At 45.9% G+C, this 63,789-nt stretch overlaps 1 protein-coding gene across 4 annotated transcripts; it reads right to left on the bottom strand.

Moving 5' to 3' along the window:
* Positions 1-14,337: 14,337 nt before the first annotated feature.
* On the bottom strand, positions 14,338-63,236 carry ulk3 (unc-51 like kinase 3). 4 transcript variants are annotated; one of them, XM_059946635.1, is made up of 16 exons: positions 63,042-63,234; positions 55,341-55,481; positions 54,319-54,439; positions 49,582-49,686; positions 46,934-47,077; positions 45,220-45,302; positions 43,305-43,460; positions 41,270-41,375; positions 39,646-39,686; positions 37,320-37,422; positions 33,827-33,891; positions 29,498-29,576; positions 24,229-24,269; positions 23,015-23,062; positions 22,071-22,137; positions 14,338-17,277 (listed from the first exon to the last, which is right to left on the bottom strand). In XM_059946635.1, exons 1-16 carry the CDS (start codon positions 63,138-63,140, stop codon positions 17,261-17,263), a joined length of 1,416 nt encoding a protein of 471 aa, XP_059802618.1. In that variant the 5' UTR covers positions 63,141-63,234; the 3' UTR covers positions 14,338-17,260. The 4 variants fall into 4 exon arrangements, with proteins under 4 accessions (XP_059802618.1, XP_059802623.1, XP_059802620.1 ...); XM_059946640.1 differs by lacking the exon at positions 23,015-23,062; XM_059946637.1 differs by lacking the exons at positions 23,015-23,062; positions 24,229-24,269 and having other exon boundaries at positions 63,042-63,235.
* Positions 63,237-63,789: the final 553 nt, after the last annotated feature.

The raw sequence follows: 63,789 nt of genomic DNA, 5'->3' as shown, positions 1-63,789 counted from the left end.
ACAGCTGGCTGTGGCCTTGGGTTTTAGCACTGACCTCAAACATCCACTTCCCCGATTGATCCGCGCCCATTCGTGAAGAATTACCTAGCATTCGCTTCTCGCTGTAGGCTGCATTCAACCTCAGGCCGTTAATAACCATAAGACCGTAAGACATAGGAGCAGAATTAGACCATTCAGCCCATCGAGTCTGCTCCACCATTTATCATGGCTGATAACGTTATAAGGAAAACGATCGAGCACGAGACAGAATTATTTTTTTTTGTGTGTGGGAAAACAGCAAAATGCGAGAATCCAGCCAAAACATCAAAATCTTTAAACCCAGTTTTTCCAAAAAAATATTAAACCCAGTATCTTATTTTGCGGGTTACCGCAGAGCGCGTTGAAATTCTGGGATTTGGCAGTGAAATTAACCGTGGAGAATAGAAGTGACAGCATTAAAACGGGAACTTCAATCTCTGCAGACACGCGGCACCTTTGATGGGGGAAAGAGTCCAGATCGATCAAAGGTAGTCAAATTGGATTGGGAGATCAATTGTATTGTCATTAACTGGACTTGTGTGGTTCGCTCTCCACAGAGTGTGGGAATTGATCAAACACTTGAAAAGTTTCCCTTCAGATGATAGGTCACAATGTTTGTAGAGGCGAACAGCCCTTAACAAATGTCAAGTGCTTCGTCCATTGTCATTCAGATTTCCCCCGGCAAACCAGAGCCTGCCATCCCCATTCCCCCTGGAAGTTTGAAAGCTGCAAGCCGAGAGTTGTGGGTTATTGTGAGGGCGTGCGGATTCCGTGAATGAAACGTGGAGAGGGGGGAGATTCACGTTCGTTATCACTGACTTAGATGGCCTGGAATTTGTTGTCTTGCGGCAGCAGCAGATTGTAAAAATATAATTACTACAAATCACAAACTAAGTGCAACTAGAGAGGAATTATGAGGTAGGGATTATGACAGCTGCGCTCACTCATTCTTCCCGCTGTCTTGACAGGGTTAGAGTTCCTCTTTCTTGTGCTTACCCACCACCCCATGAGCCTCCGCATCCAACTCATTATTCTCCGAAATTTTCGCCATTTTCTACGAGATCCTGCCACCATCGTCATCTGCCCCCACTCTGCTTTCAGCGGGGGATTCTTCCCCTACCCCTCCCCACCCATGATTCCCCTGTCCATTCGTCCCTCCCAGCACGGACCCCCGTAAGGGACAGTCACCTCCTTCCTCACCTCGAACCAGTCCTTCCAGGTGAGGCAAGGCTTACTTTGCGACTCTGTCGGGGTCGTCACTTTTACCTGGTGCTGCTGATGCGAGTTTAATCCACTTTGGTGTGACCCGACCTAAACTGGGGGACTGCTTTGTCGAGCACCTCCACGCCGTCTGCAAAAAGTGGAATTCCCCGTTGACCAACCATTTTAATTCCCATCCCCATTCCCGTTCCCGTTCCCCCATGCCAGCCCACTCCTGCCACAATGAGGCGTCTCTCAGGGTGGAGGAGCAACATCCCATATGTCCTCAAGGTGGCCTCCAACCTGATGACATGAATGTCCATTTCTCCATCAGGTAATTTTTTCCCCTCCTCATTCCATCTTCTTCCATTCCCCATTCTGGCCTTTTCAGTCTTATCTTCACCTACCTATCACCTCGCCCTGGTGCCCCTCCCCCTTCCCTTCCTCCCATGCTCCACTTTCCTCTCCTATCAGATTCCTTTTTCTCCAAACCTTTGCCTTTTCCACCTATCATCTCCCAGCTCCTTATTTCATTCCCCCCTCACCTGGTTTTACCTATCACCTACGTTTGCACTCCTTCCCCTTCCCCCTCCTTTTTAGTCTGGCATCTTTCCCCTTCCTTCCCAGTCTTGATGAAGGGTCTGAGCCTAAAATTCATGCTGCCTGACTGGCTGAGTTCCTCCAGCATTTTGTGTGTTTTGCTATGAACTTCCAGCATCTGCAACATCTTTTGTGGTTATTATAAGGTAGTTTTGAGGGGAAGAAGCTGGTCTGGATCATTGAGTGTGAGTCTTCAGGCTCCTGTACCTTCCCTGTAATGAGGAGAAGGCATGTCCCAGATGGTGAGGGCCCTTACTGAGGCATTGTGGGATATGTACCCAAAATATTGCCCTGGCATAGAGTCCTGCTGGTCGTTTTGAGACAACACACACAAAATGCTGGTGGGACACAGCAGACCAGCGTTTTGTGTGTGTTGTTGTTTGAATTTCCAGCATCTGCAGATTTTCTCGTGGTTGTTTTGAGAACCACTTTACACAGGCAGCTGCTAGTTCACATACAGTTCTGCCCCTGTACTGCATTTAGAGGTACACGTTCCCCTCTACAACTGGGAAAGCAAACACACATTTTAAAGACGAGCTTTATTTGTCACATATACATGGAGAAATACAGTAAAATGTGTCATTCGCGTCAATGACCAGCACAGTAGGAGAATGTGCTGGGGAAATCCACATGGTTTACCACACTTCCGGCACCAATATACATAGCATGTACACAACCTACTAACTCCAGCCTATAAGTTTCTGGAATGTGGGAGGAAACCAGACTCCTCAGAGGAAACTCACATGATCACAAAGAGAACATTCACCCTCCTTGCAGAGAGGGAGAATTGAACCCCAGTCTGTGATCGCTGGTGCTGGAGAGCATTGTGCTAAACTCTGTACTGGAGTGCTGTGCTAGATTTGTGTCAAATCCACAGGGAGACCCTCAAGATTCAAGCGCATTTATTATCAAAGAATATATAAGTGATACAACCTTGAGATTTGCTTGCTTACAGGTAGCCACAAAGCAAGAAGCCTGAAAGAACCCAATTAAAAGAAAAAAAGAATAAAAAAACAGACCAGCACTCGGTGAACAAGAGAAAGAAAACAAAAATACAAGTCATGCAAATTGAAGCAAACAACTGCAATCTGAACCAAAATGGAGTCCTTAGGTCTGAACCACAGAGCAGCACGGAGTAGGCCCGAAGCCTCACTTATCAGTCCACCATATTAGTAGGCATAGAGCACAGCAGCCAGGGCAGTCTTCATAGCTTCAGTGCCATGGAGATGGCCATCACGGAGAACGAGCAAAATCGGCTCTCATCCCAGTCGACACCCTGCCTTTTCTTTCTATCGAGGCCTGAGTTTAAATTGACCCAGCAACTGAACAGTGAAAGGCTCCGCACCCTGGAGAGAGGAGTGAGCATCACAAAGAGCAAGTAAAATTGGTTCTTGCCTCCGATCCAGGCTGGCGTTTAAATTGTCTAAACAGCAAATTGTATCAGACACTAGGACCTGGGCACCGGGCCTAGACCACACTGCTCAATGATACACCCTGACCTCTGATTTCACTGTCCAGCCTGAAGCTCTTCAACTCAGCTCGGTGTCCAGAGCCATCCAGCCTCACTCCCAGGCCGGTCGAACGAGCGTAGGAACTTCTCTACCTGGGCCTCAACTTTTTCTTTCAGGGTCCAGAGCGATCCACCCTCCTTCTCAGGCCAGCGGTACGGGCGCCAGAAACCCAACTGCACCGGTCCTCCAAGAAACCATCTTGCCTCATCCTCCGATCTCGCCTCGCCATCGCTCACCCCTTCACTGTTTGCGGTGATAATTTAACATACCGTAAATTCCGGACTACAGAGCGCACCTGATTAAAAGCCGCACGCTCTAATTTTAGAAAGAAAATCAATTTTGTACTTGTACTGGCCGCACCGGATTTTAAGCCGCAGGTGTCCCACGTTGTAATATGAGATATTTACACAGAAAGATATTACACGTGAGGATTTTTTAACTTTTAATTAAATCCATATGGTAACATAAATAAATGCATATTGCAAATGCTTTTTTTCGAACAGTGCCTGTAACACAGCTACTTTTAAATATACATATGTATCGGTAACACAGAAATTACGTTGCGTATACTTTTTTACTGAACAGTGCACGAACAACATTCCAATATCTCCTAACGACTGGTAAAAAAAATATATATACTGCAGCCTACCAGGAAAAGTTATTGATCACCTTCTTCATCTTCCTCCGCTATCTTTGTTTGAGTGAATGTGCGGAAGTTAGCAAGTTTTTCCTCGTGGTCGGGAGGGAGCTGCTGACACAGAGTCGTGCGTACCCTGACGGACAGGCCTTTTCATCTCATAAATCTAAAACACCACGATGGCCCACCTCTAAAATCTTCGATCTTCATTTTGGTGGCGATTGCTTTAGCCTTCAGTCTGATCTGCACGGTGGAAACACTGCGGCCGCCTGCTCTCTGTGTGTTAACTCAGTCTTCAAGAAAGTTTTCAAGTTTGGGCCATCTGCTATGATTACCTCTGAAAGCTTTTGTCGTCTTTTTGCATTGACTCAGTTCTTCCCGCTGGCGTCTCCACCGTCTCAACATCGATTCATTTATGCCAAGATTATGTGCAGCAGCTCGATTTCCTTCTTCAACTGCCAGATTGATCGCCTTTAACTTAAAAGCTGCATCATATGCTTTTCTTCGAGAGTTTTCCATGTTGATGAGGGTGAGTACAAATGACTGATTTACAATAATTTAATTGTGAAAGTGCGCTTGATTTATCGTACAATTTCATTGGACCTCTGTGAACTACTCATCAATTTTATTGGTCTACTGTTACGAGGCAAAATGTTTTTGGCGGCATGAAAAAAAACATGCATTAGCTGCACCGTAGTATAGGCCGCAGTGTTCAAAGCGTGGGAAAAAAGTAGCGGCTTATAGACCGGAATTTACGGTAGTTTACCAGGGAAAAGATATGTGATGCTTTTGGTTGATACCTTATCTTTTTGACTACCAGAAGCTGTCGCACAGGTTTGGTTGGTAGCACCACCTTAACCAGAAGTTTCCTATTTCTGGCTACTTTACTCCTCCATCCAACTCCCACCCTAACCTCCTGCACTGTTACAGTGAGGCCCAATGTAAACTTGAAGAACATTGCCTACCCTGCCAGAAGGGCCCAAAGCAGACCTCCAGTCATAATATCAACTTATATTTCTAAATTAAGTCCTGCTCTTTTCCTCCATCACCTCCTCACCTGGATTCACCAGCTCTTGCTCCACTCCTTCCTCACACCTTTTATACTATCTCCTCTCTTTCCATTCAAGTCCTGAAGAAGTCTTGACTAGACATGTCAACTGTCCATTTCCCTCCATACGGGTGCCTGACCCATTGAGTTCCTCCAGCTCTTTAGTGTTGCTCCAGATTGCGAGCATCAGCAGTCTCCTGTGTTTCTGCTTAAAAGCTTCCAAAGTATTTCTCTGTCTATTTCACAACTGTCTACACTAAGCATTAAACATTACTTATCGAGTGAGTGCGTGGAATGGGCTGCCAGAGACGGTGGAGGAGGCGGATACAATAGGGTCTTTTAAGAGACTCCTTGATAGGTACATGGAGCTTAGAAAAGTAGAGGGCCTGTATTGTGCTGTAAGTTTTCTATGTTTATAACCCAAGTCTCTGAGTGTCGTGGGATGTTGTCCTGGAGCCACGTTTTCTGCTAGATCAAGCGGCAGTTCCTCATCTTGCACTTTCCACCAAATGAACACTAGAGGGCAGCACCATCAGCAGGAGCCAGCCCCAACCCAGCATGGATGCCCACCTCGTCACGTTGCCTCCGGAGTCTCTTCCCTTGGGCGGCTGCAGCACAAGGTTCTGGAGCTTAGAAAAATAGAGAGCTATGGCTAACTCTAGGTAATTTGTAAAGTAAGTGTATGTTCGGCACAGCATTGTGTGCTGAAGGGCCTGGACTGTGCTGTAGGTTTTCTATGTATCTATGTTTCATGCTAGAATCTATTGATTATTGAAAGATCATTAATAATGACTCCACAATTTCTTCAACCACATCCCTCAGAACCCTGGGGGTCTAACATCTGGTCCAGGTAACTTATCTACCTCAAGACCTCGCAGTTTCCCAAGAACCTTCTCCCTAGAAATGACAACTTCACAGACTTCTGCCCCCTGACACTCTGAACCCCTGGCAAACTGCTAGTGTCTTCCACAATGAAGACTGAAGTGAACCACTCAGCATCAGGTTGAATATCACCGGCAAGTGTCGTGGAGGTTGTTAACTTAGCAGAAGCAGCACCTTTCAATACATCGATAATACTGAATGAGAAAAGGGAAATCAATTACAGTAAGTAATCATATGGCAGAAGGGAAGAAGCTGTTCCAGAATTGCTGAGTGTGTGTCTTCAGGCTTCCATACCTCCTTCCTGAAGGTATCAATGAGAACAGGGCATGCCCTGGGTGATGCAGGTCCTTAATGATAGACATTGCCTCCCTGAGTCACTGCTCGGCTACTTAATCAGTGTGTCCACTATTTCCTTGACCCCCATAACTACCACTCCAGCATCATTTTTCCAGTTGTCCATTATTTACTCTCGCCTCTCTTTCACACTTTATCTAATGGAAGAAACTTTTGGTATCCTCTTTAATATTATTGGATAGCTTATCTCAGTATTCTATCTTTACCTCCTTAATGACATTTTTAGCTGCCTTCTGTTGGTTTTAAAAAACTTCCCAATCCTCTAACTCCCACTGAGTTTCGCTTTATTATGTGTCCTCCCTGGCTTTTACGTTGCCTTTGACTCTCTTGTCAGCCATGATTATATCAGCCTGCCTTTAGAATACTTCTTCCTCTTTGGGTTGTACTGTATATATCCTGTGCCTTCTGAATTGCTCCCAGAAAATACAGCCATTGCTGCTGTGGTGTCATCCCTGCTAGTGTTCCTTTCCAATGAATTTTGGCCAGCTCCATGAGGGCAAGAAGTGGCAGATGGAGTTCAACTCAGATAAGTGTGAGGTGGTTCATTTTGGTAAGTCAAATATGATGGCAGAATATAGTATTAATGATAAGACTCTTGGCAGTGTGGAGGATCAGAGGGATCTTGGGGTCCGAGTCCATAGGACACTCAAAGCAGTTGTGCAAGTTGACTCTGTGGTTAAGAAACCAAACAGTGCATTGGCCTTCATCAATCATGGGATTGAGTTTAAGAGCCGAGAGGTAATGTTGCAGCTATATACGACCCTGGTCAGACCCCACTTGGAGTACTGTGCTCAGTTCTGGTTTCCCACTACAGGAAGGACATGGAAACCATAGAAAGGGTGCAGAGGAGATTTACAAGGATGTTGCCTGGATTGGGGAGCATGCCTTATGAGAATAGGTTGAGTGAACTTGGCCTTTTCTCCTTGGGGTGATGGAGGATGAGAGGTGCCCTAATAGAGATGTACAAGACAATGAGAGGCATTGATTGTGTGGATGGTCAGAGGCTTCTCCCCAGAGCTGAAATGGCTAGCATGAGAGGGCATAGTTTTAAAGTGCTTGGAAGTAGGTACAGAGAAGATATCAGGGGTAAGTTTTTTTACGCAGAGACTGGTGAGTGTGTGGAATGGGCTGCTGGTAATGGTGGTGGAAGCAGAAAGGATAGGGTATTTTAAGAGACTCCTGGATAGGTACACGGAGCTTAGAAAAATAGAGGGCTGTGGGTAACCCGAGGTAATTTCTAAGGTATGGACATGTTTAGCACAGCTTTGTGGGCCAAAGGGCCTGTATTGTGCTGTAGGTTTTCTATGTTTCTAATTCTGCCCTATCATCAGCCTCTCCTTGCTAGTAGTCTCATTACACACAGCCTCTGTTTGTAAACCAACTAGCATTATCACTCCGGTTCCCATCTCCCTACCAAATTAGTTTTAAACCTCCTGAACAACTCTAGCAAGCCTGTCTACAAGGATATTTTTCTCCCTCAGGTTCCTTTTTGTACAGGTCGTATCTTCCCCAGAAGAGATCCCAATGATCTAGAAATCTGAACCTTTGCTCCCTGCACCAGTTCCTCAGCCACACACTCAGTTGCCAAATCATCCTATTGGAACATAGAACATAGAAAACCTACAGCACAAAGCTGTGCCGAACATGACCCGACCTTAGAACTACCTAGGCTTTACCCATAGCCCTCTATTTTTCTAAGCTCCATGTATCCATCCAGGAGTCTCTTAAAATACCCTATTGTTCCCGCCTCCACCACCACTGCCAGCAGCCCATTCCACACACTCACCACCCTCTTCTTAACCACAGAGTCAACCTGTGCAGCAGCTTTGAGTGTCCTATGGACTCAGACTTCAAGATCCCTCTGATCCTCCACACTGCCAAGAGTCTTAGCATTAATCCTATATCCTGCCATCATATTTGACCTACCAAAATGAACCACCTCACACTTATCTGGGTTGAACTCCATCTGCCACTTCTTGACCTCACTGGCATGTGGCATTGGCAGAAATCCAGAGATTACTACCCTGGAGGTCCTGTTTTTCAGCTTTTTATCTAGTTCACTAAAATCTGTCTTCAGGACCTCCTCTCCTTTCCTACCTATGTCATTGGTGCCAACATGTACCAAGACTTCTGGCTGCTCACCTCCCCCCATTAGAATGCCGTGGACCTCATCCAAGACATCCCTGATCTTGGCAGCAGGGAGGTAACATACCATCTGGGTGTCTCTATCTGATACTCTGTTCCTCTGACTAAGGAATCTCCCATCACCACTGCAGTCCTCTTCACCTTTCTTCTCTTCTGAGCCACAGCACCAAACTGAGTGCCAGAGACCTGGTTTTACCACCTGATCTCTCTCTGCACTTCCTCTTAACAATATACCCTCTATTTACTGAATTTATTTCCTACCAAAACATATCATTTCATAAATACAAGAGATTCTGGAGATGCTAGAAATATTGAACAAAACGCAGGAGGAACTCAGCAAGTCAGGCAGCATCTATGGAGAGGAATGAACCGTTGACATTTTGGGCTGAGACAGCTCATCAGGACTGTGTGCTTAACATTTCATAGTTCTCATCATTAATCCACTGCATTTAAAAGACATTTGCACAGATTCATGGACCATATGCAAGACAAACTTTTCACTGTCTCTTCGTATATGTAACAATAATAAATCAATAACATTATCATCTCCCAGTAAGATCAAAGTTCAAAGTAAATGCTGTTATCAACATATGTCACCAAATACAACCCGAGATTAATTTTCCTGAAGGCATATTTGGCGAATGTATAGAACAGTAACTATAACAGGATCAATGAAAGATCAACCAGAATGCTGGAGACAATGAACTGTGCAAATGCAAATATAAATAACTAGCAATAAATCATGAGAACATGAGATAATGAAATAGAGAGTACTTAAAAGTAGATCTTTGGTTGTGGGAACATCTCAATGGATGGGCAGGTGGGTGTAGTTTTGTTCAAGAACCTGATGGCTGTGGGTTAATAACTATTCTTGCACCAGGTGGTGTGAGTCCTGAGACTCTTGTATCTCGCTGACGGCAGCAGTGAGAAGAGAGCATGGCCTGGGTGGTGGGGATCTCTGAAGATGGATGCTGCTTTCCTGCAACAGTGTTTCATGTAGATATGCTCAGTGGTTGGGAGGGTGTTACCCTTAATATCCTGGGTCAAATCCACTTTTGTTGGATTTTCCATTCAAAGACATTGCTGTTCTCACAACCAGGCTGTGATGCAGCCAGTCAATACGCTGTCCACTCCACCAACTGTTCAGCAGATGATCTTTACAAGTCACAGTTCAGTTCAGGGCTCCTACATTTTTACCCAACACATTTGTAGGATTAGTAGCTGCAGAATAAACCAGTACCACACCAGGCAGTTTTCAAAACAGACAAACAATCTGAAACCCATTTAATTGTTTCTATGCAAATTAAACTGCGCACCAAAGACAGAATTTTAAAATGCATAGCTTTCAAAATATATTTAAAAATACATTTTCTGTGTTCAGTATTCCCAAAAGTTGGGGGAAAAGATTCCACACGCTTGAAATACAAAGAGAAATTATCCCATGAGATCCAGAACACTAAAACAGAGAAGATATTAGCATGAATTTACATAACCATTGTAAAGCAGACATGGCTGATTATTATCCATCAACAGAAACAGGACAAGCATTTAGGAATAGTTTTCCTTTATGCATTGGAAACAAAACTTGCATTTAAATAGAGTCCAATCACCACTCAAATAGCTTAGCTGTAGGCAAAACAATAGCTTTCACTTGTATTGCATCTTGAGCAGAGCAAGTTAATTCACAGTATTATCAAACAAATAAAGTTGGTTTAGAGCACCTCATGGGATCTGGCAGGTCACCAAATGGGCAGCGTGGTTTCATTCAGAAGAACCAGAATCTGAATAAGGTTTAATTTCACCAGCATATGTTGTGAAATTTGTTGTCTCTGCAGCAGCAGCAGCTCAATAAATACATAATAGAAAAATAGTAAGTATATGCATACGTTAAATAGTTAAATTTAATAAGTAGTGCAAACATGGAAACTTTAAAAAGCAGTGAGGTAGTGTTCAGTGTTCGGATGGCAGAGGGGAAGAAGCTGTTCCTGAATCATTGAGTGTGTGCCTTCAGGTTTCTGTATCTCTTACCTGATGGTAACAATGAGAACAAGGCACGACCTGGGTGATGGGCGCCCTTAATGATGGATGGCACCTTTTTGATATCACTCCTTGAAGGTGTCCTGGACACTACAGAGACTAGTGCCCATGATGGAGCTGACTAAGCAACACATACAAAATGCTGGAGGAACAGCGTATTGTGTGTGTTGCTTGGATTTCCAGCATCTGCAGGCTTTCTCTTGTTGTGATGGAGGCGATTGAGTTTAAAACTCTCTGCTCCGTACTTGGATCCTGTGCAATTGCCCCACCATACCAGATGGTGATGCAGCCTGTAAGAGTGCTGTCCACGGTGCATCTGTGGAAATTTAAGAGTGTTTTAGGTGACCTATCAAACTTCCTCAAACTCCGAATGAAATATACCCGCTGTTGTGCCTGCTTTGTAGCTGTATTGACGTGTTGGGTCCAAGTTAGATCCTCAGAGATATTGACACCCAGGAACTTGAAACGGCTCTCTCCACAATCAGCTTTTTGGTCTCACTAATGTTGAGTGCAAGGTTGTTGCTCCAACACTACTCAACTGGTTGATATTTCTTGCCCCTGTATGCCCTCGTGTCAAGACCAGGAGAATCACTTTTACCTCCAAGTCCCATTCTCAAAGAGGTATCTGAAATACTTTACAAGAAACACCTCCAAAAGTATTATTTGCTTGATTGGCTTGGAGCAACTGCAAAGTTCTGAAGAGAACTGTGGAATAAAACGAGAAAATGCTGGAACATTCAGAGGGTCAAGCAGCCTCTGTGGATACAGGAAAAAAAAACTAACGTTTCTGCTCTGGGACCAAGTTGAACTCCAACAATACATGACTTTTATTTTGCTCTTAAATCTGGGCATTACTGTGAGGTCACAGTTGGAGGAGTGCAAGATCTCGGAAAGACAGAGAAATTAGAAGAAATAGAGTGCTGAGGGATCTAAAAACTGGAGTATGGATTTTAAAATTGAGCCTTAGCTTAAAAAGATTAGTTTTATTTGTCACATGTACATCAAAACAGAGTGAAACGCATCGTTTGCGTCAGCGACCATCACAGTCCAAGTACGTGACGAGGGCAGCCCACAAGTGTTGCCTTGCATCTGGTGCCACTATAACAAGTTCACAACTTACTAACCCTAACCTGTACATCTTTGGAATGTGGGTGGAAACCAGAGCACCCGGAGGAAACGCTTACAGACACTGCCAGGAATGGAACCCGAGTTGCTAGTGCTTTAAGGATTATGCTAACCACTACATCTCACCTTAATCCAATCTAGTTCTAGTAATCTAGTTCTAGTTCTTAATCTAGTTCTTGATTCACCAACCTTGGGGGAAAAAAATTGTGACGTTCACCCTATCTATGCCCCTCAAAATTTTACACACTTCTATAAGGTCACTTCAATAAATATAGTCCTAACTTTCTCCATGACTGAGACCCCCAAGTCCCAGCAACATGCTCGTAAATCTCCTTTGCACTCTTTCCGGCATCTGCAGAACCTCTTGTGCCTTTAGCTTAATCAAACTCTGGAGCAGGCCAGCAAACACCAAGCTGTTGTGTATACAGCAGTAGTGCGAACTGGGGAAAAGGGCAGCAGTTTTGAGGGTGACAAGTTTATTAAACAAGAAAATTTCAAGGAGGAATAAAGCACTGTGGTACCACCAGATATGTGGGGCCTGGAATATGAGAGTGGGAGACTTCCAACCCATTTCGGCTTTGGGGAATCACCTCAGAGTGGATAAACAACCATGATGCGATTCTGTGCTCCCCTCCCCACCATGTGTTTGTGAGCTCAACTGGCATTCCAGAGTGACAGCGAGGGAAGTGTTGTCATTTATCTTTTGAAGGAAGCCTCAGTCCAAAGTCTATCTGCTCCTGGAGAGAAGAGTCAAGGGGATTTATTCCGTTTCTGATATCTGCACTTCAAATAGAATATTTAAACCCAAATTCCAAAGGGTTGTCCCCAGGATCTCATTTCACCTTCACTGGCTCCTGTTCCAACAGAACCCATCTGTAATCCTTGTCCTCGATTGCACTAGAAGGGCAACCAAAACTGAGCACAATATTTCAAATGCAGACCGACTAACATCTTGTGCACCTGCAATTTAATGCTCCAACTGGTATACTCAATGGCCTGACTTTTGAAGGCCAGTGTGCCAAATGATTGGGTGATCACTTTGTGGGGGACCCATGTCGCACCAATCTTCCTATCACCCGCAACCTTAATACTTCATCACATTCAGACCTATCTGTTGTCTCTTGTGCTATTAGAAGGACCAAATCAGGAATAATACCTCATCTTCCACCTCTGCATCAAACATACTAACTTTGGGTGTCACGCTCTTTTTCTATGATCACAGTGCCCAGTTTAAAATTTGCTGGCATCTCATATTTGCACAGGACTCCCCTAAATCCTCAACTCATTCCTAGCATAGCCCATTAGGCCATTCAGCCAATTGAGTGTGCTCTCCCATTCAATCATGGCTGATTACTTCTCAATCTCCTCCTCCTGCATCCTTCTCGTATCTTACTGTTGATTATACCACAGGTGTCCAGGGCAGTAATGAAGGTCCTCCATCTCTGGTGGTGTTCAGGTCTTCATGTCAGTAACTTCTTCTTGGTTTTCACTACTGTTTGTCATACAAGTGCTGGGTAGAGACATAGGAATACCCTCACACTCAAATGTCATTGTTTCCTTAACAATTTGGTCTCACCAGTCAGGGTTGTTAGCCCCGAGCTGAACCCTCGAACCTGGATGACTGGTGAACCACTCTTAGTCTGTCCTCTGCCCTTTGACCTGTTTGGCATGGGTGACGCTACCAAGAGCCAAAGCATAAAGCCCTGACTCCAACCAACATAGCTCTCTGGGTCATTGAGGTACACAGGCCTCCAAACTCTACAAGGTTGTGGTCCTCATGGAGGAACACATAATCCTTAGTCCTCTAACCAATCAAGACCCTATCAATCACTGCGTTAACAGCCCTCTGTTGCAATGAATTCCACAGATTCACCACCCTCTGAGGAATTACCTCTCCATCTCTTTTATTCCAAGGCTGTGGCCTTGGATACTGGATTGTCTTTCTAATGGAAACACCCTCTCTGTGTCCAGACCTTTCAGTATATAGGGAGGTTTCAGAGTCATACAGCAGGAAAACAGGCCCCTTGGCCCAGCTAGTCTATACTAACCAAGATGCCCAACAAAGTCAATCCCATGAACCTGCGTTTGGCCCCTTTCCTATTTGTCTACCTGTCCAATGTTGTTAATGTACCTGCCTCAGCCACTTCTGGCAGCTCATTCCATATACTGGGTGAAAAAGTTATCCGCCAGTTTCCCATTACATCTGTCCCTTCTCACCATTCCCTTTCCCTGGGAAAAGTCTGTGTCCATTCACCCTATCTACGTCCTTCATGATTTTATACATCTCTATATAATTTTACAAGCCACTGCACATTTCCTCTCAATAAAAAAAAAATTGAGTGGAGTTGGAGGACTGTGTATGTGGGATTGTTTTGTTGTTGTTGCTTCTTGTGTTCTGCTGAGCCTCCTGCACATCCTTAGTTAACCCAAAAGACACGTCACTGTATGTTTCAATTGTCCACTCTCCTCTCCCATCAGATTCTTTATTTACCTTTCCCAACCACTTGGCTTCATCTATCACCCTCCAGCGAGCCCCTTTCCTCTCCTCCCACCTTTTAATTCTGGCATCTTCCCTCTTTCTTCTCAGTCCTGATGAAGGGTCACAGCCCGAAATGTTGACTGCTTATAACCTTTCCGTAGATGCTGCCAGACCTGCTGAGTCCCTCCAGCATTTTGTGTGTGTTGCTCTGTTTGCGATACATACACTTGAACTCTCAATCTTTTGTTCACATGTATATAATTTTGAAGATCTGACAGACCATTGCACATACTTCCAAGCACAGAGTTTAAACTTTATTTTATTGAGACCATCATAACTTACATCATCCATTAAGTGACGTTAACAAGACAAGTAGAATCAGCGACAGAAACATTAAACAGTGAAGTGGTTCATCAGTCATTAAATAAATCCTCATAAAATATGAAAGTTGTCAAAGAAATGAGCAAAGGAGTAATTTATTAAATAAAGTGTGCAGCTCATCCTGAAAGGGGAACTATGTTCTACCCTGACAGCTGTGGAGACCAGATCTACGCAGAGGACGCAACCTCAGATTAGGATGTCCCTTTACAACAGAAATGAGGAGGAATTTCTTTAGCTAGAAAATGGTGAATCTGTGGAATTCATTGTCACAGACAGCTGTGGAACCAAGACGTTGGGTATATTTAAAGCAGAGGTAGATAGGTTCTTGATTAGTTGGGGCATCAAAGGTTATGGGGAGAATGGGATTGACAGGGATAATAAATCAGCCATGAATCGTGGAACAGACTAGATGAGCTGAATGGCCTAATTATGCTCTGAAGTCTTACGGTCTTTGGAGGTATGTGAAATCAAGGTTGACAAGATCTTGATTAGGAAGGGAGTCAAAGGATACAAGGAGAAAGCAGGAGAATGGGGTTGAGAGGGATAATAAATCAGTTGATGGAATGGTGGTACAGATTCAATGGGCTGAATGGTCTAATTCTGCTCCTATGTCTTGTGGCTCATTAACCTAGTAAACAAAATTACTTGGACACTGAACCCCTGATTCAGTTCCTTGAGTTAATGCATTTCCAGTTGAGAAGCAGCACTGGAGCCCCTCCCTTGCCAAAGCTAAAATGCCACCCTGGCCCCAGCTTGACTGGGCTGTCGCCAGAGAGGGAAGACACAGAGCTCCAAGTTAATTGTAGCACTGATCAGTCACAGGAGGCACTGTGGCTCAACTAGTCGACTGGCTGCTGCACAACTCCAGAAGACCTGGGTTCAATCTCAATCAACAGTGCTGTTTGTGTGGAGCTTGTACATTCACCCCATGACTGCATAAGTTTCGTCCAGGTGCTCTGGTATCTGCTCACATCCCAAAGGTGTACAAGTCAGGGTTACGGAACTATGGGCATATTGTGTTGGTGCCAGAAGCATGGAGACACTTGCAGGCTGCCCATCACAATCCTCGCTGATTTGGTTTGAGCAAATGATGCATTACATTGAATGTTTCCATGTACATGTGACAAATTAAAATCAAATTTATCTTTATCTCTTGTTAACTGCTTTATATCTCTTTATCTCAGTAATTCAGACCGTTTAGTGATAAGCAACAGTTTCACACAGCCCGGGACAGATTAACTATTCCTGTCCTGGTCTTCTTTTAAGACTGAAATGCAAAGGAAATGGAACAATGGAATAACTGGGCTGGGAGAGATGAAGGAGACAGGCTGCCACCGTGAGGAAGGGAGCTACAACTTCATGCCCTCTTCCAACTCCTATGTCACACCCATCATTGCAAAAGAACTCTTTGATGATGAAACTTGAGAAATTCATAGTTCATGTCCACAATGTACTGAGATCTATTGCGAATCTAGTAATGACGTAATTCATGGGCTATTTGTCCAACTGTTTGGATGCAGCTATATAGTATCCATGCCGGGACCACCAGACTCAAAAACAGTTACTTCCCCCCCAGCTGTCAGGTTGATCAACACCTCTACCCACTAACCCACAACACAACTCTCACCACCACTACATCCACATCACCTAGCATCACTTTACATACGGACAATCAGTCTATGTATATATGGCCACACTCAATAGTTACTTGCACAGTGTGTTCCATAGGATTGCTTTAATATTGATTGTGGTTTTATTTTTTTTATTATGTTCTTAATGCTTAAAATAAAGTTAAAGTCTGTCCTGAACCTTATAGGTTCATCAGGCCGGTGCTTATGCCGGTTTCCGTGACGTGAAATGACTGAGAGTACGAGAATCCCCCGCCCCGGATAGATCACCAGTCTTTCACGAGGTTAACGCCCAGCATTCTGCCGGTACCCATTTTCAGCTGGGGGGACTGGAACAATGCGTGGTTAAGTGCCTTGCTCAAGGACACGACACGATCACTAGTCCAGCGCCTTAGCCACGCGCCACACTCTTAATGCTTAGTTTTTTTTTAAATTGCTGCATCAAATCCGGAGTAACAATCATTCTGTTCTGAACACTCGTATAGTAAAGAATGACAATAAGCAATCTAGAATCTTAGTGGAAGACTTTAACTAATAACCTCACTGGGATAGGATTGAAGGGCTGAATAGTCTACTCCTATTCACAGTGAAGAAGCTGATCCCTCCCTGCAAAGGACCCTCAGAGAAGATTCTACAAACTGGCTTCCACAATGACTTCTCCACAAGCCGTGGGACAGCTTCTGTAATGTTTGCCCAGCCTCAGGGAATAAGCAGAGGCTGTGAAGAGCACAGTGTTAGCAACTGATTTGATTTTGCCTTTCTTTAACCCGTTGGGGCTGGAGGTCAGTGGTCACCTCCCATTAGTGCAACTGGCCCGACTGCCCCTTGAAGAAAAACTGTTAAATCAAAGTGACTGGTCAGACCTTCAGGTGAGGAAAAAAAACACAGGACTAAGGAGAACACTCCTAAAATTAAAAGCCTAACTTAGGCTAAGCTTAAATAATACTGCTCCCCCTGAGCAGTTATTTGGTAAATATATTACCTCTATGAAAAATTAAACTTTCTAATAAGAATGATCTTTCTTTTGAAGCACGTAAGCTTTAAAATTAAACTTGTACTAGTTTGATTTACGGTACTGGTCACTGCTTCACTCAAGGGTCAGCTAACACACAGGGATGGTTTGTACCACCTTACAGTGAAGTTATGTGGGAGTTACCCCCAGTTACGTTTGAGAGAAGTTGTGAGATATCAGCACTGAGACTTTCTGATGTGTAGTTACTGGAGCAAACAACCTGAAACACAGAATTAAAATACAAATTAATTCATTTGTAACTCAGACTTGCAGGAGAATTACGGTATTTGGAAAAGTTTCCCCAATAAAAAAAATGGCACATAGATTGTGCATACAATGGGTTTATAATACAGTTTGAAGGTGATTGGAGGAAAGTACAAGGATGTCAGATTTTTTTAAAGTGGTGGGTGCATGAAAGACACTGTCAGGGAGGCTGCTCAATGACTGCTATTTAAGAAACTTTCAGATAGGCACATGGATGACAGAAAAATGGAGGGATATGTGAGAGAGAAGGGTTAGATTGCTCTTTGAGTAGGTTAAATGGTGGGCTGAAGGGCCTGTACAATACTGTTCTATGTTATAATGCCCACGGTCCTTGTGGCCTTCATGGACGTCTTGGTTAGCATGGACCAGTTGGGCCAAATGGCCTGTTTCACTGGCAGGTGACTGACTGGCTGAGGTGGCCTGTCTGGTGAGCAAGAAAACGAGGACAACGATCCTGAGTGTTGTCGGAACAGGAGCCAGACAAGGCGAGGGGTGAAAGTAAGTTCCTGGGGCCAACCTCTTGAAATCTGGGCTTGTGAGGTAAATTGTCAGAGATGGGGAGTAAAGTCCCCTTTGCTCCTTTTTGCAGGGGCAGACGGATCTGACCGGCCAATCGTCTTAGTCCCCTTGTTTCGAGGCTCTCACCACTGCCCCGGTGGGAGTTGGTGCCAGAATACTTGGCAACACTTGCGGTTGCTGAAACAGATTGTGCCAACCTCAGATTCTGCTGCTTGTTAATGCCAATGATGCACTGTACGTTTTGATGTACATGCGGTGACTAGATGGACTGATCGATAAACAGACAACCTATGACCTCTAGTTCTAGTCTCACCCAATCGTAAGGGAAAACACCTGTGTACATTCACCCTCTGTACCCCTCAAGCTATTGTATACCTCTAAGAGATCTCCCCTCATTGTCCTACACTCCAGGAAATACATCTTCAATTTAATTCTAGCAATTAAATTGAAGCAAGATAAATGGCGTCTCTATTTAATAAGTGGAGAATGACTGCCCTGCAACCCCTGCATCCATTGCGCTGGGGGGAGGGGTGTGGGGGGTAGGGACCACTGTCTTCAGTCCTGGACTTAAAGCCTCAGTGTTTTGTGACCAGCCAAGTATAGGGTGAGGCAAGGTCAAAGTTCATACATGGTGGGTATGCCCTATTAGCTCCTCCCCCTTCTCCCCAGCCCACAACCCCTCTCAACCATTCTGCCACACACAAAAGGCAGTTTAGAATTGACAGGTCGCAATTTTTAAAAAAAAGTATTTATGAGATCTCTATCACAGGCAATTACAACGAAAACTTGCACTCTTTCCCCCACACCACCTTATTCTGGCCTCTGCCCCATTCCTTTCCAGTCCTGATGAAGGGTCTTGGCTTGAAATATCAACTGTTTTATCTTTCCCCTGGATGTGTCCCTCCAGCATTGTGTGTGTGTTGTTCAAGATTTTCAGCATCTCAGATTTGCATGTGTTAGTGATATTGTCTGCGATAATTCTGTGTGTCAAGCTGTGGGGTCACTCCATGGCCAGTGGCCAGCTACCCAGTTTTGGCTGTGGGTGCGCTTGGGGAGACACGAAAGGGGTTAATAACGAACAAACTGCTGGGGGAACTCAGTGGGTCAGGCAGCATCTGAGGAGAAAGAGGGATGGTTGAGGACCTGATTGAAACCTACTGAATGGTGAAAGACCTTGACAGAGTGGACGTGGAGAGGATGTTTCCTATGATCGGAGAGACTAAGACCAGAGGACAAAGTCTTATAATAGAGGGGCATCCTTTTAGACTGGAAATGAGGAGAAATTTCTTTAGGCAGTGAGTGGTGAATCTGTGGAATTGAGTATATTTATGGCAGAGGTTTGAATGTCAGGGCATGAAGGGATATGGGAGGCGGGGTGGGGTAGGAAGGAAGGAGATTGGGGCTGAGAAGAAAATTAAATCAGCCATGATGAAATGGCAGAGCAGGCTTGATGGGCTAAATGGACTAATTCTACTCCTACATTTTATGGTCTTAAGTTTCGGATTGTGACCCTGCCTCAGGACTGACGTTCCTGAGGTGGGCAAGGCCAAGTTCCTGGTCAGCTCAATTTAGCAGAGGGTGGACAAAAAAAAACAATCAAACATTCAGCGAACACTCAGCAAACATGCTCTTTCATTTCGCTATATGGTACTGTTTATATTCTGTGTGTTGTCTGTACCCTTGAGCCTGTGAGGCTGCTGCAAGCACGATTTTCACTATACCTGGGGGCGAGGGAGAGGAGGAGGTAGAGAAGGCAGGGGGAAATGTGAGTGAGGAGTAGAAGAGGGTGTGAATGTGTGAGACATTGTGTGTGTTCTGCATGCTCAGGGGAAGAGACTGAGAAGAAAGTTAAATGTGAGACGAGGGATAAGGAATTGGGGTTAATAAGGGTTAATCAGCACACTTGGTTTCCTGTCAAAGTGCGCTCTGGCAATTTTAATTAAACATGGAATTTGCCTCAGTGGAGATAACTATGATCATAAATAACTCATATTACATTTTGCAGCAGTGATTTCCGATGATACAAGCTGATGTTCTGCCCTGTCTGCCTGCGGTCGGGTCCCATCGTCAGTGATCCTTTCCGCTCAAGAGCGGTGAAACCTAATAACCGGCTACCGGTCAGAGAAATGTGACCTCTCCTCGAAGGCATATACGTGACCACGGCACATCACCGGCAAGGTGCTGGCTACATTCAAAGCTCTGAACTTAATACCAAGAACGCTGACTTAAAGACTCTGAATAAAGCAGCACGGTAGCATAGCGGTTAGTGTAATGGTATTACAGAACCAGCAACCCAGGTTCAATTCCCGCCGCTGTCTGTAAGGAGTTTTACCTGTGAAGACGTGGGTTTCCACCAGGTGCTCTGGTTTCCTCCCACATTCCAAAGACATACACGTTAGTAAGTTAATTGGTCACATGGGTGTAGTTGGGTAGTTAGCAGAAGATACAAAATCTTGAAAATATGCCCCACCAGGCTCAAGAACAGCTTCAATCCCACCGTTAAGAAACACTTGAGCAGACCTCCTACACGATAATGATGAGTATTGATCTCTCAGATTACTTGGTCATGGCCCTTAACTTCAAGGGTCTGTCTGCATTTTCTCTGTAACTGTAACACGAGAGGCAGCAGTTACTTTCCTCTTTGTACTCGCTCAATTAAACGTGGGGTAGAGATAAGTCTCTACCAAAGGAGGCGTAAGGGGCCCCTTCCCTCCGCCAGCCTTCAGGTCACCCTAGGGCAAAGTGTAGAACCCCACTCCCCAGATCAGGGTCGTGAAGCCACGGGAGCAGGTAGTGGATGGTCATACGAGCAGCCAGTGTACCTCACGTCCTGGCTATGTGACCACTTGACCTCAGGCAGACAGCCCGATGTATACAAATACTGGTTGGGGTCACCCGTCTCCTAAAGATACTGCCCTGTAGAAAAATTTGCTGAGAACAATCATGGTCATGGAAAGACCATGATCACCTATGTTGTAAAACACGGCACACAATGAATGAACAAACTATCTCAATTTACCCATGCATGGGATGATCCGTCTAGAAGACACACAGATCACAGAACAGTGAAGCACAGTAGGCCCTGTGGCCCGCGATATTGCACCGTCCCTTCAACCAATTTCAAGATCAATCTAACCCTTCCCTCTCCATTAGCCTTCCACATATGAAAATACACCAAGTACAAATTACCAGCGTACAAAACTTTTATAACATCATACGGTGAAATTCTATACACAGCAGCTCGTGATCACGGGATGGCTGAAGCGGGTTTAGTGGCGGAGAGGATAATTGTCCATCCACCCAGGATGGTACTGAAGTGTCCTGGACTTCAGCAGAGGTGTACAAGATGATAAAGGACATAGATCAAGTGGACAGCAGAAACGGCTGATATGAGGGGGCATATTTTTAAGGTGTCTGGGGCATGTCAGGGGTATGGTAGCTTTTTTTTTGAGACAGGGAGTAGTGGGTGTGTGGAATATGCTGCTGAAGTGGTTGCACAGGCAGATACATTGGGGACTCCTCAGAAACTTTTAGGAAGGTATATGAATTATAGAAAAATGGACTACTATATAGGTCTTCGAGTAGGCTAAAAGGTCAGTACAACATTGTGTGCCAAAGGGCCAGTATTGTGCTATAGGATTCTATGTTCAGCTTTCCTTTGTGGAGACTCTGCCTTTAATTTCCCCATCTCCTCGCTACTGACCACTTCAACCAAATCATCCTTCCAACTCTCTCTGCGCAAGGTCAGGGAAGAAAGGCCCCCTCTGCCCCACACTACGCCTTGGGCCATGGAGCCTGAAAGTTGACTGGAATTCCAGATGGCCAAGGCTGGAGACTGGAGGCTGCCAGCATGTCCTGGCGTGGGTGGGAGGGAGGGAGGAGAGAGGCTTTTTCTGTTGTTCTTTCACTGCTTGTTGTGTTCTGTGTTGTTTTGACGAGCATTGTGGGCACGCAACGTTGGCGTTGGAAAGCGTAGCGACATTTGCGGACTGCCCCCAGCACATCCCTAGGTTGCGTGGTTGTTAACACAAACAATGCATTTCACTGCAAGTTTTGGTGTACATATGTTAAATAAAATCTGAATTTGGTCTCCCAGTACAAAGCTCCACTAATAAGGAATGTGCCTCATTTCTCCAGTTCATTTTGCTCTAGCCCAGGACCACAGGGTCCAGGTGAATTCAGCCGAGGAAGTGGTGCTGGGAGGGAGTGAAGAACACCTTGTATACTCACTGCTCTTGACCGTCTCCGAAAAGAGATCCTGGTCCATGGACGCTGCTTCTTTCTGATTCTCCCGCATCTGAAACAAAAGAAAAAGAGAGCTTACTCAGGCACAAGCACACCCCAGTGGGAAAAAAAACCACAGAAAACATTTCACAAGCTGGAATTGATCACAGAGCGAGAGAAGGAAATAATTAAGATGATAAAGTAGGAAACAGAAAGAGAGGGACAGAAAAGGGAAAAATAGACTAAATTGTAAATTGTGAGCTGCTGGTATTTTGTATGCCTGCTGCTCAGGATTTTCAGCATCTGTAGAATCTCTCATGACTGTGAATCAAGTGTAGTTCTGGCTCATCACGGGGGTGGGGGGGCGGAAGGTGTGGAAGGAGAGTCAGCTAAAGGGTTAACAGACTAAGTAGCCAACTTGCATTTTTCTATTTGAACTCTGTAACCCAATGAACTTTTGTAACCCAATGTCCTAAGCTTAGATAGTCTTTCACAGTCAGGATGCAGCACTGAGTGCAGATGGCCAGAAAGAGGAGCATACACTCATATGATTTAGCCACTTGTCTGTTCTGTGATTAAAAATACCTTGTGCTCCTGATTACGTATATCTGCTTGTGCAACTTGTACGCCAGTAGTCATGTATATTTGCCTGTTTAGAAGTATAAAGCTAATCTTTAATGTTTAGCTTAAATTGGCAACAATGCTGGTACAGTCATTGCAGGCTGAAGAGCCTGTTTCTGCACAGTATTGCTCTATGCTAGACATTCTACACACTACAACCCTTGTCTCAACCAGTCCAGTGAACACTTTCTCAGCAAATGTCCTGCACAGAAGGTCACCGAGGATGTAACAGCACCAACTATGACCACCTGCCCTCCGTAACACACCGCTGATGATGCCCGTAACCAGCACACTGCCCCGACTCTATATTAACGGACAGTTGGAATTACCTTCAACTGCTCCTTCAGATATTCAGCTCGACTCATGAGATTTTTGATCTGATGAAAACACAAAAAGAATAACTCACTTATCCAGAAACAACAAACAATGATGATTCTGCAGATGCTGGAAATCTTGAGTGCTGGAGGAACCCAGCAGGTCAGCTAGCATCTGTAGAGGGGAATTAGGAGTTGATGTTTCGGATCGAGACCCTTCATCGGGACTGAAGAGGAAGGGGGAAGACTGCAGCCTGAAAGGATTATGGGCAATCCTAGGTAATTTCTAAAGTAAGTACATGTTTGGCACAGCATTGTGGGCCAAAGGGCCTGTATTGTGCTGTAGGTTTTCCACGTTTCTATGTTTTTTCTATGAAATGCCAGTGGTTTATTCCCTTCCATAGGTGCGGCTAGAATTGCTGATTCCCTCCATTAAATACCTGTCAATGTCTCCGGTTGGCGATCTTTGATCAGAACTCTGTTCTGACAGAATCTAACCTGAAACACTGACAAGTTTTAAAAACATGTTTTAAACTTTAAACCTGAAAATCAGCTGAACTAATTGTGCTGCTACTGCACAAGAGCTGATTTTCAAGGGATATGTACCACCGCGTACAAGCCGATGACAATATTAAGCTTGAACTTGACCCAGATACAGCAGACCTGCGAATTTTCAGCACTTGTGCTTTGGTATTAGATTTCCACCATTTGTAGTCATTTCTGAGTTTCATTTTCAGTTATTTTTGATTTTCATTCGATATTCAGTTATTTCTGATAGTTACTAAATATTTGTCCTCGTCATAAGTCACACCTCCATGTTCACAGAATGGCATTAGCTGTCAATGCGCAAGAAACGCTGGGTGTTCCGGTTAGCATAATGTTATTGCAGCGCCAGCAACCCAGGTTCAACTCCCGCCATTGACTGTAATGAGTTTGTACATTCTCCATGTGTCAGTTTCCTTTGGGTGCTCCAGTACTTCCACATACCAAAGGTGTATGGGATAGAAGGTTAGTTGGTGATGAGTGTAATTTGGTGCCAGAAATAACCATTACCGTGCTGTATCTCTAAATCAAAATAAAAGTGTCCCATAACGAGAGACAAGCACGATTTTGTAAATCAAATAAATGGCTAAATTATTCATCATTTCTTGATATCAATTGTCACAGACAAAGCATCAGCGTTATCGACCATCACTGAGCGTGCAAAATAAGGGAACTATCATCCTTACCTCTGCATGTAACATCACCCGTCTTTTCCCCTGTGGTTCAGCTGTGATCGGGTCAAGAGAGAGTCTGCAGTCAGTGCGATCTGCCAGCCAGCTCCTCGAACTGCTCATGCCTCCTTATAACCCCCTCAACTCTGCCCCCTTCCTTTCCAGTCCTGATGAAGGGTTTCTGCCTGAAAAGTTTATCCCCCCACCCCTTTTAGGTGCTTCGCCACCCGCCGAGTTCCTTCAGCATTTTTTTTTGTGTGTCACCCGCCCCCCCCCCCCCCCCAACACCCACAGTCACCTGCGATGCCGACATGAAGGACACAACGCTGGAAAGGCATAGGCAGTCAGTCAGCTTCTGAAAGGGGCGGTTGATGCCAAGTCACAACAGCTCCAAGCCCCCAGTCTTGCTCTGTGATCTCAGACTGTCTGCTGAAGGGGAGCAGATCGACCCACAACAACAATGTGCATTTATACAGTGTGTGTGGGGGAGGGGGGATAGGGGGTGGGGAAGATCCCTCAGGGCAGGTCACTGCATTTTACCCCATCTAGTTCCAAAGCTGGGCTACAGGTAGACGCATTTGGAGAGCTGACTTAAAAAATGTAGGTTTGAAGGAGTGACTAGAGGGGGAAAGAGGGGCAGGTTTGAGGACGGAGTTGTAGAGATCCATGAGTCAGTAGCCGAAGGTTGGGTGATTATTTATTTATTGAGGTACGGTGCAGAATAGGCCCCTCCAGCCACGTGCCTAGCAACTCCCAGTTTAACCCTACCCTAATCATGGGACAACTTACAATGACCAATTAACCTACCAACCAGTATGAGGGAGGAAACCCACGCGGTCATGGGAGGAACGTACGAACTCCTCACAGACAGCGGTGGGAACTGAACCCAGGTCACTGTTAATCGTTGTGATAGCCACTATGCCACTGTGCCAGGGTAATGGTCAAGAGGTCAGAATTAAAGGGGTGAGGAGAGGTTAGAGGGTTCAGGGCAAGAGTGGGTGAACTAAAGATTGTTATTACTGGTTTGTTATTCTCATGTGCTGAAGGAGCTCAGCAGAGCAGGCAATATCTAGGGAGGGGAATAAGCAGTCGACGTTTTGGCCGAGACCCTTCATCGGGACTGGAAGGGGGAAGAAGCCAGAAAAAGGTGGTGGGAGGAGGGAGGGGACTATATAGGAACAAAGTTCAAAGTAAATTTTATTGTCAAAGTACATATGTCATCAGAGTCAGGTTTATTATCACCAGCATGTGACTTGAAATTTGTTAACTTAGCAGCAGCATTTCAATGCAAAACAATCTAACAGAGGGAAAAAATAATAATAAATAAAATTTAAAAAAAACAAGTAAATCAATTACATATATTGAAGAAATTTCAAAAACATGCAAAAACAGAAAATCTGTATATTGAAAGATTCAATGTCCATTTAGGAATGGGATGACAGAGGGGAAGAAGCTGTTCCTGAATCGCTGAGTGTGTGCCTTCAGGCTTCTGTACCTCCTACCTGACGGTAACAGTGAGAAAAGAGCATGTCCTGGGTGCTGGTGGTCCTTAATAATGGACGCTGCCTTTCTGAGACACCGCTCCCTAAAGATGTCCTGGGTACTTTGTAGGCTAGTGCCCAAAATGGAGCTGACTAGATTTACAACCCTTTGCGGCCCCTTTCAGTCTAGCACAGTAGCCCCTCCATACCAGACGGTGACGCAGCCTGTCAGAATGCTCACCACAGTACAACTGTGCATATACAACCCTGAGATTAATTTTCTTGTGGATGTACTCAATAAATCTATAGAATATTGATCCAAGATGGCGGCGCGACGCAGCTTGCAGCGGCCTTTCCGGAACGGATTATCTGTTGTTTGTGAAGTTGGGTGCCGTGCGCAATCATAATCGATTGAAAACAGACGTGGAAGCACGGAGAAACATCAGAAAATTCCAGGAAGACCTTCTTCGTTGCTGCTGCTGCTGTGAGGTCTGGGACTCTGCTGGGAAGAACAGGCCCCCAGTCCTCGGGGTCGCGTAGCCGATGGCCGTTGGCAGGGCCGTCTTAATACGCTCGGCAGAGGATGGTGCTTGGAGAAGCTGTGCCAGAGGCTCGATGGACTTGGGAGTCCTTTTGACGGACTCAGGTCGCTGTCGGTGTGTGCTGCATCTGCGAGGCTGAGTCGGGCGGCGCCGTGGAAGTCCATAGCGGGGGTATTCTCTTCTGCCGCTGGCGTGGGATGGCGAGTCTGTCGGGACCCTGGGGACTTGTGGAAACTGCGTGATGATTTCTTTTGAACTTACAGTCCCTTAACATCTTGGACTATTTTTTTTACTGTGCCCATAGTCTGTTTTTTATCAATTATGCCATTGTTTGCACTGTTGTAACTATATGTTGTAACTATGTGGTTTTGTGCAGGTCTTGTAGCTTTAGTTTTTGGTTTTGTTTTTGTCTGATGGATTTGGGACTGCCAAACATTACGTGGATTTTCTAGTGTAGTCTGTTTTGTCATAGGCTTTTGTGATATCATTCTGGGGGAACGTCGTCTCATTTTTTAACTGCATTTGCATTTGTGGTTTCTAAATGACAATAAATTGAATCTGAATCTGAGAATAATAATCATAACAGAATCGATGATTGAACTGCCATTGAATTCATCATTGAACTGCCCAACTAGGGCATTCAACCAGAGGGCAGAAATGAACAAACTGTACAAAAATATATATATTAATAAATAAATAAGCAATAAATATCGAGAACACGAAATGAAGAGTTCTTGAAAGTGAGTCCATAGGATGTGGGAACATTTCAATGATGGGTCAAGTGAAGCTGTGTGAAGTTATCCCTTTGGTTCAAGGGTCTTGTGATTGAAGGGTAGTAACTGTTCCTGAACCTGGTATAACAGAATATAGTCCTGCATTTTAGAATCAGAATCACGTTTATTGACACTGAAATATATAATTAAACTTATTGCCTTGTGGCAGCAGTAGAATGCAATACATACAAATTATTACAAGTTACAATGAATGAACGGTTTGAAAGAGGAATAATGAATGTAGGCTTAGAGACTGTTCAAAAATCTAACGGAAAAGGAGAAGAAGCTGTTCCAGAAATGTTGAGTGTAGGTTTTCAGGTTCCCGTACCATCTCCCTGATGTTAGAGGGGAAGACGCTGTTTCAAAAATGTTGAGTGTAGGTTTTCCCGATTTTTCTGTACCCCTCCCTGATTGAAGAGGGAAGCTGTTCCTAAAGCACTGAGAATGTTGTGTATTTACAGAGAAAGTCAGTGCAGATAGATGAATGAAGTGTAATAACTGAGGGTGTGGGGGGGGGGGGTGGGCATCCTTGATTCTATCAGCCACTTTCTCAAGGTACGGAAAGCTTAGATGTGATCAGTGTAGGGGAGGCTGGTTTTCATGATGGACTCACCTACTTTCACAACCCTTGTAGTTTCTCGCAATCTTGGACAGAGCAGTTGCTGTACCGTTCTGGGATGCATTCAGATCAGATGTTTTCTATGGCGTATCTGATAAGCAATTGGGTACAAGCCAAACTTCCACAGTTTTCTGGGGAAGTAGAAGTGTCGGTGTGTTTATTTTTTGGCCATTAGCACCAACGTGGTTGAACCCGGATGAATTAATTACTGCCTGATACACCACTGGTATTTAGGGCAGCAATGCAGGTCCTCCATCCCTGTCAGTCCTGGGCCATCTTCTCTACTGTGCCCCAGGTGTGGTTCAGGATCCTCATAACTGCCTCTATGACACGTCACCAAGTCGTCTTTGGTCTCCCTTCTTCCTCCACCCTTCAGGGGTCCAACAAAGTGCTGTCTTGATCATGGAGGTGGCCATCACGTGCCCAATCCCATCTCCAATGCTTCCCTGTAGCCTCTTGGTGACACATGAAGGAGTAGGGTGTGGTTGGAGATCTTTCTTGGTCAGGAAATACACAGAGTCGCGTGAAGGCTGATGGTGTGGAATAAGACAGCTTTTGGCAAGGTCACTCACTGTCACTCGCCAGCATTCTGACCCGCACAAGAGTGTGGACAGAACACTGGTCTGCTGCATCTTCACCTTAGTGTGGACTTGGTTGTTCCTCATTGATCTGAAGACTGTTCTAGCTTTACGGAGTCTGCACTGGATTCGTCCTTGGATGCACCGTTAGTGATTCTTACACTTGGGCTCCTTTCCTGAGTGCACAAGGACATCAGGCCAGGGTCTCATCAGGCAGGCACGTTTGTGACGATGCCTACAAGGGCAAATAGCCAAAGCCATGGAAAGGGGGCAGAGAAGCTTAGGGATGATGTTGCCAGGACCAGAAAGGCTGAGATTAGCCAGACGAGTTTTTATTTATTGGAATGCAGGAGAACGAGGGAAACCTGGACAAGTGTTTAAAATTAAGAGAGGGATAGACAAGGTGGATATTAACAGTGTTTTCCCCAGAGTGGGGGAGTCCAAAACTAGGGGGCATAGATTAAGGTGAGAAGGGAAAGATATAGAAGGGACCTGAGGGGAAACTTTTTCAGGGAGATGGTGGAGAATATATGGAATGAGCTTTCATAGGGCATGGTTGAGGCAGGTACAATAGTTCCACTTAAGCAGCATTTGGATAGACCCATGGAAAGCAGGGGCTTATGGATATGGGCCAAATGCAGGAAACTGGGTAGGTACCGTGGTTGGCATGGACTGGTTAACCAGATGGGCCTGTAATTGCGTCGTATGGCTCTACAGAAAGGTAGAGTAACAGCTAGCGCCATGCTATTACAGCGCCAGTAATTAGGGTTCAATTCCCACTGCTGTCTGGAAGGAGTTTGTACGTGTTAGCCATCCCTACCTGGGTCTCCCCCATGTGCTCCAGTTTCCTCCCACATTCCAAAGGCGTACAGATTTGGGTCAGTGAGTATGGGCACGCTATGTTGGCACTGGAAGCATGGAGACACCGCGACCTATCCCCAGCACATCCTCGAACTGTGTTGGTCATTGATGCAAATGATCCATTTCACTGTGTTTCCATACATGTGATAAATTAAACTAATCTTTATCTTCTTTACAACAGAAACCCTTCCAAGCGAAGTGCTAGGTGAACTGCATGGGTCACTCGTAAACCCAGTGCAGATCCTGCACGAGGAATTCCTCAATCTTAGCTGCTCCTTCTCCCCAAATTCCTTTCCTCGGCTGGTCCAAAAGGCATCCACCCAACTCCTCAGCTGTGTCCTATCACTGACCTGACCCTCCTCAAGCTGCCAGGGACCCAAACTCCCCCACCCCCCACCCCCGTACCATCCCTTCATCCCTCCCCACTCACCAGCCAGCATGAGCAGGAGCTCGCCCAGACTCTGCTGGTACAGCTGTAGTGTGTCCGCCGAGTCGTCCCCGTGTTCTTCCTAGTGAGAGACCAGAGGGGGAGAGTTCAAAGTTAGTTCGTTATGGAGGCATGTGCACGTTATCATATACAGTGGATTCTGGTCAACTAGGGAGCCGCTATTTGGGACAAACTCTTAAAGAACAAAAAGTTATTGAAAAAATAGCCAGGATTCTCTTTGTTATTTGGAAAACTTTGCAGCTTAACTGAGGCAGGAGACTGCTGCTGAACAGTTTCTAGTTAGCGACAGACTCATGCACTTGTGTGGCCATCAGCCTCTACATCGTGCTTCGAGCAAACAGTTTTTAAATGGTGTCAGTTGCATGCACTTTTGTATTCAGGAAGAGTGATATTTGTCACCGATAGTTGGCGAGAAATAAGCAGGAAGACAATTTTGAATTGTTTTGCTCACTGTGATTTCAAGCATTCAGGCTTGGAGATGCCAGTAACGGCTGAGAATGTACATGAAAAGATTTCACTACTTCAAATTAAGAACTACAAAGAATTTGAAGCTATCGACAATTATCTTTAATGTTACAATGAAAACAAAGATTTGGAGGATGCAATTGTTAAAAGCATTGATGGTAGATAGCCGATGACATGACCGTGGTGGGTCTCATCAGCAAGAATGACGAGTCAGCTTACAGAGAGGAGGTGCAGCGGCTAACGGACTGGTGCAGAGCTAACAACCTGTCTCTGAATGTGAACAAAACAAAAGAGATGGTTGTTGACTTCAGGGGGGCACAAAGCGACTACTCCCCACTGAACATCGACGACTCCTCGGTAGTGATCGTAAAGAGCACCAAATTTCTTGGGTGTTCACCTGACAGAGAATCTCACCTAGTCCCTCAACACCAGCTCCATAGCAAAGAAAGCCCAGCAGCATCTCTACTTTTTGCGAAGGCTGAGGAAAGTCCATCTCCCACCCCCCCATCCTCATCACATTCTACAGGGGTTGTATTGAGAGCATCCTGAGCAGCTGCATCACTGTCCGGTTTGGAAATTACACCATCTCGGATTGCAAGACCCTGCAGCAGATAGTGAGGTCAGCTGAGAAGATCATCGGGGTCTCTCTTCCTGCCATCACGGACATTTACACTACACGCTGCATCCGCAAAGGAAACAGCATTATGAAGGACCCCATGCACCCCTCATACAATCTCTCTCCCTCCTGCCGTCTGGGAAAAGGCTCCGAAGCATTCGGGCTCTCACGGCCAGACTATGTAACAGTTTCTTCCCCCAAGCTATCAGACTCCTCAATACCCGAAGCCTGGACTGACACCTTGCCCTACCGTCCTGTTTATTATTTATTGTAATGCCTGCACTGTTTTTGTGCACTTTATGCAGTCCAGTGTAGGTCTGTAGTCTAGTATAGCTTTCTCTGTGTGTTTTTCATTACGTAGTTCAGTCTAGTATTTTGTACTATATCATGTAAACCATGGTCTTGAAAAACGTTGTCTCATTTTTACTATGCACTGTACCAGCAGTTATGGTCGAAATGACAATAAAAGTTGACTTGACTTGAAGGCAGTCCATTTTCTGCACATTTACAGTCAATCTAAAGAACATGGCAGCGTACAGGTACACTGGATGAATTCCTCTGTCAATGACCACTTGGAACTAATAGTTTTATGGTACTGTAGTAGTATTGGTAATGTTCTGTATTTCAGTTAAATACATATTCTGTTACCTAGCTAAATGATAGTTAGTCTTTTTTCGTGGGACTTTAGTTAATTGGGCCAAAATGTACCAGTCCCGACGTGTCCCAATTAACTTGAAAGCCTAAAATTCATTTTCTTGCAGGCATTCACAGTACAACAGGGAAGTTCACAGAATCGAGGAAAAATTGCTCACAAAGGCTGACAAACAAGCAATGTGTAAAATAAGACAAACTATGCAAATTTAACAATACTTGCGAATATGAGCTATAGCATTCTTGAAAGTGAGACAATAGGTTGTGGAATTGTTGAGGTGAGTGAGGTTTTCCAGGCTGGTTCAGGAGCCTGGTGCTTGAAGAACAACTGTTTCGGAAGGTGCACCCTAAGGCTCCAGCACCTCCTTGGCTGATGGCAACAGCGAGAAGAGAGCCCGACCTGGATGACAATGCCCTTCAGCCCCGTGATCCTCCCCCCCCTCCAAACTCATACCACAACTGGAGCACGGGAACGTGTAGAAAGCAGAGACCATTCAGCCCATCGCATTTGGTCTTGTCCTTTTACCGACTGCTGTAAACTACCCCTAGTGTAGGTAAAGTGGCTATAGAATCCTGTGGGAAGCTCTTGGGCTTGCAGGAGAATGTAAGAGGAGAAGTACAGAGGAACTAAGACAAAGGAAAAGTGGACCAATGGGGTTGATCTGGGACAACACACAGATCACTGGAGGAACTCAGCAGGTCAGGAAGCATCCATGGAGGGAAATGCACAGCTCAAGGTTTAGATCGGGACCCCTCATTAGGGCTGGAAAGTGTGGGGGGGGGGGGTGTTGGCTGGAATGAAGAGGTGATAGGAAAGGGTGGAGTAAGAGCCGGTAGGTGATGGGAGGATCCAAGTTGGGAGACGTGATGGGCAGATGGAGGAGGGGAGAATGGAAATGGCAACAGAGGCTGCTAGGTGATGGGTGGAAGTGACAAAGGGCTGAAAATGATGGGGGTCTGACAGGAGAAAAAGGTGGAATCGACAGAGATTTAAAGAGCACACGTCTCTTGGAAACCCATTAAGGGAACCATGTCCTTCTTACCCAGCCGGTTTAAGGTTTTAACCTGAGTTAACACTTCTCTCAGCCTCCTTTATTCCCATCAAAGGCAACAGATCAAAGCTGTTGTGAAACACTTAAGGATCTGCATTCACAACTCCTTTACTTCGTAGAGTAATGGAGTACCACAGCCCTGAAACTAGTCCGTGCTAAACTGTTATTCTGCCTAGTCCCATGAACCCACACCCGGCCCATAGCCCTCCATAACCCTCACATCCATGCATTTATCTGAACTTCTCTTGTATATTGAGATCCACCATTTCCTCCGGCAGCTCGCTCCACACTCTCACTACCCTCTGAGTGGAGAAACTTCTTCAGGTTCCCTTTAAATATTTCACCTTTCACTCTTAACCTATGACTTCTAGTCTCACCCAACCTCAGTAGAAAAAGTGCTTGCATTTGTCCTACCTATATCCTTCAATTTTGAAAACTCTATCAAATCTCCCCACATTCTCCTACGTTCCATGGCAAAAAAAAGTCCTAACCTATTTCTCTATGACTCAGGTCCTCAAGTCGCGGTAACAGCATTGCAAATTCATAGAAACATTTCCAATGGGGTTTTCTTACAAAAAGTCTGATCTTCCACTGGCCAATTCCTGGCCGGTTCCCTCCCTAGCAGAGCGCCTCCCGCTCCCAGTCTCTCCCGAATCTCACTCTTCAGCCCAGCATCATTTGATATCCACAGTCTCCGAACTGGAGTTTGCTAGAATTGAGATTGCCTCCTCAATCTCCGAACTCACGAATCCTGTCTTCAACGCCAGACCTGTATTTTCGTTTTATATTAATAAAACACACTCTTTGAACTTTCTCCTGCAGTTCACAAACCCAGTTAAGATTCTCTCTCCCCGTGAGCACACAGCACGAACCCAATAACATAAGATCATAACACAAAGGAGCACAATTCAGCCAATCATTCCATCCAGTCTGCTCCCTCATTATTTGATCATGGCTAATTTATTATTCCCTCTCATCCCTGTTCTCATGCCTTCTCCACAACACCTTTGACACCCTTACCAATAACTTGGTCTCTACAGCCGTCCGTGACAAAGAATTCTACAGAATCCTTTGGCTGAAGAAATACCTCCTCATCTCCATTCTACATGGACATCCCTTCATCCTGAGGCTGTGCCCTCTGGTCCTAATGGAAACATCCTCTCCATGTCCACACTCTCCAGGCCTTTGATCAATATGCCACTCATCGACTTAGTTGTACTGTGTGGAATTGGTAAAACGCAACACAATAGATTTGGCATGCACTCCCTGTAACGGTGATGGAAGTCGTTTCAACAGAACCAAACGGCACAGAGGGATGCTGGCCAACGATCGACGATGTTAACCACACTTCTCAGCTCTTGGTCCATAGCCACTTGAGATGGGAATTGGAGTGGGACCAACTGGAGGGTCCTTTTTAAAGGGATAGCAGGGACAGGATGGGCAGAACAGCCACTGTCAGTGTTGTGAGGTTTCAAATCCATACACTGCACCAACCCCAATCTTATAGCAGCCCTGGGGCAGCCTCACCTGGGCAACGGCAGCTGAGCCCATCTCCAACGCAGCAAGTAGTCGGGGCTTGTCCTGAGACATCTCTGGAATGAGAATGGAACAGAATCAGAGTCAGGTCTGCTAACGCTGACTTTCGCCATGAAATCTGGTTTGCTGCAGCAGTGCAATGCAATACAAACCTATTTACCAAGTTACAATAAGGAATATATAAAATTAAAAATAAATTGTACAAAATTGAGCAAAATTCCCTTCATTATCTAAATCTGAGGAGCAAAGAAATTTGGGAGTCCTTATGCAGGATTCCCTAAAGATTATTGTGCAGGTGATGGCAATTGTAACGTTAGCGTTAATTTTGAGAGGAATGGAAGTAACACTGAGAGCTTACTAGCAAGTCCTCACTTGGAGTGTTGTGAGTAGTTCTGGGCCTCATCCAAGAAAGGACGTGCTGGCATTGGAGAGAGTTCATTGGAGGTTCATGAGAATGATTCTAGAAATGAAAGGGTTACCATATCAGGACCAACTGATGGCTCTGGGTCTGTACTCGCTGGAATTCAGAAGTATGAGGGGGGGATCTCATTGAAACCTATCGAACATTGAAAGGCCTTGATAGAGTGGAGGTGGAGAGGATGTTTCCTTCCATGGGTGAGTCTAGGACCAGAAGGCACAGCCTCAGAATAGACAGACCATCTACTTAGAACCCAGATGAGGAGAAATTTCTTTAGCCAGAGAGTGGTGAATCTATGGAATTCACAGCTACGGGTGACTGTGGAGGCCAAGCTGTTGGGTATATTTAAGGCAGAGGTTGATAGGTTCTTGATTGGTCAGGGAATGAAGGGTTACAGGGAAAAGGCTAGGAGACTGGGGCTGAGAGGGAAATGGATCAATCATGATGAAATGATGGAGCAGACTCAATGGGCCGAATGGCCTTATTCTGCTTCAATATGTTATGGTCTTAAATAGTGAGGGAGCTTCATGGACCACTCAGAAATCTGATGGAGGAGGGGAATAAGCTGTTGCTAAAACACTGACTGGGTACCCTCAGGCTTCTGTACCTCCTTCCTGATGGTGGCAATGAGAAGGTGAGGGTCCCCAATGATGAATTCTTGAAGCGCCACCTTCTAACGAGGTGTGTGAGGTGCTAAGAGACGTAAGTGGGGTGGACAGCCAACAATTTTTCCCCAGGACAGAAACAACTGATGCAAAAAAGCATAACTTTAAGGAGGAGGAAACTATGGGGGGGGGGGAATATTAGAGGGCAGTTTTTTTTAAATAAACATAAATAAATAAATAACAAACTCTGGAGAAAGATAAGTATGTAGAACGCACTCCCAGGATTGGTGGTAGAAGCAGACACCGTATGGACATTTAGGAGACTCTTAGATGCGGTTTAAAGAAAAACTGAGGGCAATGTGGGAGGAAAGGGTTAGATTGATGTTGGTGTAGGTTAAACAGTTGGCACAACATGTGCTGTACAGCTCTAGGTTCGCTGTCGCAAGCGCTATCATAAGACTGTCCATTCTGTGAGGGTGGAGCTCCTTTGACTCAATGCTACCCCCACAGGTCTCTCAGTGAAGAGAAAGCCCATCACTTACAACCTCACTACACGCACAAAATGCTGGAGGAACTCAGCAGGCCAGGCAACACCTACGGAAAAGAGTAACCAGTCAATGTTTCGGCCAAGGCCCTTCCTGGTGCTTCTTACATCTCAGCCATTGTTCCTGAAGGTGAGGCAAGCCTGTTCCATGCACCCTAGAAGACCAACTAAATCCAGCTGCACTGGCACTATGCAGATGCATCGGTTTCCGATGTTGGGGAAGTCCAGAACGAGGGGTCACAGTTTAAGGATAAAGGGGAAGCCTAAAGGGATCGGGGGTATGGAGAGAAAGCAGGTACAGGGTTCTGAGTTGGATGATCAGCCATGATCATAATGAATGGCAGTGCAGGTTCGAAGGGCTGAATGGCCTACTCCTGCACCTATTTTCTATGTTTCTATGTAATGTCACCAGGTCAATTTCAGCTGGAGGGGAGGCTGTGTCGAACAAACCTGTATCACCTTCAATACCGACAGCCACCAGGTTGACTACCCTACAACCATCAAGCTCCCGAACCAGCACAGATAACTTCACTCACCTCAACACTGAGATCACTCCACAACCTACAAACTCATTTCCCAGCACTCTACAACTTATGTTCTCAGTATTATTTATTTACTTTTTGCACAATAGGTCTTCTTTTGCACATTAGTTAGTCTTTACTATGTACAATTTTTCTTTACTTTCCTGTAAATGCCTGCAAGAAAATGAATCTCAAGTAGTATATGATGACATATACGTAGTTCCGATAATAAATTTACTTTGAACCTCAGATCGAGATGTATACAAGTGGGTTCAGAGGTTAATCCCTGTAGCGGGTTGTGAGTGTGTCCAAAGCAATGAGGTACTCGTAGACAAGGTCACTTAAGAAAGCAATTCAGAAGATGGGTTCTTCTTTCTGACAAAGAGTTACTCCACTGAAGCTGATGGATGTCAGGGAACCTGAGGAAAGTCTAAAGCCAAAGGGGGTAGTTGGAAAAGAGCAAGTCCAGTTTCACTTATATTGAAAGCAGCAGGAGGTTGAATGGCTTGGGAGGCCTACTGCTGTACCTACCCTAGCCTGGATACTGGGACCACTCCCCTAGCCCTCTTCAATCAAGTGGCAAAGCTCTCTAAAGTCTGGCCAAATCTGTAGCCAGAGGATGGCTTCTCAGTGAGAGGCACTGGACAAGCAAGAAAGGGGGTGGGGGTGGGGGGGCTAATCTCGCAGACAGCATCCAGTTGGTTAAAATGCTGCTCCAAGGACGTGGGTTCAAATCCAACCAAAGCAGCTGTGGAATTTTCATCTAAGTAAATCTGAGCTGTTTTAATATATCTGGAATAAATAGTAATAAAACAGGGAAAAGTAACAGTTTTACAAAACTATTTTATTATTATGTATATTATATTTTATATAACACCATAAGACAGGAGCAAAATTAGGCTATTTGGCCCATCGAGTCTGTTCCACCATTCAAGCACGCCTGGATTATTTTCCCTCTCAACCCCATTCTCCTGCCTTCTCCCTATAACCTTTGACAACCTTACTAGTTAAAAACTTATCAATGTATAATATTAGAACTTTACATTTTTATATAGCATACATTTTATATAAAAATAGTAAGATTTACATAGCAATAAAAATGTAATGAATCTGATATTAGAATCTTGTCATCAGTAATAGCAAACAGGTACATGGGTCTCTCATATGCAAGAGAGAAGATCACCACAGCACTTACACAAATCTGTACGTGACTCCAGACTCCTAACTATTCTCTTCAGTATTTAGAGACAGAGAATAAATGCAGGCATTGCAACATCCTGTAAGCAAATAGATTAAAGACACCCCCTCCCATACAACATGACAAGGGACCACGTGGTGGTACCTCAGGACAGCTTGCATTGGTTTGACACGTCTCAAACACCAGTAAACCCCTCACCTTTCAACAGGATTCTGACTGACTTGGCCTGCTCAAAGTTGGCTTGGTTGCCCTTGGCGACCAGTGCTTTCAGTTCCTCCGCCCTGGAGATGTACTGAGTTACCTGGAGACCGATTATAAAAAATTGAATGAGGAGCGAGGAAAAAAAAAGAATGAAAGAAAATGCAACTCAACCCATCTATCCTGCTCTGTTTTCCCACACCATCTTAACAATGTATAACCCCCTTCTCCTCATCCTCCCATTCCCCTTCTCTAACTATCCATCCAGCCTCCTGGAGTGTAGATCCAGCTCATTATCATGGGCACAATGGAAATCTTGCTTGCAACAGCATCACAGGCACATTGGTTTAGACAACAACACATAAATTAAAATTATATTAATAAAATTTAATTAAATTAATTAAAATAATAAAATAAAATTAAAAGCACACAAATTAAAGCATCTCCGCTGTATGTCTGAAGCTCAAGTACAACCCAGTCATTGTGGACAAGTTGGGAGCAAGGGCCTATCTCCATGCCGTATTACTGACATCAAATTTGGTGGAAAAACAAATTTTGCAGAGACACAGAGAGTCTAAAGAGAGATATGGATAGTGTAAAGGTTACCTAGCAAACTCAAGTGCAAGAATCACAGGGAACTTCACAACTCAAACAAAACCAAAGATTTACTATAGAAATTAACCAGCAAAACAAACAGGAATTCAGGAACTGAAATCACACATAATACAGAGAAGAACTTGTTCTGAGTTTCACCGGACAAGGATCCACAACGACTGAGCAAAGAGGGGTTGGCATGCCCCCAAAATGCACCCTGGAGCAAGTAGGAATGCAGGATATTGAAAATACCATGTTAGTTAAATTATCCCAAATTGAATAAAAGTGATACACACAAAGAGAGCTTAACAATCCCCATGATCTCAAATGAAATACCTGTAAAACAAAGTGAAAAACTAGTCCAAAAGTAAACAATTAGACATGAAAGTTAAACAATCCAGGGAACACTGTGTACCCGTGAGGTGAGAAAATACAATCCACACAGTAACTGAAAAAAACTTCTCCTCTTGTGACAGTCAGGTTAGATGTTGTTTAATTTGAAGTCATCCATTTTGGAAGGAAAAATAGATCACACTGTTGTTTAGGTGGTGAAAGACTGCAGTGTGCTGCTGTGCAGAGGCAGCTGGGAATGCTTGTACGTGGAACACAAAAGTTTGCACTGCAGGTACAGTAAGTTACCAAGGAGGCAAATGGGATGTCAGCTTTCAGTGCTGGAGGGATTGAATTTAAGAGCAGGGAGGTTATACTGCAACCCGTACAGGGGGCTGGTGAGCATCGCATGCAGTTCTGGAACCTTACTTGAGAAAAGGACACACTGTCTTTGGAGGTGGTGCAGAGGAGGTTCACCACTGGGTTTGAAGTCAGAGTCATACAGTGGCACAAAAACTGGTCCATGCCAACTAGTGTTTATGTAAGCTGGTACTTATTACCCATGTTTTGCCCATACTCCTCTACATCCTTCCACCCCGAGTACCCATCCAAATATCTTTTAAATGTTGTTAATGTCTCAACTCCTTCTGCTGGCATATGTACCGTATGCATTAACCGCTGGATGAAAATATTTGCCCCTTACTTCCTATTAAACTGGGGTGGCATGTTTAGATTCATGCTCGTCCAGTGCCAGTGACCTGGGTTCATTCCCCTGCTGCCCATAAGGAGTTTGTTTGTGTCCCTCGTGACCATGTGGGTTTCCTCCAGGTGCTCTGGATTTGTGCCACATTCCTGAGACAGATGGGTTTGTTGGTAACTGGTTACATGGGAGCTATTAGGTGGCACAGGCTCGTTGGGTCAGAAACCAATGTCCTATATTTCTTCATTTCCTAGCCTTGTGTGCATTCATCCAGGTACACTCTCAGGATTTTATAAGGTCACCATTCAATCTGTTGTGGTCCAGAGAATAGCCTGCCCAACCTCTCCCATAACTCAGGCCCTTGCGTCCTGGCAACATCCTCGTAAATACGAGTTTTAAAGAGGTAAAGGAAAGAATTGCTTTTCTAAAGGCTCTGCCGAGAATGGTGGAGCAATTAGATTTAGGAACTCTTTGGGGGGGGGGGGGAGCAGCGTCAGACTGCCGCAGGGATGTTGGCGCAGAGCTGGGGAGCGAGGGACGATTTGTTTGTGGCATTGTTTAACCAGGAGCCAAAGCTGGTGGGAACCAGGCAAAAGAAATCCGGTGCAAAGACACAAGGTTCCATCTGAGGCCTCACGGTGAGAGAGGGCAGGCAGCCCACAGAAAGGAGAAGCATGTGGCAAGACTAACTCTCTCCCCTACCTTCGTGCGGATGGCTGTCTTCCGTCGGCAGTCCAGTTCGTCTAGTGAGCGAAGCAGAAAAAACAATCCGGATTAGTTACCACCACCAGGGCAAGTCAAAGTCAGGTTCACTGCTGACGCACAAGTACATGTGCATACGGCTACAAAGTCAAACTTACAGGCACACAGCGTCACATACACAACACTCACCAGAAAAACTTCAATTAAACATAAATTAAACAAAATTACATCATTAGAGCAGGAAAAAAAAGTCCATTGAGGTATAAAGTGATAAAAGCAGCTATCACATTGCCACACTGAGGTTTGTGCAGGTTGGTTCAAGAACAAAATGGTTAAAGGGAAGTAACTGTCAGTGGGAGTTCAGACTTCAGCACCTAATGGTAGCTGTGAGAAGATGGCATGGGGATCTTTGATGACAGATGTTACTTTCTTGAAGCAGTGCCTCCTGTAGATACGACAGATGGTGGGGAGAGTTCACTCCTCTCTGCAGCTTCTTATGGTGCTGTGCATTGGAACTGCTGTACCAGACTGTGGTGCAATCAGTCAGGATACTCACAAAGCACAGCAGCAGAGGCATTACTGCGTTTGGCGGCATGCTGAACTTCTTTAATCTCAGAAAGCAAAGACGTTGGTATGCCTTCCTCAGGAGGGGTGGTACATGGGGAGGGGTGAAGGGCTGAAGGAGGGTCTGGGAAGCGGAGGTGATCAGGAAAGTACAGAGTGAAGACAGAAGAAGCAAAAACAAAGTAAAAAAAATGTTTTATCAAAGTATGTATGTGTCACCCATACTGCCCTGCGATTCCTTGTCTTGTAGGCATTTATAGGAAAATAAGGAAATACAATAGTATTTATGAAATTTACACATAAACAAAGACTAACAAACAATCAATGTGCAATGTGCAGAAATAGAAGCCTGAAAGCACATATCACCAGGATCAACGACAGCTTCTATCCCACTGTTATTCCACTCTGAACGGACCTTTTGTATGATAAATGGACTCTTGACTTCACAATCTACCTCGTTATGATCTTGCACTTTATCATTCACTCACTATCATTTTTTTTGGTAGCTTTTACACTTCATTCTGCTTTGTGAACACAAGAGATTCTGCAGGTGCTGGAAATCTCAAAATGCTGGAGGAACTCAGCAGGTCAGGCCGCTTCGATTGAGGGAAATCAACAGTTGACACTTTGAGTTGAAAACCTTCATCAGAACTTAATCTGCTGAAGAAACTCAGGATCTCAGTCCTGATGAAGGGACTCAGCCCAAAGCTTTCATTCTCCTCCAGAGATGCTGCTTGACCTGCTGAGTTTTTGTATGTGTGTATGCACGTGTGTGTGTTTATGTGTATACATAAGCACGCGTGTATGTATGTATGTATGTGCGTGTGTGGGTACTTGCTACAATATAAAACAAACAGTAAAGGCTGAAGAGACTTGCGGTGGGAGACAGGTCTCTTTGTTCAGCTGGTGTGCCAACGGGGAGATGCCAGACAAAGCATTACCAGATCCCAGACCACATTCGCAGACACCCATGCCAGATCCCTCATTTCTGGACCGGGTGGGGAGAGGGAGCTTGTTAAAGTAGTTATGTGTGTCTCAAGACAGGAGAAGTTTAACTCACAGTGCAGAGCAGGGACAAAGTACTCCAGGGATCTGCAGTAGAGAGAGAGTGCGCCAGGGTAGTCACCAAATTCATCCTTCTTCACTGCCTCCACCACCAGCGCCGTCTGCAGGGAAGGGCAAATCGATCAGAAGGGGCTGGGAACTGTCTGCAGGGGGAGGGGAGAGGCTCCGAGGGGAGAGGATGTGGGGAAAGGGGAGGGGAGGAGGAAGAGGGAGAGGGTCAGACAAAGACGCATGTAGACACAGTGGCCGTTTCCCTAAACAAAAGTTTTAACAATATATTTTTGTTCATTCAGAAGTAGCCCAGTGCTTCAGTCCTCCGCTTTTAAAAACGATGCCTTTGGTTTTAGCAATAAATGGAGCCTCTGTACTTCTCATCTGAGGCACACTGCTGTAGTGCTGGTTGATCCTGGGGTTCCTGTCTCGAGTCTCTGCAGCAGGAGCTCGTCACGGGCCAAAAGTCTTCACCAGACTTGGCAGCAGGTCACGTGTCGGGATTGGGGCAGATCACCACAGGCTCGCTGAAAGGAGTGAAGGAGCGCTGACATATGAAAGAGCGGGGTGCAGAGGGAAGAGGTGGGGGGGGGGGGGAGAGGTCTGTTGGAACGCTTCCAGAAGTTAGAATGATGGTGAGGGCTATTAAATTCTTCGGGAAGCAGAGGTTGAGACTGGGGGCATACACAGAGTTCGGAGGACTGGAGAGGAGGTTTCAGGATGGGGGAGGGTGAATTCGGCCTAACTCTCCCATTGAACCTTTAACTACCTGAGTTCGTTCCAACTGACTGCACTTGGCCAATGAACCTTTCCTCTTTATGGAGCTGTCCTACTGTCTTTTAAACATTGTAAATGTATCCACCTCCGCTGGCAGCTCGTTCCATACAGGTGAAAAGTTTGCCCCTCAGACCTTCTTTAACCCTTACCCCTTTCACCCCTGAACCTGTGTCTTTGAGTTTTGACTCCCCTACCCTGGAGTCAAGACTGTGACCACCCATGTGTCCACTGTAAGTACACCTGTCATCCTCCAGCACTCCAGAGAGAAAGAAAATCTCCAATTTCTGTGCAACACACAAAATGCTGAGGTCAGGCAGCATCTATGGACGGGAATAAACAGTCGGCTTCATCAGGGCCGGAAAGGAAGGGGAATAAAGCCGAATAAAAATGTGGGGAAGGGAAAGTGAACAATCCTCACTGTGATTGGTGAAGCCTGGGGGAGGGGAAGTAGGTGGGTGGGGAAGGGGGAGAAAGGAAGTAAGAAGCTGGGTGATGATAGGTGGAAAAGCTGAAGAAGAAGGAGAAATCTCATAGGAGATGAGAGTGGACCATGGGAGAAAGGGAAGGAGGAGAGGCTCCATAGGGAGGTGATGGGCAGGTGAGGGGAAGGGAAGGAATGTGAGGGTAACCAGAGTGGGAAATGAAAAAGAGAGAAGGGTAATGGGGAGAAATGACCAGAAATTGAAGAAATCAACATTCATGCCATTGGGTTGGAGGTTAACAGTTTCCGCACAGGCAGAGTTTTGAATTAAGGACAGAAATTTTAAATCTGAATGACTAACAGCAGAACTTGGGTGAATCATTACAGTAAGGAGTCACGTATTGGGGGAATAGACAATAAACAGTAGGTGCAGGAGTAGTCCATTCGGCCCTTCTAGCCAGCACCACCATTCACTGTGATCATGGCTGATCATACACAATCAATACCCCGTTCCTGCCCTCTCCCCATATCCCTTGACCCCGCTATCTATAAGAGCTCTACCTAACTCTCTCTTGAATGCATCCAGAGACTTGGCCTCCACTGCCTTCTGGGGCAGAGCATTCCACATATCCACCACTCTCTGGGTGAAAAAGTTTTTCCGCATCTCTGTTCTAAATGGCTTACCCCTTATTCTTAAACTGTGGCCTCTAGTTCTGGACTCACCCATCAGTGGGAACATGCTTCCTGCCTCTAGTGTGTCCAATTCCTTAATAATCTTATAATTGGGTGACAATACATAGCACATGTGCGAACACTGGAACGACGCTACAGATTCACATACTGCTTTCTCCAGGCTGTCTGCACCCGGCATGTGGTCCAAATCAACGAAGGGGTGAGTGAAGAACTCCTCGAACATCATCCTCTGCTCTGGGTCTCTCTCTAGCAGTCGGAGCAGCAAATCCCTGCAGTCAGGGGAGACCCGTGCGCCCGGAGGGAGCTGCAGGTAAAGAGAGGGCATTAAAACATTTGGAGGCAGAGGAGTACAGAAAAGCAGTGTGCAGTCACACAAGAGATTCTGCAGATGCTAGAAATCTTGTGCAACACACACCAAATGTTGGAGGAATTCAGCAAGTCAGGTAGCATCTATGGAGAGTCAACGTTTTGGGCCAAGACCCTTCATCAGGTGTCTGTCCATAGTGTAGCTCATTATACCGAGCCCAAACCAAGATAAGGCACCTCACGGTGAAAGCTGAATTAAAGGACTGTGCTGCTCGATCACAGGGCCCTCTGGTGGTGAGGTTATAAACTGCAACGCCCTGAGGTTTCAGAACATTCCCAGCTCTGGATGGCCACCATGTGTTGGGATGGGTAATAGAATTAATTCCCACCCTCGGCAGAATGTAACAAGGATGTCAGGGGCCACAAGTGCAAACATTATAATAAAATAACAGCCCTAATTTCAGCAATAAAGCCAACATATCAGAGGGTCTGTACTGGGACCAGCATGCAGGAGCCGTCACACAGAGGACAAGACAGCACTTTAGAAGTTTGTAGAGATTTTGCATGTCGTTAAAAACTTCCATGGATGCACAGTGGAGAGTATCCTAACTGATTACATCACAGCCTGGTGTGGAAACGCCAATGCCCAGGAATGGAAAGGCTATAGAGAGCGGAGGATACAGCCCAGTCTGGCACACAAAAAGCCCTCCCAACCACTTAGCATATTTATAAGAAATGCTGCTACCAGAAAGCAACATCCATCAAAAGACCTCCACCATCTACAGAATCTCTTGTGTCAATCTCGCTCTATTTACACCAGAGAAGAATGCATCAGTGCTTGGGTTCCACGTCCGCCCATGGGAGAATAGCCTGGCAGGGCCACATGGGAAGAACAATTAGTGGGGTAGACAAAGTAAGTTCCTTGTAGACATTTGTGTTGAGTGAAAAACAAATACCTGCAGATGCAGGAGACCTAAGGTTAAAAACAGAAAACGCTGGGAACACTCAGCAGGTTAGGCAGCATCTGCAGAAGGAGAAAGAGGTAAATGTTTCAGGTCTGGGATCTCTGTCAGAACTGGGGAAGGGAGAAAGTCCAGTTTGTTGTCAGTGGCAGCGAAGGGGTGACAGGAGAGAGGTGGCCAAAGGGAGGATCTGCAATACAAGCAAGACCACATGGGTTAAGGTGGAAGTGGTGGTTAAAAGCAGACTGCATTTCTTTTTGGGGCACGGAGTCGGTGAGATCACAGGGAGGCATTCAGATGCAAGGGAATTAAGTTTAATCCGGAGGGCCAGTCACTGGAAGTATTTAAAGCAGAAATTGATAGGCTCTTGATCAGTAAGGGTGTCAAAGATACTGGGGAGAAGGCAGGAGAATTGAGTCAAGAGGGAAAATCAATCATGATTGAAAGGTGGAGCAGACTTGAAGGGCTGAATGGCTTAATTCTGCTCCTATGTCTTATGGTCTTAGGCACCAAGGCTCTAGGATTTAACAGTGGCTCCTGCTGCTCACTGGAGCTTTGTGTTATTTTAAGGAATACAGCAAGGTAGCAGGCCCTCCTGACCCAATGACATCCTTGTGATCAACTAACCTATTAATGTGTACGTCTTTGGAATGTGGGAGGAAATCAGAGCAACTGGAGGAGACCCGCGCAGTCCTGGGGAGAACGTACAAACAGCAACAGAATCGAACGTGGATTGCTGGCACTGTAAAGGCATTACGCTAACCATGACACTACTGATCTCTGACATTTACCCACCTCAACTGCCTTGTTGCTGCGGATTTTACTCTCCAGCTCCGTGAAGGACTTCGATGCGAACGGTGGTCGTCCGAACAATGCTTCTGTAACAAGATCAGGACCTGACAGAGTCAGCATAGACTGACACAATGGCCTGTCCTCCTCAATGGAAATTAACTCAGATAAATGTGAGGTGTTGCATTTGGCAAGGCTCACCAGGCCAGGACTTGCACTGCAAACAGCAGGGCCCTGGGGAACGTTGCAGGACAGACACCTAGGGGTACGCGTATGTTGTTCCTAAAAGCAGGCACACAGGTAGACTGGGTGGTGAGAAGGTATTTGGCACGCTGTCCGCCATCGGATGGGGCACTGAGCACTGAAGGTCGAAGTGCCGTGTTGCTGCGTCCAGAGATTGGAGGTTTGCAAGTCTGGGACAGGGTCTGCAGGTTGGAGGCCTGATGTCCAAGAGTTTGAAACATAGAAAATAGGTGCAGGAGTAGGCCATTCGGCTCTTCGAGCCTGCACCGTCATTCAGTATGATCATGGCTGATCATCCAACTCAGAACCCTGTACCTGTTTTCTCTCCGTACCCCCGATCCCTTTAGCCACAAGGGCCATATCTAACTTCCTCTTAAATATAGCCAATGAACCAGCCTCAACTGTTTCCTGTGGCAGAGAATTCCACAGATTCACCACTCTCTGTGTGAAGAAGTTTTTCCTCAAGTTTGGGCTGAATACAATCAGCTCTACCCATTGTGTTACCCACGTGGTGAAATAATTTGGATTGATGGCATGCAAAACAAAATGGTTCACTGCATCTTGTACAGGGGACAACTGCCAAAATGAACTCGGACTAGTGTAAACAGGTGCTTGCAAACAAAGATGGGGCACCAGCGAACAAACCACACGACCAGGGCAACGTCCTTCAGACAGTTCACAACACCACTAATTTCACTTTGTTTACTTCATCTGTTTCTTTCAAATGTGGTTCTGCTACTGTTGGGAGCCTGTGATCCACATTTTGGTGGTCTCTTTGGGCCAATTGAGTGATCTACCCCCGAGGGAGTTTGGTGAGGCTTCGGGCGGTGTGTCTGGCCTGGAGATGGGGCGCATGATCATGATCAACCCCGTGATCTCACCGAATGAAGCATCGAGGAAGACTGAAATCAACGAGGACAAGAGCGGAAGACGGGTGCAAGATCAGCACCATCTACCTGCGTGCGAACAGTCTCTCTCAGTTCTCAGTCTCCCCCTCCCTCTCACCAGATGCTGCTGGGGCCCATAGTTTAATCCACGCGGTTTGTGCACTGGACTCTCTAGCTCACCCTACAATGTACTTCGGGTCACTCCTTTTCTTGTTGCAGTTTTGTGCAATTTTGATCGGAGCGGACTAGTGCTGCAGCCTGCAGATAGTGAGGAGACCGCTGGATTGAGCTGACTGAGCAGAACTGAATATGCCTCGACTCTTTCCATGTTTTTGTGATTTGGTATTTTGTATTCTGCGTTTTTTGCGCCTTGGGGTTTGACGGCTGTCTGTAGGAACACGAATCTCAGGGTTGTATACTGCAAACACATTTTGATAATAAATGTGCTTTAAATCTTTGAGGGTCAGTAAGCACTGGGTGGGCAGGCAGGTACGTGTCCGTGTTGTGTGACTGTGAACCTTCTCCCATCTCTTTCTCTTTGCCCCTCATCAACAGCCCCCCCCCCATCCAAACCCCTCGTGGCTGCTCACCGTACAGAATTACTCCAACAGACCACAGATCCACCCGGGCATCGTACTGCTGCTGGCACACCATCTCAGGGGCCATGTACAACGGGGACCCTCGCAGAACGTGCTTCTCGTCCCAAGGAGACATGTGCTGTGCGAAGCCAAAGTCTGCGGGTGACACAAAGCAACCAGTTAACGTTCACACCCCCTTCGCTTCCAACGGAAGGGTCCCATCTCGAAACGTCAAAGGTTTATTCCCCTTTATAGATGCTGCCTGCATTCAGTGCGTGTTGCTCTGGATCTCCAGCATCTGCAGAATCTCTTGTGCTTGTAATTACCTTTTAGACGCCTTGTTTCCCCCCTCCCACCCCGCCAGTTCCTCTACCCCACCCCTGCCTCACCATCCCCTCCATTGACCAACCACATAGAGAAGGGGCTCCCTTACCCACTCTAAAAGGAGGGCAGCTCCTTGAATCTCAGTATAATGTTTCAGTCCTCAGACAGAAAGTATGACCTCTTCTCCCACTCCTACAATAATTTTAAACACAGGAGATTCTGCCGATGCTGCAGATCTTGAGCAACACACACATAATGCTGGGGGAGCTCAGCGGGCCAGGCAGCATTGACCATTTATTCCCCTCCATGGATGTCGCCTGACCCACCAAGCTCTGCCGGCAGTTTGTTGTGTTGCTCCAGGCTTCGCTTCTGGCTGGCCCCATACTTTCTGCCACCTCTGACTTTCACCATCCCATTCATAAATCACAGAGTCACAGAGCACCACAACACAGAAGTAGGCCCTTTGGCCCATCTACTCTGTGCCGAACTGTCATCAACTCGTACCTGGACTATAGTCCTCCACACCTCACCCAGCCACGTACTCAGCCAAACCCCTCATAAACGTGGATGAACAGAGGGACTTTGGGGTTCAAGTCCATACATCCCTCAAGGTCGCTGCACAGGTCGATAGGGTAGTTAAGAAGGCCCTTGGGATGCTAGGCTTCATTAACAGGGGGATTGAGTTCAAGAGTAGAGAGGTCATGTTGTAACTCTACAAATCTCTGGTGAGACAGCACTTAGAGTATTGTGTTCAATTCTGGTCGCCTCATTATAGGAAGGATGTGGAAGCTATGAAGAGGTTGCAGAGGAGATTCACCAGGATGTTGCCTGGATTGGAAAACAAGTTTTATGAGGCAAGGTTAGCAGAGCTGGGACTTTCCTCTTTGGAGCGTAGAAGGATGAGAGGGGACTTGATAGAGGTCTACGAGATTATGACAGGCATAGATAGGGTGGATAGCCAGTACCCGTATCCCAGGGCACAAAATGCAAACACCAGAGGGCATATGTACAAAGTTAAGGGGGGGAAGTTTAGGGGAGATATCGGGGTAAGTTTTTTTTTACACAGGGGGTTGTGAGTGCCTGGAATGACTTGCCAGGGATGGTGGTGGAGGCTAAAACACTAGGGGTATTTAAGAGCCTCTTGGACAGGCACATGGATGAAAGAAAAATAGCGGGTTATGGGGTAGTGTGGGACTTTTTTAAAGGAATATATGGGTCAGCACAACAAGGGCCGAAGGGCCTGTAGAATTCTAGCGTCTAGTGTCTAAATGCTGGAACTGAACCTGCACTCACTGCTTCCACTGGCAGCTCGTTCCACACTCAGACCACCCTCTGAGTGAAGAACTTACCCCCAATTCCCCTTAAATATTTCACCTTTAATCTACGATCTCTCGTTCTAGTGTCACCCAATTCAAGTGGAAGAAGTCTGTTTGCATTCTCTTTATCTATACCTCTCATTATTTTGTATATCATCATCATTATATGCCGTGTCGTATGACGTAAGCGACTGGGATCCCCGACCATGATCGTTCTTGGCAAATTTTTCTGTGGAAGTGGTTTGCTATTGCATTCTTCTGGGCAGTGTCTGCACAAGACAGGTGACTCCAGCCATTCAGAGACGGTCTGCCTGGTGTCAGTGGTCACAGAACCACCTTCTTCTTCAGCTTTCCATTGATTTTGATGTTGACTGAGGCCTGGGCAGGATTGTATGGAAGACCACCAGTTGCCCAAGCTGCAAGTCTCCCCTCTCCACACCACCCACGTTGACCAAGGGAAGGGCACTAGGCCGATACAGCTTGGCACCGGTGTCGTCGCAGAGCAATGTGTGGTTAAGTGCCTTGCTCAAGGACACAACATGCTGCCTCAGCTGAGGCTCGAACTAGCGATCTTCAGATCACCAGACCGACACCTTAACCACTTGGCCACGCGCCAACATAACCAGGACGTGATATACAACAGCTGTTCATACGACCATCCACCTGCCCCCAAGGCTTCATGTGACCCTGATCGCGGGGGGGGGGGGGGGGAGGGCTACAGAGGTGCCACACCTTGCCCATGGGTGACCTGCAGACTAGCAGAGGGAAGGAAAGCCTCACACCTCCTTTGGTAGAGGTGTACCCCCATCCTGCCACCCAGACGTATACGAATGCATCTTTAATAAATTCCACAGCGGAGCAATCCCGCAGGTAGGAGAATTGGCCTGATTGGCGATTCCAAAATATCTTATAAGGGCTGGAGAGCAAAAGATGGAAGGGACGCAAGGCGAAAACGGGCAGGGTGGGTAGGAATACAAGAACATTTGATGAGGGAGGGAGAGGGGGCAGTTATGAACTCACCAGCCAGCTTGAGGTGTGGGTAGGTCCGGGAGCTCAGAAGAACATTCTGCGGCTTCAGGTCAAGGTGTGAGATGTTGCGCTGGTGGAGATACTGCAGGGCAGAGGCTGGGGGTCAAAGTGCAAAGTACACATACGTCACCATATACCACCCCGAGGTTTATTTTCTTGTGGGCACTTACACGGAAATAATGAAACAGAATTGATGAAAAACTATATATGAACAAAGACCGACAATCAACCAATGTGCAAAAGACAAACTGTACAAATAAAAAATAACTACACACTGAGAACATGAGTTGTCGAGTTCTTGTAGATAGATTGATACTTTATTGATCCCAAACAAAATTACAGTGTCACGGTAGCATTACAAGGGCACAGATATCCAAATATTAGAAGAGAAGTAAGAAAAAATAAAAAAATAAGTTATCACAAACAGTCTAACAGGAGCGAGTCATCACTTCCCCGGCTAAAGGGTGACCCATTATAGAGCCTAATGGCTGATGGTAAGAATGACCTCCTATCATGCTCTTCGGAGCAATGCAGTTGTCTCAGTCTATTGCTAAAAGTGCTCCTCTGTTCAGCCAAGGTGGCATGCAGAGGGTGAGAAACATTGTCCAGAATTGCCAGGATTTTTGGAGGGTCCTTTGTTCCAACACAGCCTCCAGTGTGTCCAGTTTGACTCCTCTAACAGAGCCGGCCTTTCTAATCAGTTTATTGAGCTTGTTGGCATCACCCGTGTTGATGCCATTGCCCCAGCACACCACCACAGAGAAGCTTGTACGGTGACAACAGACCGGTAGAACATGTGAAGGAGAGGCCTGCATACTCCTCAGTCTCAGTCTCCTCAGAAGGTAGAGGTGACTCTGGCCCTTCTTGTACACAGCCCTTGTGTTGGTGCTCCACTCAAGTCTGTCATCCAAGTGCACCCCCAGGTACTTGCAGGTCCTCACCACGTCCACATCCTTACCATCAACAAGTGAATCTGAGGGTTGGGGAATCTGCAGAGTTGTGATGGGCGACGTTATCCATGGTGCAGGACAAAGCTAGAAAAAGGCTCATCTCTGCAGGTCAGAGACTCATGGGATCACACAGTCCCTTTGGCCCATCGAGTCTGTGCCAACCATCAAACACCCACTTACATAAACCCTATACTTACTTTATTCTTCCCACATCTCAAGACGCTATCACAATGCACACAGGCAATTTACAGCAGCCAATTAACCTACTAATGGAGATTGAAGACGTCTACTCCATCTGCCAAAAGCAGAACTTCCTAGTGGCCAAACATTTTAATTCCAATCCCCATTCCAACAAGCCAGTCCATGGCCTCCTCTTGTGCAACAATGAGGCCACCTTCAGGGTGGAGGAGCAACATCATATACTATGTCAGGGTAGCCCCCAACCTGATGGCATGAGAATTGATTTCTCTTTCCTGTAAAAAAAAATTCCCTCCCACCGTCCCCCATCTGGCCTCTTACCTCTTCTCACCTGCCTATCACCTCCCCCTGGTGCCCCTCCTCCTTCCCTTTCTCCCATGGTCCACTCTCTTCTCCTACCAGATTCCTTCCTTTCTAGGATCCAACTCAAAACACGTCACCAAGTTTGCAGATGCCACAGCAGTGGTTGCTGTTTATTGAGAATGATGACGAGACAAAGGACAGAGAGGAATTGGAGCAGCTGGTGGATTGGTCGAACCACCTAACCCCGAACACGGAGAAGACAAAGGAAATAATTGTGGACTTCAGGAGGGTGCAGACAAAGCACCCCCCTCTGTGAATATATGGCTCCTGCACCAGATTCCTGGGAGTTCACATCACAGATGATCCCATCTGGTCCCTTAATATCACGTCCCTGAACAAAAAGGCACAGCAGTGCCTCCACTTCCTAAGTGGATTGAGGCAAACAAGGCTCCCCCCCACCCCCCCAGCTTAACTGCATCTTACAGGAGCACCACTGAGAGCATTCTGATAAGTTGCATCTCCACCTGGTATGGGAGCCATCAAGCATCAGACCAGAAGTCCCTACAAAGGACTGTGAGAACAGCTGAGAGGATCATAGGGGTCTTCCTACCACCCTCTGGGGACATTTATCAGGAACACTGCATATGCAGGGCCCTTAGTGTCATTAAGGGTCCCAACCATCCATCCAGCATCCTTTGACTTTCTACCATCAGGCAGGAGACTCCGATGCATAAAAACAAGAACAGTCAGCATGAGAAATAGTCTCTTCCCACAGGCCATTAGGCTTCTGAACTCCCTGCCGCCTCGCATTCAAAATGTCACTGGTTATTCACTGCGGAGCAGACTCGATGGGCTGAATAGCCTACTTCTGTTTCTATATATTATGGTTTTATGGCCTAATCTGTTCCATACCTTACAATATTTAATATTAATACACTTTGGTTTGTTATTTATGGGTGATTCATCTGTTGATTTTATCCTTATCTTCATAAATTATTAAGTTTTATTGATGTTATGTATTTTACACCCTGGTTCAAAGAAACTTTGTCTCATTTCTATATACATTATACACCTGTATGTAGTTAAATGACAATAAACTTACTTGACTTTACTTTCCTACCCACCTGGCTTCACCTATCACCTTCTAGCTATCCTCCTCCCCCCCCCCCACCTTTTTATTTTGGCATCTTCCTCCTTCTTTTCCAGTCCTGAAGAAAGGTCTCGGCCTGAAACATCGACTGCTTATCCATTTCCATGGATGCTACCTGACCTGCTGAGTTCCCCCAGCATTTTGAGTTTCCAGCACCTGCAGAATTTCTCATGCTTATAATCTACCAGTACAAAGTGTTTTTGGGGAGGGTTCTGAAGCATCCAGGAGCGAAAAGGGAGAAGGGGCAGTACAAACTCCACTGAGACAGCACCTGAGGTCAGGACTGGACGTGGGTCTCTGTCGTTGTGAGGCAGTGGCTCTACCCTGTCACCCAGAGTGGAAAGGACACTGACTTCCAACACTCCAGAGTGGAAAGGACACTGACTTCCAACACTCCAAAGAACTCGAATACCCTCCTTGCAAAATTATCCTCCAAGGAGGATCTGGGTTCATCCTTGGTTCCTCAAACTTAGGTTGGTATTAGCTGTACTTGAGCAACACACACAAAAAGCTGGAGGAGCTCAACGAGTCAGGCAGCATCGATGGAGGGCCTGAAATGTCAACTGTTTATTCCTCTCCCTAGATGCTGCCCGACCTGCTGACCTCCAGGATTTTGTGCATGTTGCTCTCAGAATCTGCAGAGTGTCATTTTTATATAGAGACAGTAACAGTCTCCATGAGACCACAGCACCCAAGTGACCAATTAATCTACTGAACTGTACATCTTGAGAATGTGGGACGAAACTGGAAAACCTTTAAGAAATCGGCATGGTCATGGGGAGATCCTACAAACTCCTTACAGATAGCGTGGGAATTGAACCAGAGTTGCTGGTGCTGTAATAGTATTACACTACCAGTACTTCACTGCTTGCCTGACCTGAACTCAAAAGGTTAAAATTCGACAGAAATCGGGGACTGATCATGGGTGGAGTTTCTGTATCTTAGCAACTAGCAGTGACCTGGACAGGCGACATGTTAATTAGAAATACCAATGACTGAACAAATCTTCTGCCCTTCAATAATCAAAGTTACAATCTCCCTCTCTCACTCACACGCACAGAGCTACGTATCGGCACACTTTCCCAGCAAACCCTTGATAGGAGTCGAAGTTCACACTGAGACTATCCCGCTTACAGGGCAACAGGGTGGCACAATTGGTAATGCCACGGCCTCACAGTGCCTGACCTTGGGAACCTTTGCCCACTGAGTGTTCCAGATTCCTCCCACATCCAGGTTAATAGAGTTCCTCACCCATCTCCTCCCTGTGCGTCCACTTTACATTCAGGCTTCCATTTATATTCACCTTCTTTTCTTTCCTGATAAAGGTTAAAGACCTTCATCAGGAAAGTATGAGACTCCCCACTGGATAGGACGCCAGTCTTTCGCAAAGTTAACCCCCAGCATTTTGCCGGTACCCATTTTCAGCTGGGTGGTTTTCAGCACAACACGCTGCTTTGGCTGGGGCTCGAACTCATGACCTTCAGATTGCTAGTCCAGCACCTTAACCACTTGGCCACGCGCCACACTGATGAAGGGTTTCAGCCCAAAATGTCAACATTCTATTCCACAGATGCTGACTGACCTGCTGAGTTCCTCCAGTCCTTTGTGTAGGTGTGGTTCTCCTCAAGTGTCCTGGGCCTCAACCAGTAATTATTTGTCTCAGACATTTGCACTTAATCTTAAAGTGACTGGAGAAGTATAGGGGAGGATGTCAGGGGTCGTTATCCCCCTCCCCACACAGAGAGTGGTGAGTGTGTGGAACATGCTACTAGGAGAGGTTGTAGGGGCAGATGAATTAAGGACTTTTAAGAGACTCAGGAATATAGATTGAAGAAAACTGGAGGCTGTGCAAGAGGGAACGGTTAGATTGATCTTGCAGTAGGTTAGCACAACACTGTACTGTGCTGTACAAAATGCTGCCACATTGCACCTCTGACTGTGCTGCATTTCCCTAGCACTGCACCCAAGATTGGCTTGGATGATGGGACCAGGCCCCAGGAGCAGGGCTCGAGACTCACTGACAGCTGACATCATCGCTGTCCGGGACGTTCTTTGGAATGTTCCCACGGTCAGGGAGAACACCCCCCCCAACCTCCCGGTGTTCCAGTGCCATTCCCGCCCTCTTACCGAGCTGTTGCAGGAAGCGGCGCGCCACTCGCTCCGGGAGGGCCCGGCGGCTGTGGATGAAGTGTGAGAGGTCGCCTCCCGCGCAGTACTCCATGATGAGGTAAATGTTCTCGCCGTCCCACTGCCAAGACAGGAACAGGACCAGCGTGAACCCAGGAACGCCACCTCACTATATCTTTTTGAACTACTAATACTACTAACTTAACTTTTAAATATTATTTCTTATTGTAATTTGTAGTATATTCTAAATTCCATGAACCATGCCTCATTATTCATTTTAAGAACTATTTATTTTATTATAACTTTAGTAATTATTTTACATATTGAACTGCACTGCCACCACAAACAACAAATTCCAAGAAATATGCCAATGATAATAGACCTAATTCACTATTAAAAGACAGTAAAGAGCCACTTGACAGAGGTTTTCTCTTTAGAGTGAAGGAAGATGAGGCAAGACTTCATAGAGGTATGTGGAACGATAAGAGGCTTAGAAAGATGGGGTAGCACAGCAGCATGTTGGTTAGCACAATGCTTTACAATACAGGCGTCCCAGCTGCCCGTGAGCAGTTTGTACATTCCCCCCATGACCATGTGGGTTTCCTCTGGGTGCTCCGGTTTCCTGCCACAGTCCAAAGACATACAAGTTGGTAGGATAATTGGTCATTGTAAATTGTCCTGTGATTAGGCTAGATCAAATTGGAGGTTGCTGGGCAGTACGTCTCAAAGTGCTGGAAGGGCCTATCCTGCGCTGTATCTCAATAAATTTAAAAATGTTTGGAAATTGATAACCCTACGTCTAAAACGATTGGCTCCTCACGTGTACATATATGTAGATATATTTGTGAGAAAAAAATTTGAATTTAAAAAAAAAACTCAAGGTTGATTTCCCAAGAACCCAAAGCCACGTATAGCAAAGTACCAGAAGACAAAATGGAGTGCAGACATAAAAGAGTTGCCAGCCGAAATTAATTACCCCCTGCAGATTTGCTTTGATAAATCATTCTTTAGCTCAAACCCACTTGGAAGTCCTTCAGCTGGACGATGTGAGGGTGCTCGACTGTCTTCAGGATCTCGATCTCCGTTAGCAAGTTTTCCACCGAAGCTTTGTTCAGGCTCTTCTTATTCACGCACTTGATGGCCACCACCTCGCGGTTGTTCACCTGTTGGAAGGGAAGGAGGCAAGGAGGAGTAAGTCATCTGCCCCATCACCTCAATTTTTCTACCTGGTCCCTATTACCTTCAATGCTCAAATGCCTCTCAATCTAACGAAAACCAGCCTCCCCTCCAGGGACTCTGTCTACGCTTCTAGCTGCCTCAGTAAAAGTCCCTTCCACCACCCCAGTTATTCTACCTTTTCTTCCCTTCCATCAGCTCTTTGACAGACTCTACCCCACTCTTATAAGACTATTATGGTCTGCTAGTACAACAGGTTGGACTCTTAACCTCATAAATGCCTCGTCATGGTCTCATTGCTTAGTGGTTAGCATAGTGCTTTACAGCGCCAATGACTGGAAGATTGAGTCTCAATCCCCGCCACCCTCTGTAAGGAGTTTGTACGTTTCCCCTGTGTATGGACAGGCTTCCTCCAGGAGCTCTGCTTTCCTCCCACATTCCAAAGATACAATGTCAGGGTTAGTAAGTTGTTGGCATGATATGTTGGTGCCAGACTTGCAGATCGACCCCCAGCACATATCCTCAGACTGTGTTGGTTGTTGACACAAACACCCCATTTTGCCATAGTTTCCAATGTTTCCACGTACATGTGATAAATAAAACAAATCTTTAATTTTTGTCTACCTGTTCGGCACTTTCTCTGTAACTTCACTCTGTGTTGTTATTGCCTTTTCCCTGTACAACTTTTCCACTGTGTCTCAGTGAATGTACCAGTAATAAAACCAACTGATTACCCAGCTACTGGCCGAAGGTCCATAGTTCTAGGTTGCAGGAAATTCCACACTGCTCCAGAAGCCTCCATGAAGAGTTGTCACGCCAGTCCTCAAAATCCTCAGATTACGTCCCGAGCTCTTGACCTAGCCTGAGGAAACACCATCCCGGCATCTACCTTTCCAAACTCTTTCAGAACCTTGCACACTTCAAATAGCAATAACCCTTCTCTTCCCACCATTCCTCCAAATCCCAGTGCGTGCAGGCCAACTATATAGAGTCGCCCCTCTAGGACAGCCCCTCCACCCCAGGAACTAATCTAGTCAGATCAGCTTGCTTTACCACACCAACTGCCTTAATTACCACAATATCCTTCCTTCTTTAAAGACAGTGCGCAGTCTCTGAGTATGGACTTGCTAGACCCCAAACGGCTTAAGCACAACCATCACACGTCAAATCTCTTGCAATAAAGACCAACGTACAGCCCCTTATTACACACAGAATAAACACTGTCTCGTGCACCTGCAGATCAATATCCTCAGAACTTCAAAAAATGCAGAGGGTAAGGGTCCTTCCACGAATGAATGTGTTCGGAATGGACATCATTAGTTGATTGCAAATCATACCAATGAACTAGCTAGCAAGAGCAATTAACACATGTCTATTATGGGTAGTCAATTCTCTATCAGTTGGCTCACATTCTGATGTTCTACTGTTGTCCTCCGTCTATAGTGAGGGAGATTCATGTCCACATCGAGTACGGAGCACAGCCCCCACTTGCTGAACACAAATGGGGGGGGGGGGCTCTGTATAAAATGTTCAAGTGATCAGATTCTCCATGACAGATCAGTGCCCTTGAACAGAAAGTCCAACAAGTAGAGGTGGATGTCGCCCAGTCCATCATGGGTAAAGTCCACCCAGCCATTGAACACAACTACATGAACAGCGGTCGCAGGAAAGCAGCACCCATCATCAGGGACGCCCATCACCCAGTTCATGCTCTGATCCCACCTCTGCCATCAAGAAGGTGGTACAGGAGCCTCAGGACTCACACCACCTCTGCAGGAACAGTTATTACCCCTTGATTATCAGGCTCTTGAACTAGAGGGGATAACTTCACTTGCTCCATCATTGAAATGTTCCCACAACCAATGGACTCACTTTCAAGGACTCTTCATCTCATGTCATCGATATTTATTGCTTATTTATTTATTATTATTTCTCCTTTTTGTATTTACACAATTTGTTGTCTTCTGCACTCTGGCTGAACTCCCTAGTTGGGCAGAATTTCATTGATTCTGCTATGGTTATTATCCTACGAGGGGTGATTGTATAAATATATATAGAATATAGAAGGATATTGTGGTACTGATGCGGTAAAGCAAGCTGATCTAACGAGGTTACTTCCTGGTGTGGAAAAGCTGTCCTCGGAGGGGAGACTGTATTTATAGAAAATGCCCACAGGAAGATTATTATTCTAATGAGTATGCTTACAAGAAAGTGAATCCTCGGGGTTCTATATGGTGATAGGCGTACTTTGATAAGATCGGAAGGCTGTCTGTTTCCGTGAGGGGGTTGGTGGGCAATTTATTTATTGCGGGGTAAGCCCTTCTGTCCTTTCAAGTCTTGCCACCCCAGGAACTCCAGAGCCCTGATTAACTCTAACCTAATCACAGTACAATTTGCAATGACCAATTACCCTACCTGGTATGTCTTTGGACCGTGGGAGGAAACCAAAACACCCAGAAGAAACCCACGTATTCCACGGGAAGGACACATAGAGACTACTTGTAGAATGTTGTTGGAGTTAACTCCGAACTCCAGAACACCCTGAGCTGCCACGGTGCCATGCTAACCTCTACGTTACCATGGTGCCCACTAGGCTGACGTTGTTCCCTGTGTTATTCTGCTGAACATCGTGGATTTGCTGTGCTGGCACTAGTGTGTGTGGCAATTCTGGCGTTCTGCCCCCTGCACGCACTTGGATGTTGGTTGTTAATGCAAACGACACATTTCACTGTATGTTTTGATGTACCAAGCTCAGGTGAAAAGCTTATCTTGCATATTGCTCTGACCGATTAATTCATGATACAGTGCATTGAGGGAGAACAATAACAATGAAGAATAAAGTGCAAAGTCTACCAAATAAATGTAAAGTGCAAGATCATAATGAGGCAGATTACGAGGCAAAGAGTCCATCTTATTGTACATCTGCTTGAGAGCCTGATAAGAATGGGATTGAAGCTGTCTTTAAGCCTGGTTTTATGGGCTTTCAAGCTTTTGTATCTTCTGCCCGATGGGAGAGGCAAGGATAGAGAATGTGCGGAGTAGGTAGGGTTTTTGATGATGCAGGCAGCTTTACTGAGGCAGGGAGAAGCGTAGGTAGAGTCCATGGAGGGGAGGCTGGTTTCTGTGATGTGCTGAACTGTGCCCACAGGTCTCCGCAGCCTCTGGTGGTCCCCTGTTGCTACACCAACCCACAATGCATCCAGACAGACCCCTTTCTGTGGTGCATTGATAAAAATTGGTAGTGAGTTGACAGGGACATTCTGAATTCCTTTGGCTACCTGACGAAGCAGACATGTTAGTGAGCTTTTTTAGTCGGGGCATTGATGTGCTTTGACCATAAGACACAGGAGCTGAATTAGGCCATTCAGCCCATCAGATCTCCTCCACCATTCCATCATGGCTGATCCCAGATCCCGCTCAACTCCACGCATCTACCTTCTCGCCATATCCTTTGATGCCCTGAGTAATCAGGAAATGATCAACCTCCACCTTAAATATACCCATGGACCTGGCCTCCACCGCAGTCTGTGACAGAACATTCCACAGGTATACTACTCTGTCTAAACAAAAATTCCTCCTCACCTCTGTTCTAAACGGTCAGCCCTCAATTGAAGCTGTGCCCTCTATTTCTGGATACACCTACCAGAGGAAACATCCTCTCTACATCCACCCTATCTAGTCCTTTCAACATCCGGTAGGTTTCAATGAGGTCCCCATGCACTCCGGTTAATGAGAGAGGTCAGAGGAGAATGGCCAGACTGGTTCAAGCTGACAGGAAAGTGACCGCAACTCAAGCGACCACACGTTACAACAGGCGTGCGCAGGGGAGCATCTCAGAACACACCGCACGTCGAATCCTGAAGTGGGTGGACTACAGCAGCAGGAGACTGCACCCGGTTCACAGTTAATGCATCGCAAAATGCTTCACGATGGGGGTTAACATCAAATCAGTGACACATCCAGAGCAGAATTCTCATGTTGTAATGAGCTGGAGGGTCAGTCTGTCTGCACACTATCCACAAATGGCTGAAGGAAAACTCCACCGTCTCCAGCTCCACTTGACTCGAGAGGGTAAGGTCTTAACACTAAACAGCACAGAAACTGAGCCTTTGGCCCAAATAGTCTGTGCCGATGTTACTCTGCCTACTCCCACCACAGCCCTCCATTCGTCTCCCACTCACGCACTTTCTTGCAAGACACTGGTGGGTGTTAAGGATGTAGGTCGACCCCCTCAGCTCGAGAGCGGTGAAGCTGGACCGCATGCCGCACTGCCGCCCGCGACGGCAACTCGGGGAGAAAGCCGCCCAAGGCATCGCGCGCCCCATCAGATGGTGCGAATGCCTTGTGGACACTTTTCTTGTCAGACCCTGTTGGATACTGGCGATTACAATACTGCAAGTCCGGCTCACTGGTTCATTGGTGACACTGATGCAGGGAGAGCTGCACGGCCCGGGCTGTCGTGGGAACCTCGAGCGCAGCCGCCCGGGGGAGGAGGCAGTGTGGCTCGGTGGGCTGGGTCGGGCCTGGCTCCTCCCGGTGGTGCTGCCCTCTGGTGTTCATTTGGTGGAAGACAAGCTGAATTGCATTTGTCTGCGACTGCAAGAGTGCAAGATGAGGGATTGCTGCTTGATCTAGCAGAAAATGTGACTCCAGGACAACATCCCACGACACTCAGGGACCCCGACAATAAACACAGAAAACCTACAGCACAATACAGATCCTTCGGCCCACAATGCTGTGCAGAACGTGTACTTACTTTAGAAATTACCTAGGGTTACCCATAGCCCTCTATTTTTCTGAGCTCCATGTACCTATCCAGGAGCCTCCAAAAAGACCCTATCGTATCCGCCTCCACCACCGTCACCGGCAGCCCATTCCACACACTCACCACTCACTCTGAGTAAAAAAACTTACCCCTGACATCTCCTCTGGACCTACTCCCCAGCACCTTACACCTGTGCCCTCTCATGTTATCCACTTCAGCCCTGGGAAATAGCCTCTGACTATCCAGACGATCAGTGCCCCTCATCATCTTATACACTCCTATCAGGTCACCTCCCATCCTCTGTCACTCCAAGGAGAAAAAGCCAAGCACACTCAACCTGTAGTTTTTTTGTAAAACATAGTATTATATGAGCTGAGTGTGACTGTTGGTACTGTGTTGTGCACCTTGGTCCCCGAGGGACACACTTTCATTCGACTGTATTCACGGGCATGGTTGAAACCAGAATCAGGCGGTACTGGCTCATTAGCCCACAAGTGTCTCTAAATAAATTAAGACATTTCTGAAACAGCCTAGTGCAGGTTAAGAATTGATCAGGAACTAAGGAATTCAGCACGGAAGTGCAACGGAATTGTTCAATCCACCAGGAGGTGCAAAGGTAAGAACAGAGTGGAATGAGTCAAAGTCCCAGTTTATTGCCAAAACCTCAAGAGCACCTGCACAGGTGCAATGGCGGAAACTTACTCAGACACAGCATCAAATACGCAACGTTCATAAGGAAAACACACACTTGGAACACAATGCAGTTCACAGAGGAAAGAACAGAAACAGAACAAAAAAAAATGCCTATTGCAGGGCAAACTGGCCAGTGTTGCTATACTGAGGGAGTGACTAGGATCGTGCTGGTTGCTTCAAGAACTGCATGGTTGAATGATTGCTGAACTTGGTGGTGTGGGACTTCAGGCTCGTGTATCACCTGCCCGATGGGAGCTGTGAGAAGGTGGCAAGGCCCAGATGGCAGGGACCTTTGACGATGGATGTTGCCTTCACAAGGCAGTGTGGACAACACTGGTGGGGAGGAACTGCCTGTGATGTATGGGCTGAGTCCACTACTCCCTGTCAATCCTGTGCATTTGAAGGTTCAGAAGTTCGACGCAAGGTGCAGAATCCAAGAGGGTCTGAAACCTTAACGTGATACACCGCAGAACCATCACCCTTTGCTCAGGGTTCTGTGGTCTGACCTAAAGAATCCTTCCCACATTTACTGTTTTTCATTATAGGTATTATATTCAGATATAATTCCCTGTCTGTTGTCTAGCCAACAGAAGCACCATAGTCAACACACCCCCAAGTTTGCACTCCCTCTATCTTACCTGTTAGACAGGCCCCACTGCCTGAACACTTCATTTGGTAGGATTTATTTACAAGCTTCTCTGCCAGTTTCCACACAGCTTCCTTCAGGCTCCACATAGAACCACAGAACATTACAACACAGAAACAGGCCTTTTGGCCCTTCTTTGCTGTGCTGAACCATTTTTCTGCCCAGTCCCACTGCCCTGCACCTGGACCATATCCCTCCATACACCTCTCATCCATGTACATCACCCTCTTTGTCCCACGTGAACCCTTTGCAGGGCTTACAAACACAGATGCCCATGAGAATAAGATCATAAGGCATGAGGCCATTCAGCCCATCAAGTCTACTCCACCATTCCACCATGATTGATTTATTTTCCTTCTCAATCCTGTTCTCCTGCCAGCTTCCCATAATATTTGATGCCCTTACTAATCAGGAGCCTATCGAACTCGACTTTAAATATACCCAGTGACTTGGCCTCCAAAGCCACCTGGGGCAATGAATTCCACAGATTCACCACCCTCTGGCTACAGAAATTCCTCCATTCTGTTCTCAAGGGACATCCTTCTGTTCTGAGAGGGTTACCAGAATGAGGATTGGAGAAAAAAGACATGGGGAGAGGAAAGTAATTACCAGAAGGACGTGGATGAAAGGGAAGGAGGAGAATCTTAGAATACATATAAATATATAATATTGACTTATATACATAGGGGGAGATGAATGAAGGTAAAATTGGGTGTGGAGAATGCAATTAACCAGTGTTTGCTGTTCTCAAAGTTCAAAGTACATTTATTAACAAATTAGCTATTAGCTATGTATTATACAACCTTGTGCTTACAGACAGCCACAACACAAAGAAACCCAAGAACCCATTACAAAAGGAAAATCATCAAACACCCAATCTGCCTGACGAGTTATATTTTCAAATTTAAAAATGAATCCAGCTGAAGGGCCAAGGCCAGCAGTGCCGGCTGTCCATCTCCCTCACGGATGTTCTTGACCTACTAAGTCCGCTTTGTGTGTTGTTCCAGATTCCAGGATCTGCAGTCTCACTTCGTCATTCAGATTAGCTTTTTAAAGACCCTATTGGTATAGTCTGGCCTGTTAGGCACAACCCACTATTAACATCACGTTGCGGAGACTGCAGTGTAATATGCTTGTAACTGTGCCAGGGTCTTACCCTATCGGAGATATTCCCTTTCCTCCACCCGCCCATCTCCCACCTTCTCCCAGTTCTCCATCATTAAACGCCTATCCCTTTTCCGCCGACGCTGAGTGTTTTCCAGCACCTTGGTTTTTATTTCACACTGCCTTACTTTTGGAAAGCATTGAACTAGATTCCACGCTAAAGCAAAATTAAGTCTTTTCCCGAAGGATTTCCCAACCACCATATGTTACGCATCTGCCGCAACCGGATCGGCGGTACAAATGCAAAGTTTTATATAGGGCGCCCCGGCAACCTCTTACCTTCCTGTAGGCTTTATAAACCGTGGCGTAGGATCCACTGCCCAGCTTCTCGGTGAGGATGAACTCCTGCAGCTTGGGAGGAGCGCAGCCAGCCGCCATCCAGGATCTCCATCCGACAGGACGGGGCCGGAGAGAAAACACAGGAAAGGGAGTATTGCCCCAGACTCCTCCTACCTCGCTCGGCTAAATCGGGCAGCAACTTCACTCGGAAGAAAATATAACTCTTCCGGGAGCAAAGGACACACAGCCTGCTGAGCAAAACATATCTTAACAGCTTCGGACGGAGAGCCTTCGTCGAGATTCTAAAGTCTCGGCGTGAAATATCGACTGTTTATTTATTTTCATGGATGCTGCCTGACCTGCTGAGTTCCTCCAGCATTTTGTGTGTGTGTGTTGCTCTGGATTTCCACCTTCAGCAGAATTTCCTTTATTTAAATGAATTTGACTAAATCGTGCGCTCTCCTTGAGCAAAATTTACAATGTGGAGAATTTCAATATTCAAAATTGTTTGTCATTCTTCAGTAAAAGGGAACTGATAGTTACTCCGATTCGATGCAGCGTTAAAAACACAACCATACATAATAAATATAAATAAGCTTACATACATTGCACGTACAGGAGTATCGGTACATATGGTGACTGACAAAGTGGTGATGCTGAGGTGGGTTGATGAGCGGAGATGATCAGCATGAGAGTGTGGGGAAGTAACTGGTGGTCCTGGCGTGGATGTTTCCCTGATGGGAGCAGG

The sequence above is a fragment of the Hypanus sabinus genome, chromosome 21, assembly GCF_030144855.1.
Source record: "Hypanus sabinus isolate sHypSab1 chromosome 21, sHypSab1.hap1, whole genome shotgun sequence".
NCBI lineage: Eukaryota > Metazoa > Chordata > Chondrichthyes > Myliobatiformes > Dasyatidae > Hypanus > Hypanus sabinus.
Note: the sequence above shows the minus strand (reverse complement) of the source record. Positions and strands in the feature narration are given on the sequence as shown.

Excerpts from the sequence above, each read along its gene's own strand:
- ulk3 (XM_059946635.1), bottom strand. The coding sequence starts at position 63,140 with ATGGCGGCTGGCTGCGCTCCTCCCAAGCTGCAGGAGTTCATCCTCACC. Across the intron at positions 29,577-33,826 it reads GCTCAGCTGCCGTTGCCCAG|GAAGAACACGGGGACGACTC; the intron begins GTGAGGCTGCCC and ends GTCTCTCACTAG. Across the intron at positions 24,270-29,497 it reads GCTCCTGCTCATGCTGGCTG|CTGAACCACAGGGGAAAAGA; the intron begins GTGAGTGGGGAG and ends ACCCGATCACAG.